General features: G+C 43.2%; 1 protein-coding gene across 1 annotated transcript; it reads left to right on the top strand.

Annotated features, from left to right (window-relative positions):
* Positions 1–13,459: 13,459 nt before the first annotated feature.
* On the top strand, positions 13,460–49,631 carry LOC139920227 (forkhead box protein J3-like). Its single transcript, XM_071910183.2, has 11 exons — positions 13,460–13,819; positions 28,778–28,852; positions 31,521–31,604; positions 35,724–35,825; positions 38,047–38,196; positions 42,961–43,171; positions 44,926–45,195; positions 46,079–46,180; positions 47,629–47,901; positions 48,386–48,487; positions 49,510–49,631. Exons 1-11 carry the CDS (start codon positions 13,460–13,462, stop codon positions 49,629–49,631), a joined length of 1,851 nt encoding a protein of 616 aa, XP_071766284.2.
* The last annotated feature ends 2,152 nt before the right edge of the window (positions 49,632–51,783 follow it).

Below are 51,783 nucleotides of genomic sequence, written 5' to 3'. Positions count from 1 at the left end.
GATAGTGGCTAATGTTTAACATTGCCATCTATAGCTAGATGAATGTTACGTAAATGAATGCGCAAAAACACACTTCCATGTGGTAATCGGACGACATTATGCCACTGACCCACTTCTCACTCTCTCCCTCTCTCTGTGCAAAAAAGAGAAAGAGATAAAAATGTAGACACAGAGAGAATAAAAGCGCTTTCCATTGGGCTATTTGTGATTGCTTGAACGTGTTTCACTCCAGTGTGGCTTAAGGCAAAACTCGGTTTGGTTTGATATCTCGTATATCAGGATAGGTCGCCCCCACAAGCCTCACACAGCCAGTCCTTTTCTTTGCCCGGGTTTAGCCCCGCTCCCTTTTTCCAGCTGAACCCCAGCTACGGAAAGCCAAGTGGGCCAAGGTGGGTAAAACACCCGCGCCGGCTCTGCTGTCCAATCACAGAGCTGGGGGGGAAGACGCCAGACCAGAAGCATCCTCCTTGATAAATGCTGCAAGATCCACAGCCACAAAGTGGCTGCTGCATGACCAACCCTCCCCTCTTATTTTTCATGTTCACAACAACCACCACATGTTCTGCAGTGTAATTGCTGTAAGCCTACGCGTTTACAGTTCTCACGAAAAACAACTATAGTCATCTTATCCTACAATACATTTGAGGAAGATAGCATACAAATATAACAACAAAACACAAGTCTCAATATGAATATTATAGTGATATCATAGCAGATAAAAATGGCAAGGACCACAGACACGCCTGATTCCCTAGGCATACTGTAGCAATATTATATATATTTATATATTATAGTTATTCGTCAGGGATGCCATATAGTCTAATGAAGTTGCATGTATACGAAATATACCATAATGATTAGGAATTATTTTACTAAACATATGTTGTACAATGTTTGGATGGAGGATTGGCATTGAATATTTAGTGTCCACATTTTCTCATCATGAGCTCAACATACTGATTGTATTGTTGTGAATATGAAGGGGGTGGGGTGGGGGCGGGGGGGACAGTTTTTATTGTTGAGTTAAAATAAATCAACAAGAAAAGCCTTCCCATATGGGTCTCTGCATGGGGCAAAATCTTTTCAAAATATGGGTCTGGTGGCCTAGGGTGGATCCATCTGGGGGTGCTTGACTTGAAAAGACCCACAGACGTTTAAACATGGCTGTTCATAGGTTTCCTTGTTTTTGTTTAACCTTTGTGTTTGTATTTGATTAAGTTAATCCAAAACACTCATACAGATAAGTGTAGGCGTACTTTCCACAGACTTTAAATAGTTAAATAACCTGCAAAATCCTTGACACGCTGCCACACAGAAGTTTTAGATGAGTCTAGAGAGTCCCCTGGTGGAGGCTTCACAGACTACAACACTTTTTAGAGATTTTACTACGAGATTACGTTTTCTTTGCATGTGAACTATTGTGGTTCTTCTACCAAACGTTGGAAGGAAATTAATGGAAATTCGGCTGCAAAAAAACTATTTAGCATTTTGTTCTTTATCATTCTCCTCGGGTAATTATTGACAGAAATGTTGTGTCACACTAGCCTACACTATTATTTCCTTAGTATCAGTTAAAGTGAAAAGAATTGAGTTTACCCAAACCCCTCTCAAATTTTCCCTGAACCCCAACATAAGCTTTCAGCCCAAGCATGTCATTTATATACATCCCCACACCCGATGTTGTGCTGCTATAGTGAAGCTTGAAAAAAATCCTCCATGAATCCCCCTAACAAATATTTAATTATCCAGTGCAAGAACCCCCACCGTCCAGATGAGTGCAGCATTGAGTTGCATCTATCCAAGCTAACGCTGAGAAAGTGGAAATGGATCCATATGTTGACAAAGCTCACAGACAAAAACACTTCATTTGTTCCAAGTCTGACATAATGTGGAACTATTCAAGGATTGGGCAAGAAATGATATTGCACTGAACAGAGGTTTATGCAGGCTTTTCAAAATCAACATAAATGTGTTTTGTAGACGAGGAAAATAAACACCAGTGAATTGATGTTTGCAAGAGACTTAAGGTAAACACAGTTACAATTGTGGCACTGAAAACACCTTGAAGTTTTCAGAAACAAACAGCAGGCTTGTGGCCAAAATGTGAGTGCTGCTATTTGCAGTCAAGTGGAAATCCATTTTCATTTAGGTCCACTTACCAACATCAAAACAGTCTTCTGTAGTCCTCCAAACAATTATGTCTCTAATTTTTGATTTATTAACATTTCATTGTGAGAATAATATCAGATGCCTGATATTTGCATATTTGCAAATCACATGGCTTCATACTGTAATTATTCTTATTTATTATTATTATGAGTTGGCTGTGTGCCTCGGTGTTAGGTGGACAAGCAGACTTGCCAAGCAAAATGTCCAATCGAAGCCTACTGTGGGTGAATAGGTTTAAACTTGGCTTGTGCTGCTGGCATGTCTCTCTCCTCTCTTCCACCTTTCTTCCATGTATATATCTACTGTGCTATTTGATAAGTGGGAATATTCAGCTTCAAACAAACTGGCAAAGTCAACAGTTTATAGCCCAGGATGGATGGTAAAGACCATAAGTAAGAGAGCTGACAAGAAGTACTGTAGCAGCTGAAACTATTGTTCACAGAGACACTGTGGAGGCTCCGCTGCACAAAAGATGTTTTGTTGGCTGTTAAGGCCGACTTATAAAGCTCAGAAATCAACTTCATATGATGCCTTGTGGTTGAGATTCCAGTCGAGAGTTTTGAAGGGTTGGAACTGCTGAGAGGAAAAATCTCTGTGCAACTTTCAGATGTAAATCTTATTCAAAATACAGGTGTATTTTGATCCAGTATTTACAAAAAAAAAACTCCACATAAACAATTCACAGCTGCAAAATCCAACCACTCTCATGTTATGGTGTCTTATGCTCTCACTCCTTGTAGCCATACTTTGGCAATCAATTTGAAAGTGAATAAAAACAGTCTTCAATCCTTTTAATTAAACACCAACAAAGTCAGTAGTGCAGCAACAGGGGCTCAACAGGTAGCAGCGCAGTCTAAATCCAGGTTGCACCTTTAAAGACTCTGCCTTGAGATTGTGAGGTTGGCAGTTCAAAATCCCAAACATGTCTTGGAGTCAAGGTGTTGTGACTGATGTCTTGTCCAGGTGGGTGCGCTCTACTTTTACATCAGGCTTCTCCTCACACAACCAAGGTTTGATCAACAAATTACAGGCAAGCAGCCTAAAGCAAAAATGCCTCAGCTGTTACAGATAAGAGATGACCCCAAAACCCTCAATTGTGTGGTGTAACATAACGGCATAATGGGTTTCAAGACGTCACATGCCACAATGCACCAAAATAATGCCTTGAAATACAATGGTACAATTGGTACAATTTGTGCTGTCTGTAAACATTGGCAGTGAAAGCATTTTGACTCCCTTAATTCTGTGTGAGCATAGTCAGACTACATTTTGGGTGTCTGGATAACACAGACAGTATTTGCCCCTTTAGTGGAACTGCTGAAACCTCTAATTCACTGCTGTATTATAATAATAATAATAATTTGGCTCCATCAGACACCCAGGTATTTGGTAAGTAAGAAATGGGTCACTGGCTAGTAAGAGTTTAGTATGAGTCTTGTCATTGTGTAATAACAATCTAAAATAAAAAATGATAATGATGATCCTGATAACTTATCTATTATTATTATTATTATTATTATTATTATTATTATTATTATTATTATTATTATTATCCTATGTTGGACATTTATGCCTTTCATAATGAAGGTGTATGATGTCCCAGTAGCAGCTCATTAAATATTGAAATTGGGAACTAGTTAAAGTGGATGTGATTTCATTTCTCCCTTTGTGGTGCATGAATTTATCTTCAACGTGCTCCGGCTGGCGTTGGAAGTAGTTCCGGTGGTTTAGCCGGAGAGCGGAGCAGGGAGACCCGGGATCTCCGCGTTGTTGAGCGCAAATGCGAATAGCGGGTCGAGTCCGATCGTCATGACACTCAAATGACCAGAGCAGCGGTCAGTTTGACGCCTGCAGAGCGCCGTGCATGCAGCCGGAGTGACAGCGCCGAGGCGTCAGAGGAGCTTTTGTCTTCGAGGGGAATTTTTCAAGTGCAGTATAACAGGCGACTGGAGCCTCTGAATCTGTGAGAGAGAAAAAAATTGAGCCGGTTCATAAACACCTACGAGGGTGAGTAGTCTGTGCAGAAGAATTTCTTTTGCATGTCAGTAAGCAGGGTTTTTGGGGAGATAAAATGTGTTCCACTGGGGAAGAAACGTAGCAGAAGCTCGGGGGTTGACTTAATGGCAGGCTATGACAAGTTCCCTGCCTGTCACAAATATGCATGCAGACAGCCGCTGTAGCATTTAGTCCCAAATCTCCACGAGAGACAAGTCAACTTCCATAAGTTTGCATTAATAGTCGCATGGGACCGTGCAGACAGTGGGGCTGTCGGGCAACAGGCTAAGCAGAAAAGGGCTATTTAATAAAACAATTATGCAAGTAGGAGATTGAATTGGACGCACAAATATGCACGCGCTATCACAGCGGCTGGCACAGCTGAAAGCACTTTTGAAGTGATAACAGCGGAAGCTTATATTATAGCCCGGCTAGGCAATAAGCCGTCCTCAAAGAAGAATGAGTCAATCCACAGTGATGTGTCCCCGTTGGTAGCAATGTAATTAGTGTCTATGTGCAGAGGCAATATATTCTTTACAATGGTGATTCAGTTACAAAGTTTACAAAATTGTGACAATGGCAAGTGTAGTCTCCGTGCTCTCATTGGCGTTTAGGAGATAGCAGTAATACTGTAGTAAGGAATAGTAATAACATTAGGGAAAAGAAATCAGGTCACTTGAATTAGTGTCTTACTGGGGATTTACAGGATTTAAGCAACTTTGCTTCACAACATCAAGTACTGTATGTAGGTGTTATCAAAACCTATGTATATGCATGTATAGGGCTTTACCTGTATGCGTTAAGCTCCCCATCAGGTCAAGTTTCATCAAGAGTCCTGTGGTGATTTGTGCAATCATTAGTCATCACACTCTTAAAAAAGGATGTGTCATTTTCAACACAACCCTATGTCTAGTTTGGGACAACACATACTGACACAATACATTGTTATTAATTGTTATTAAAATATGTTTTGTTGAAAAATAACATACATGTGTCCCAAATTAGACACATGGATAGTCTATAGAAATGACACATCCTTTTGAAGACGTGCACCAAGTCCAACGTTTCAAACTGGAAATGTGTATTTTATCTGCTTTCGGAAGAGTTCACCTGATGCAAACTATTGGGCGTACTGTGGCTTGACATATTTGCCCTTGAGTGCACCTTTTTCAAACAGCGCCTGCCAGTCAGTTTTGTTTGGTGGTACAGGCTACAGTAAGCCGAGTTTGTTAATGGTGCAGTTATGCTCAGTCACTATGGATTTCACTGCCATAGGCTGTGGGGCTCAAATAGCCCAGATGTAGTCTCTTTCCATTAAGGGACCGCAACCATACGCCATGAACACTGAAGAACAGTGACCATCTTATACTGCGAAGGAGTCATTATGTTTCATCATGCCACAGTGTTGAGAGCCAATACTGTATAATTGTATCTCTACAGAAAGGCACAGACAAGGAGAAGAGGGAGGTAGAGTTGTGTGTGTGTGTGTGTGTGTGTGTGTATGTGTGTGTGTGTATGTGGGTGTTTGTGTGTGAAAGACAGAGAAAACGTTTGAGAGAGTACCCTGCTCCTGATTTGGATGCGTCTCTAATTCCTATCAAGATGAGAGCTGTCTGAACAGATTTCTCTCATCATTATTTGCTCTGAGATTTACGTGCGCTCTTAAATGGTGTTGATTGAGGGTAATTTGGCTTTTTAATTGCAGAACAGCTGCCACACTCACTGCTGATTGCCATTGTAGACATTCTCAATAGATCACTCATATAGACCCCTAAATGCCTCATTAAAACGTTATGCGGAATCGCATGAAACGTGGAACCCTCATAATGTTTTCCTGATTTGTGTTTTATCATCGGAAAGGTCGTTGTAATTATCGTCAATGTCAGCAAATGCAATGCTAAGAAACGAGTGTGGCATTGACTTTTTGAAAGTTGAATTAAGAGCTATTTGTGGATACAGTGCATGAGTTTCAATGGCTTTGTCTGATAAAGATGAACTCCATATGTCACCAGATGAATCAATCATGGTTATCATAATTTGATGTTGTCTCCCCCCATATTCATTAGAATTTGTAATATATTCTTTTTTTTTTTTTTTTTTTTTTTTCACAGTGTGGAGGGGCAGCCAATCTTGCTTCTCAGTGTTTGCCAAGAATGATCTGCCAACCAATTAAAACATAATGGGGTTCAGACTGTGCAGTTGTAACACATAATGGTAAAAATAAGTTGATTTTTTTTTTTTTTTTTCAAAACAGACAGTAAGTTCCATCATAAACAAAAAAAAATAAGATTTAAAAATGTATTTTAAAATGTGCATTGAAATACATTTGGAATGGTGACGCCATCCCTGCATCCTGGTGTCCATGCTGAGTTCATTTTATTGAAGACTCAGCATGATTAACCAGTCATATCATTAAGTCTTTATTAGAGCTCACCATTCCTGACATACCAAGCAATGGGATCACAGCTTCAGCCGGCATCTCCGCTGTGCAGAAAATGTTTGGCTGCGTAAACCACAGCGTTGATTCCCGTGAACAGACATAGGCTCACCTTTACATACCACTGCCATTATATAGAATCTGTTTTTAACCTTTGCTTACCCAGGGAAGATTTGCTCAGCATGAAATAGCAACACGGCTGCTTCACTCTCATTCAGTTGCAGACATTCGTGCTTGGGAGCTGCCCAGTATTACCGCAGTCTCCTGCCATTGGCCACTGAACTCTTCCACTAGAGCAGTGATTCTCAACCTTTTTCATATCAAGGACCCTAATTTAGTACACATTAGCGCCACAGACCCCCATTTTATGAGATTTGCTATCTCGGACCCAAATCTGAGAATATTTTTATTGCTCGATATGATTTTAACTAGAATTCCATGACTATCTGTAGAGTAGGTAGAGAGATAACAGTGAGACTATGCTCAAAATTGTCAAAAATTGTTGCATTAACTTCTCGTAAATTAAATAATGGTGGTGTTTAACAATTCATCAATTTGCTGGGGACCCCCTGGAACCCCATCAAGGACCCCCCGTGGTCCCCGGACCCCACGTCCCCGGACAAACCACTGCGCTAGAGCTATTGCGGGTGAAGTGCCCTGCTCAAGGACAACTTGACAGTAGTTATTGAGGGATGGGAGAGCATTTCATTCCCCTCTCAGCTGGGGTTCAACTGGCAACCCTCTGGTCTCAAGCTCGCTTTAGGCCACAAGTATTATTGCGATTATTGAAAAGACCTGATATTAGAAGTAGGCTAACCAGACCCCTGCAGGTGAATGGAGGTGAATTCCCTGGTCCCCGTTTTGTTGGGCCTATACACAATGTGAAATCAGGTGTTGTCCTAAGATTTCACCATGTAGGCCTACTGCTGTACACCTTAGGATCCTCCTCTGTCAACCAGGCTGCGAAGGAGATAAGTTTGAAAATGCAGTCAGCTGATATTAGAGCAAACTGCCTCTCTTTTTAAGTACCTCTAAGTTCTGAGTGCTCCCAGTCACTGTGATTGTCGTGTAGGCCCTGGGAAAGTACACATAATGTGAATTCAAAGATAGTAAATCCTTTTATCTTGTCAAAAATCCTCTTTGATTCTGTTAGAAAAGCATTTCTCTGATTTGAAAGAGAAAGATGTAAAAGATAAGATAGGGGATGATCACTTTTAAAGGGCTGTCATTTGGATTGTGCTCTGCGGCGGAGCTGCCAGCTACTTTACGAGTTGAGCGCAAAGCTTCCATTGTGAACCTTATGTGAAGCCCGTGTCTTACACAAGCTGGGTGTTGTTGCACTCTGCTGGTTATGTTTTAATGAGTAACAATTGTTAGCCGATTTGCATGTAAAACAATGTAATTATAAACAACCATCAAAAAGCTGTAATACTTCTAAAAAATGTAAATGACTCCCCATTATAAAGCGCAACAAAACCTAAGCCGTGCCTCCGAGCCAGGGCCTCTAGGTTTTGGAGGCTCGCTTCCATTATTAATGCTATTCACAAGCCAAACTTTTTAGGTTGGCGCAGTTGGGCGCTTTAATCTATTTTTGCTGTAAATTAATGAATTTTTAAAGAGGAGTAGTCCTCGCTGAATAGGGCTGGATGTGGGAATGTAGTTTGAGTCGTGGTGACGCAGTGCTATAGCCCCCTTTACTGTGCTAAGCATGAGTTCACAAACAGCATCCCATCTCTCTCTTGGGACCTTTCGTTGGGGGAGTTTGCCGAAATGCTGCACTCCTATGTTTTATTTATGACAAAATATGCCTTTTTAACTTTGCCGTTGTCAGAATCTCGAATTGTGATAGCTTTTTCCTAGTCGGCAGTGGTAAGTCTACTGGGTCGCTAACTCCCTCTTCCTTGGCAGATGTTTTCAGGTGTTATGTTCTGTGTGGGCTTGGCGAGTTAAATATTTTATTCTAGACCTTCGGGGACTCAGTGGAACCTACTGATTTTCTAGCCTTCGTTCAATCAGCTTTGCTTTTAGACCTGAGAAAAATGGTGGGAATCAATAGATTCTATTTCAATTGAGATGCCAGGGAACATTGTACAGTAAAAGCCTATGTACAGGTGTCTTTAACAAAGAATAAATTCAGGAATGGACATATACTCTTCATATTATTTGACTTGGTTGACATGAAACAACCAGCAGTTCTCAGAAACTGCTGATGAAAGTTCTGGTCAATGGATAAGTCATCATCTCTTTTTAAAACTTTTAATACTCCTTTTCCCTTATTTTTCTCTTCCAAACATTAGTATACCTGACCAATTGCATCTTTAAGGACTAAGGTCACAAAATCTTTCTCAAAATCTGTCTTAGATGAAGCCGTACATGGCTAACATCGATGCAGCTTCAGGTCTCCTCTGAGAGTAGGCAGACAGTATCAAACGATAATTGCTTAACCCAACTCCATTGAGAGATGAGCAAGCACCCACCATAAGGGCAGCTGATTTGCCTCGATATCTTATAATTGAACCTTTTCAGGGGTATGTTTTCTGGCACTGAAGCAGAAAGTAATTAAGATGTTGGATTTGGCTTTTTGGACCTTTTTCTCCTTCCTTTGAATGGCCCACACTTCTAGACATGACAGCGCTCAGTACGCCTACAGACTTTCTTTTGACACATTAGCCTTACCCTCGCCAAGACAGTCCTTCCCAGAAACCCCCTCTGCTCGGCACGCTCCGGGTGGGTATTTTGTCATTACTTCATTTTCCTCTGAAAATATTTTGATGCCTCCTTCCTTTGGCTCCCTCTCTCCTTCTCTCCCCCAACCCCCTTCCCTCCATTCAAAGTTCTCTATTAAAATGCAGAACTGTAAAGCCTCTCTCAGTCTAAAAGCCTGCTAGCAGCGGGGGGCTGTTAGCTGTTAGTGATGCATTCAGCTGAGTGAGTGCATCACAGCTACAAAGTCTAATGGGTGAATACATTCAATCACACACAAACCCTCAACTCCTTTAAAGGGACAATGTGCCCAGTTATGAAAGCTCCATCCTCAGTGCAGAGAGTGATGTATTTAAATTCTTTGGAGGAGAATGATTTCCAGTTCATAAATGTCCAAATCCTAGCTCTTCTTTTTTGACTAATGCTTGTAATCTTTTCTGGAAGTGCCAGCTAATAGTTGCTAATAACGTAAAACTTTTGAGCCACAAAAGTTTTAACCTTTTTCATATGCCTTTTTCATATGCAAAAACAGATTCAGAATCTGGTAAAAGGAGAAAATGCTACATTTTCTTCTTTTACTAGATTTGAATCTTATTTGATATCCAATAATATTAGCCAAATGCCCGTCATTGCGACATGTATGCACCCTGCACATCTACACTTAAAGCTCTCAAGCTATTTAATCAAACACTGCCAAGAGCTCCCTCTTCTCTACCTTTATTTGCTATTTAACTGCAGCCTTTTGAAATGTTTGCCTGGTTGATGGTAGTTTTTTATGCTTCCTACTCAGTGATATAGAGTTAAATCTTGGGTTTTACACTAGTGTGTGTTCTGGGATTGTGTTGGTTGGGTTACTGCATGAGCCCCCAAGCAATGCAATCAGTTCTCTACTGCAACAAGGAGATCAATTGTCAACAACAATTTTTGAGAAATTCATCTGTTGAGGTTACATGTGCAGTGCTGTGCAATTATTTATTTATACATGCAAAAAGCTACATTTTGTTGTCATTGTTAGATGGAACATGGATGATTAATTTTCTTATCATTTAGCCTAGATCAAACTTGTTTTAATTGCTGTGGTGTGGTGATTTAACATACCTAATACATTCAGTGCAGCACTGGTGCAAACCCCTTCTTATCAAATTGAAAGTAGTCATGTTTCCTTTATTTCAATTGTAATTAAAGCTACATGAGATAATAACGCATACTATTTTTAAAAAAAGAGTGTCACCTACATTTAATAAATTATGAATGCTACACAAACAAAAAAATGGCGGTACTTTTGGGAATTTAAGCCATTGGTGGACAAAAATGCTAGCACGTTTACAGACTTTATCCTCTGTGTTTTAGTGGCATTGAATGAACTTCAGGTAATTTTTTTTCCAAAATGGATATACTGTATAATGTTGTGAAAATGGACTCTTCAATGCTGTGTTAAGAATCACTTCACAAACAGCTTTTTGGGCGGGGTATGAAACGCTGTTTTTGGTTTGTTAGAGTGAGTGAAAGTTGAGGTTTTGGATCTTGCCTTGTCTTGGTGGCTACCAAACAGCGTGCCATGCTTGCATCTACACATTACCATAGATTACAGATAAGCAGTTCTATATAAGGTAAGTTGATAAACTAAGATAAGCAGAGATATAAGCTAAATCCACATATCTCCTCTACAGGCGTCATTGTTTTCCCCTGATAGCATGAGGCTGATGTGAAACAAAGAGCTGTAGATGACAGTAACAGTAGGCGCAGTGCCGAGGTTAGCCCAGTCACTATGGGACCAGTTGACTGAGTTGACTAGGTAATTGGTTGCGTCTACCCGCCCAGCAGGGCCCCTCTCCCCAGAAGCCAAGTCATGCCCCTCCTCCTCTTTCTCCACTCTCCTCTATTACTCATCATCCCAACGCCTCGCCAGGCTAGCGGTGCGATGCTACACCGCACCGCCATGCAGCCAGCCCACGCTTCCAAACTCCCCGACAACAACAGCCGCGGCAGCACAGCAGGTCGGGGCTTGTGGCAGGCTGATTTGCAGCTTGAACCTCCTTTTAATGAGGGGAAAATAAGTACTTGTTGTTGTGCGTCCCCGCCACCCCCCCACCCCCCTGCTCCAACCACCACCACCACCACCACTACCACTACCGCTACCTTCCCCTCAGCGAAAAAAAGGTGCACTAATTAAGATGGCTTCCTGGGATTTGGGAGGGGGGCTGGCTCTGGCTTCTCCCACAGTGGCAGGGCCTTGAGGAGGAGACGGGGGTGGCGTTGTGCAAGATGCCTCATCGGGCATCTCCCTTTTCTCCGTTCCTCTTTCCTTCCCTTACTCCCAATGCCTGGCTTGTTTGGCTTGATGAGTGCGTGCTAAACATTTGTTTTTTTTCTACTTGTAATTAAGCAAGGTTTTTGCAGGAGCTGAGTATTTCCCTTCTTCTTCCTCCTGGTGTATTGGGCTCTCCAGGGGGATTGGTGGAAAGAGAGACAGAGGGGTTTGTGTTCCTCCTGGTAGGCAGGCTCATTGAAGTTTCTCCGAGCTAGATTATATACAGGGAGCATGAATGGAAAATGCGTGGGCCAGTAGGTTTCTTTGTTGTCGAAGGACACATGAAGGTTATTGTATGAGATGCAAGATGCAGGTTTAGATGTAGATTGCGGTATCCTTAGGAAGCTGAATCCATGCAGCCGTGGTTAACTCTTCGTTGGCAGGGTTTAAGAGCGATGTTGGCCCACTCTTTCGCCTTCTCTTTGATAGGCAAGACTTGTGGGTTTATTTCCCAGAATGCAGGATTTTTCGCTTCCAAAAGCATCAAGCATCGAACAAGGCAACGATGAGTAACAGTTTCATGACATTCTGACTCCGGGGTAATAAATCTGCCGTTGTGCTGCTGCACTGATGGAAGTGCAACTGGCGAGCAAATATTCTTACATATATCAAAGGATTGTCTTCGTTTTTTCCTGATTCATACTAAAAGTATTTAAAAATGTCTCCCTGAAAGTTCCTAACCTACTTCCACAGGACACATTATAAGTTCAGCCCCACTCTAAAAATAGCTAACAAATTAAAATGTTGAGGCTTCTTGAGTGCTTTCATTGTTTGTGTCTGTCTGGGTCTGAGCAGGATTTGAGACATGAGGGGGTGGGGATGGTGGAGGGGGGTAGGCATGGACTTGACAGGAGAGTGAGGCACGTCGAGAGTCAGAGAATGGGAAAACGAGGTGGGGGGTGGGGGGGTTACAGGGAGAGGGAAGGGGGACGAGCCTTTCAGCTCCTCTGGAGGGTTGGAATTCCTCCCGAGCTGTTCCCCCCATTTGGCAGGCACTTGTGAAAACAATTCCCCAGCTTTTAGTCACTCTGCAGATCCAATTGCCATTTCCACTTTGGAGGGAAAGAGAGTGAGAGGGAGAGGCAATCCAGATAGACAGAACACAGGGAGAGAAAGAGAGAAGAGTTTTAACCGGGTTGGACGGATGCCGAGGCCAGTTGAGCGGTTGTGCGATATTAATATCTTATGAAGGCTGTCTGGCAGTGCAAGCTTACCGTCTTGTGTGGTTTTGTGTTTGTGCGTTGCAGCAGTGGCCATTGCAGCGGCTAAATGAAGAACTTGTGAACATGCACGAGGGAAGGACTCTACCTTTCACTTCTGTGAATTCCCCAGATGCTTGGGCCCAAAGAAAGATGGAAAGGAATGGGAAGAGTAAGACACTTCATTTATACCTTGTCCTTCATATTGTTTTGCTTCTCATCTGTGTAATTAATGGAATACGACTGTGTAATTAGTAGGTCTGTCTTTTGCGCAAACTATATTGCAGGTCATTCTCATATTTCTTTGCAAAGTTAAAAAACAAATGACTTGCATGCCAAAATGTTCAATTTTCCATTATGTAAAGCTACATACTGTACACAGCCATACACTGTATGTGGAATATAATATGCAAGTTAACTTCTGTGTGTTTCTGCCAAGTGTTCTCTCCTCTCCTGTTTTGACACTGCATGTGTTTGCACTAGCTAAATGAGATGAATGGGCGTAGTAAACAAACCTCCTGCTCTTCCAGACTTGAGCCAGGGCCGCTGCGCAGCACCCATTCAGTGAGCCACCGGAGATCCCCCATACGCCACGTCACTGAGCCTCCACCCTTCCCCTTCGACCCCTCGACCCCTCCCGCCACCATGACCTCCGAACTGGAGAGCAGCCTGACCTCCATGGACTGGCTCCCCCAGCTCAGCATGAGGGCGGCCATCCAGAAGGCGGACGCGGGACACCACCACCACGCGCACCACCACGCGCACCACCACGTGCACCAGCACGGGCACGGGCCCGGCAAGAAGGCCGCCCATCTGGACCCGGGTACAACGCTGGACCAGGAGGAGGCGGCTCAGCACAGGGACGGCAAGCCGCCCTACAGCTACGCCAGCCTCATCACCTTCGCCATCAACGGCTCGCCGCGCAAAAGGATGACCCTCAGTGAGATCTACCAGTGGATCTGTGACAACTTCCCCTACTACCGAGAGGCGGGCAGCGGCTGGAAGGTAGGAGGAGGCGAGAGAGAGACAGAGAGGGAGAGAGAGCATGTAACAGAGACATAGAGAGAGAGAGAGAGATGGATATGGGATAAGGAATCTTGCTAATGCTCTGTCATGTAGACTTGATAATTATGAAGTCTGATCCTGTTGTTACCTAGAGGAGCACAGAAACCTTTCAATGAACTGGCGTTGATTGACAGGTGCCTCTCTTCTCATTCAGACAACATTATTAAATCCTTATGTAAATGTTGCCATGCAAATCCTGGGTAATATGAGCGGAAAAGGTGGCTATGTTACTGGAGACAGATGAATAGATCCCTCCGGTTGTGTCTTGGGGATTCTCTAGCTTATTAGTGAAGAAGGGGATAGATATAGTCCTTCCACTGACACATTGAAAAGGCTGTCTGCAAACTATCAACCAATTCATCTCTCTGAGATTTTCTCAGAGTGGGAACATTTTTCTTTTTCTCTCATTATTTCTCTCTCTATCCCCGTTTCCCTTTCCATCTTTGTCTCCCAAGCTCTTGCTCTCTCTCTCTCTCTCTCTCTCCATCTCTCTCCCTCCCTCTATCTCTCCCTATATCTCTCTCTGTCGCTCTCTCCTCTCCTCTCTTCTCATTTTCCTTTCATGAACCTGTGTTTGTTCCCTGTCTATAATCTTCAACACACCCGTTCCCTGAGCGGAGTTGCATGCCAGCAGCGGAGACAAAAAGGTTGTGATACAAGCCAGTTTGTGTTGGCAGAGCCTCTTACCTGCATGTAGGATTCAATCAATTAGTTTTGTGTTCGGAGAGAGGATCGGGGTTATTGAGACCCTTCAGTCTTTCTCTCACTGCAGTTTATGACTGGCTTCTCCTGCCGGTATGGTTGCATTTCGGTGCCAGGCTGTTTTAGTATCCCATAATTACACCTCCAGATTCATTGCTTTGTGTGTGCGGCTGCATTCTAGTAGCATCATTAAAGCACTATACTGATGTTGTGGTTTTATTTGCACATATTGTAACATTTCTTTATGGTGTCTGTCGATGCAGAGAGTGTGTTGTGAGATATATAATCTAAAGTTACGCTGCTATCCACTTAGGCCAGAGCCATATGGACAAAATGTACGGTATTACAATATTTTTCGTATTTTTCACAAAAGTAGTCGATGGCACTTGTTTTTCACAATTCAAATGACACTTCACAAAAAGTACATGACTCTAGGATACTCAACACACAGTTTTCGCTTCTGTTGAGAACGGTTACCAATACTGCGAGTAATAGTCGTACAGAAAAACCAGAGATCTGCTGAGAAAGAAACATTTTCACAACCGTTGACCTCCGCGCGAAATGACATTTTGCAAGCATGCAATTTAGCAAATTAAGGACTCTGCCGCACTTAAAAGAACTTGAAGCAGAGCAGAGGTCTCGTTTCTATGTTAGGCTTTCAGGATATAGTTTGCGCTGTAAACCTGGCTCAGCGCAGAGGGGCTTGCTTAGTACCAGCCATGGCCATCGCAGGGAAAGTTACATAAGTCCGGTTCATTCCAGTTCAGGTGATTGCTGTCAGCTGTACACAGTGGGATGCAGACACACAGATCGTCTGGCTGCCACGTTCAGCAGACACCGTCGGCTCACACACACATTGCATGTACACACTCTCAAATGCACGTTTTCTGTACGTACACACACAAAGCCGAACACTCCGGCTTTCGAAAACACCTCATACATGGTCCGTCGTACACACAATCTCCTTCACCCTCTGCTACACACACAAACACACACACACACACAAACACACACACACACACACACACACACACACATATATACAGACCAAGAGACTCCCTCTCAGGTAGGCTGAGTACGTGTGCAGTCTACAGATTACACACGGGGAGCTCAGCGGGAGAGGAGATGGGGAGAGAGGGGGAAAGAACGAGAGAGGGAGAGGGCGAGAGAGAGTGGGCAAGAGAGGGAGGGAGAGAGAGAGAGAGGGAGGGAGATAGAGGGAGAGCAGAGGAGACTGTCAGAGAGCAGAGGAGAGTTTTACTACCCAGCACACGCACTCCGTCTGCTCTGTATGATAATGTGAGAGTGCAGGAACGGCAGGGTTGAAACCAGGACAACACACACACTCACACACACTCGCCACACATACACACACACACACACACACACACGCGCACACACGCACATACACAAACCAGCATCCATCCACAAAAACCACACAAAAATGTATACTGATTGGAGAGCATAGGCATACCGTCACACATGCACCCACACACAAACACAGACACACACGCAGGCACATTAACTGGCCAATCTACCCAGCCATTCTAATCAGATAGCTTGCCAAGGTCATGAGATTTGTGTGTCTTAGCCGGAAATGAATATGTAGAGCTCTTGTCATCTGAGAAGTCATGATGAGTAGCATCCTCTGGAGCCGCGGAGGAGGAGGCTATGAATCTGTAACAGAGCCATGAAATGAAGGAGCACATGCGTGCGCATGCCATTTTGTTTATGGAGCTCTCCTACACTCCTAGATCCATCTTTTGTAACAAACTTTTCAGTTTTTAAAACAAGCGATACACACTGGAGTGGAATGGAAACAGTATTGCATCAGGCTGCATTATTCTAGCATTCTTTGCGCTGCTTTCATGTATCTCGGGAATGACTCTCCTATATTTTCTTTACCAGCCTCTGTCTGTCCTCCGCTGTGCACGGCTCTACTTTCCCATGCCCTCTGCAGCCCCCTCGCAGCCCTTTCACACCCACATGTCCCTCCACCCTAGCGGCCCTAGGTTCCACCTTTACCACAGCCCATAATCAGCGTGTAGTGGGAGAAGAAAACCGCATAGGGGTTTTCTCTCTCTGTTTCTCTCTCTTTCTCTCTCGTTTTATTGGTCAATAGGTAACAGCGAGTCCTCTATTATGAGATCAGTTGTTGGTGTGCCTGAGCTAGATCAGATCTCAAAAGCTGAGATTTCACCAGGCTGAATTGAAAGGATAGGAAGTGTTGGCCTTTTTTTTTTCTTTTACATTTTAAAAGAAAAAAATAGCTTATTGTACTGATCATCAAGCCTCCACTCCACTGTGCAATGACAAATCAAATAAGCTTCTAATCCTGAAGTTTCCTTTTAAAGAACTGGTTATTCAAGTCTTACTTCACCATGCTGTTATTATTGAAATGTGAAAGCTTCCCCACTATCTCCCACCTCAGAAATGCAGTCCAGACCTTTACCTTCACTGAATGGCCTGTGCAGTCTGTGCTGACTAACCCTGCTCTCCTGTGACCCCCGTCGCCTCAGGCTAGCTCCCATGCAGCCGGGCTAATTGCCTGCGAATTAGCAAGGCCTAATGTGACGTTGCAAAGGGCAGCGCTACTGCGGTGGCCTTTGGCCTTTGGCTGAACACTACATGTCACAGACAATCACCTGATATGAAGCAGCGCTGGGCCATTATTCTGACTTCCATCCGCTCCGGTCCGCTCTGTGGGAGATCTGTGACTGAGGTCGGCGCACAATGTCAAGTGTACTCATGTAGCGGGAAGCTGTTGTCATTGGCTGCTGGAAGTCATTATGTGGCTATAACAGCGTGGAGGCTGCTGAGCTTGAGTCTCATGAGCACAACTGAGATTTTACCACTGGTAATGTGTTTATTGAGATTCAGCTTTGGGACAGATCTGTAGAAAACTGTGTGTGCTTGCAAGTGTGTCTGACTGTAGGTGTGTGTATCTGTACATCTTTGTGTGAGTTTTTGTGTGTGTATTTGTGTGTGTGTGTGTGCCACATATGTGTAGCTCTGTGTACAAGAGCATGCATTTGTGTGTGTACAGATATGTATGTCTGCTTGTGCATGTGTGTGTTTGCCTGTGTGAGTATGCATTTATCTGTGTTAGTGTGTGTTTTCCAGAGCGTCAGTGTAAGAGCGGCTGATTCCTGGTGACTGAGAAAATGCCACAGCCAGCCGGATGTTTTATTGAGCCGGTCTCACCTCTGACTGTGTGTTTATCCCCCCGTCACTTAGTAACACACACAGAGCTGTAACATGCACCCCAGCATTCCCAGTTCACATGTCACGCCTGTCCAGTCTGCCAGCCAGATGTATGTATGTGTGTTTGTGTATGTATGCGTGTTTGTGTGTGTGTGTGTGTGTGTGTGTGTGTGTGCTTGCCCCATAGGTCTTAAGGTCAAAACCTCCCTCTTGGCACAGTGTTACTTTGTGAAAAACCTTTTTTTTTATGTAATAGAGAAGTTTTTTGATTTTTGTAACAATGGCCAGAATGTATTATAAGAATCCAGCTTTTCTAAGCTTTTCAGTACATTTCAATACCTTTTTAATGCCTTAAAATTATTGAGAAAACAAAAAAAACAGTATTTTTAACAAAATTCTGCTGAGATTAGTTACTGATCAAAAAAGCTGAAAAATATACAGAAATGTCATAAAATTAAAACAAAAACAAAACATATACTTCCACGTTGTCACGTTGGAAATCTAAATGATAAAGCATGAAGGAAGCACATAACTACTGAAGATAGAAACCATACTGTTGTCTACAATTTACCATGTCATGATTAAGCACACTCTTGATCATAATAAATTGCTAATTTTGTCAGTTCAAAGTACAGCGAGGTTAATGCAAAGCAAGTCGCCATAATGCACTCTTTGTGCCGTGCCAAAGAGTCAACAAGTGGTGAAATATAATCATCTCGCTCACCACAGAAACATCTCCCTAGAATATCCCCAACTTTTCCAGAAAATCAAGAGGCAATCGGCACAGCTCATTGGAAAAAAGACCCAAGAATGAGCCATCTTGTCCACCTTCATCATCTTTGGGCTGAGAGACTTAAGTATATCTTTGCACGTAACAAGACTTGAGTTAATGCCAATACTTTCCCATCTTTGATTAGCAGTCTCTACATCTGGAATACAATAAAATCTTGGAATACATGACCCAAAACATATAAATGTTCTTAAATGTATGCCTACAAATCAATCATGCCGTCTAATCATAGAAAATAAGCCAAACCAGTGTTTTGTTGCCAAAACAGTAAAACTACTGTTTTGTTGCCATAATTTATCACCATGGGCATCCATATGTAATGAAAATTGTGTATTTTCAAAGTCTGGTAGAGTATTATGGGTGAGTCTCCAAAATCATAGGCACCGTTTTTTCTGAAACTAATTGCATGGCACAACATTTTTATGATGATGCAGTATATACCAGAGGCACCCTTCCTCCACTAAAATTGTATTTTTGGCATCAACTGTTGCTATCATTTGAAGATCAGCAAGTTTCGGCAGGGTATCATTTTTGGATACCCCCCTCCCCTGCCGCCTCCTCACACACACACACACACACACACACACACACACACGCACACACTCACAGAATGCACACACACACTCACACGCGCGCACACACACATACATGCAGCTATTAATTATACTTGTATGTGTAACACTGCTAGAGCTTTTAATTACATACTAATCACTAATAGCAGTCTCAGTATTAAATTCTTAATTAAAAGCGAGGCATTTCCCTTGCTATCTCCTTGAGGATTTGGCACCCATCCAGCACCGCATTTCCCTCTCTAACCAGCCAGGCCTGTAGCACTCTCCATATGGCTAATAATAGGCTTAGAGCTGGTTTTCCTAGCACACTGGAATGCAACAATTATACCAGAGAAGCAGCATACACTCTAGTCCCTCTGGTTTCCTAAACCGTGGACCCGGGATCCAAAATAAGTCATGGGCTTGTCTCTGCTCGGTCCCCAAATGACAACAGAGGAATTGTAAGAGACTTCCATAAAACAGGAGAGGAAACTATTGATTTCCTATATGACTTCTGGGGCTGAAAAAGTTGAAGAACCCCTGCTTGTGTGTACATGGTGATTTGTGCCAGTGGATGCTGTCTGCTGCTTTTCAAAGTAGGGCCAGTCAGATAAAAGGGACACTGATAATGTCAGCTGATGTTGACTTAGATTTTTTGTATTAGCCTAAACACCAGCATGGGCCAAACTAGCCACAAATGCTATCAGTGACTGACAGTTATAACAAATTCATGAAGAGTATTACTTGTTAAAGGTGCATTAAGTGAGATTTTATTGTCCCATAGCACAAAATGACCATAATATATTGTATCTGTGGGGGTCGTTGATCAATACCAATGACTCAACGATTACTTCGCCAGATGCTGAGATTTCTGCCTTTTTTTCTGCCTTTTTCTGGCTCTCTGCAGATAAATCAGTTTTTGGTAATATTTGCTTCTCTGTCTTTTATTTTCCATGCCCTAACACATCAGTACCAGCACTCATCTATTAATGTCTATGCCATTTTATTCAGAACTGCCAACACATTCCAGGCTTTTCTCTGTTCCTATTGGTCCAATTTCAGCAGTCACAGCTCAGCACAGCTCTCCTCGGTGCAGCTCATCAGTCGGAAACTCACTCCGCTCTTGCGAAATTTGGCCTTCATTTCATCAAGAATATCAAAGGAGGCTGTTGAAAATTATTGGAATGCAGACATTAAACAGAGCCCTCCTTCCTGCCTTTCATCCCTCCCTTCGCTCCTTCCTCCCTTCCTCCCTTCCTCCCTTCCTCCCTCCCCTCCTCTCTCAGCGTGCCTCTGACAGAAGCTGTCACTTCGCTACCGCGCTGCGCCCGACACGACCAGCAACAGGAAGTATGCCACCGCGACCTCTTGCCGCCCTCCGACCTAGTTCGGTCTCGCTTCTCCGTGGGCTGCCGTCTCTGAAACTCCGTCTTAAAATCAGAGCTCAAAGGATTTGTCAGTCTAAATCACTCGCTGATGTGAGATCCCGTTGATATGACACAGCTAGCCAATGAACTGTATTTATAACTTTTAGGCAGTTTAGGACGATTTGGGACACATTTTGCCGTAGCAGGGCTCGCCTGTTTGGAAGATATACCGCACTTTAGTGTTACTTCTAGTGTTACTTACTGTATTGGAGCTCCTTGCTAAATCCCCAGAGACAGCAACAACCCTAGTTCCACCTCCTCCTGAGATGACTTTGTGCCTATCCGTCACGCGCGCTCACACACACACACACACACACACGTACACACACTCTCTCTCTCTCTCTCTCTCTCTCTCTCTCTATCCCTCTCTCTCTGTCTCACACACATTTGTAAGCAGGCACACTCATGCTCTAACACGTGCACACACACACACACACACATTTGTAAGCAGGCACAGACACACTCGTGCTCTAACACATGCACACACACACACATACACACGTACACATGGATGAACAGGTGCACACACACCTGCGTAAATGCACACTCAAAACACAAACGCGCATACAGGTGCACGCACAGACAAAACGCACACAGCGTGAGTGAACGCTGAAATACACACAGCTGCACGCACACACACACGCACACACCTGTGTATGTGCACAGCGCACAGCCTAGCCTCACGCATATACACACACAGGCACACACACACACACACACACACACACACCTCTCATCTTATAGATGACTTGTGTGAAGCACTTCAGTGAGGGAGTGAAGAGGGCGGGGGAAGGGTCCATCAAATGAAATGAATATGTATTAGACCGGGTTTGAAGTAGTGACTTGTATTCAACCCCGCATTCTCACGGAGCGTCTGTCACTCCTTCACCGTCAGGATATAATAAGGTGTCTCAATGATGCTTAGAACCCAGGAGACTTTCACATCTGAGACACCTGTCCGTATATACACGTACCCCCACATTCCCTCTTCCAGCCGGCTCCAGCTCTTTACTCCTTTGTATCTAGTGTGCCTCTTGCACCCTCCCTCTCTTCCTCCATCTAGCTCCTGCTCCTCCTGTCTTCCCTTTTAAACTTTCCCACATTTTACCCTCTCTTTATGCACTGTATGGGTTCAGCCGAAAGTTAATAAAAATCCCCTCGTTCTCTTTTTCCTCCGAATATCCCCACTCTCCTACTATATCTTCCTCTTTTTCTCTAGGACTGCTCCTCTGACACCCCAGTGCATTTATCCTGAAGGGCATGGGAGAGACTCTCCTGAATACTGCTGTGTGTGTGCATTCGTGTGTGTGTGTGTGTGTGTGTGTGGTTGTGTGTCAGACTCCACAGGCCCTCCACAGGTTAATCCCCTGGCCAGCAAACCTTTTGCCCTTTGACCTCACTCTATGGATACACAGTTGAGCGGGGTTTTCGGTGGGATTTACGCAGCCATGCCCTCCTGAACGGTTCATTTCTTACCCTGCAAGTAAACTTCCAGCCAGTCGCCTCTCTATTACTGCTTGCCAAGCCGCATTAGGGAATCTGAAAGTGTCTCTATATTCAAGCAAACACAGAAGACCTACAGTTTATCTTGACCCCCAAACATCCCCACCACTTTAAAAGGTCCAGTACATTGTTTTTTACAAAATGGTACGCTTGTAACTGGTATGTTTTTGTCTGTCCTGTGCTACATCCCTTATCCTTTCCTCATATGTTCCAGGCAGTTTAAACTTTATCCTGTAACCTTTATCTTGAACTTTAAACCGTTTATTTTTACATTGTCAGTAGACCTGAACTAAACATCTCTGTTGTGTTAGTGTTAAGCGCATTTTATACTTAAAATAAATGTAGGGTCTCTGTAAACTGACGCTATATGACGCGTATTTGGGGTTGAAAAGGGTCTCTCTGCGTAGGAGTTGCGTACCTATCCGAGAATCTCAACTTTCTGTCGAGTCAGTGCGGGGTCGCGCACTCTGATTGGTTGATCATAGGCGATCATGACGGCATCCAACTCTTCCAAGCTCCACCTGCTCCAGCACACCCCATTCCTCAAGCTGCATTGCTATAGTCGCGTCCACGTTTGTTTTTTACCGGTGATTGTCGTCACGTCTGCTTCCTGTTCTTCTCTTCTTCTATGTTTCATTTTGGTGCGACATGCTACACGCACACATCAACGTAGAAGTATAAAAACTTAAATGTAAGCGCATGTGTCATGGTGTTGACTGTAACATATCTGACTGTCACCAGTGTCAGCAGACTGTAAAATGGTAAGAATTGATAACTTTGTGACGCTAACAGTCATAAAGAAAGACTAGTAGAAACCCTAGCCAGCTGGCTATACTAGTTGGGCAGTGTGTATCTACTATCTAATGCACCCAACTTTGCCCACTCCAATTCACTCTAATCAGCGTTGTTAGAATGGGAGTAGTGTTGCTGAAACAGTTGTGAAATCTCACTGTTTCATTCAGTTTGGAAGAAAAGCCGTTTCAGGTTGCCCCTTCGTATTTAACTCAGCTGCCATGACCCAAATCTTCCCAACCTACCCACTTATGTAACTTGAATCTTCTCCATGTGACCTGTTTCCTTAGTGTACACACACACACACACACACACACACACACACACTGAGCAAGCTTCCCGCCTATGGCCTCAACTCTGTCAAGAATATCTCCTTCTGGCTCCTTTGACCTGCACCCTCCTTCATCTGCACACACACACACACACACACACACACACACACACATAGACACATCCATACATACACAGCAAGCCTACCTTTAACCTCTCTAAATGTCTCTGTTGTTCTCTTTCCTTCCATTTCTCTCACACTTAAACCTCATCACTCTTTCTTTGATTACTGACCTACACAGTCTCTCTCTCTCTCTCTCTCTCTTATTCCCACACTCCTTTCTTTCCTATCATCCACCACACTCCTTAACACCCCACTTCCCTTTCCTTTCTTCTCTCTTTCTTTCCTCTCCACCCCACAGCATGTTTCCAAAATCTGACTTTTTGTCACACATCACATTACATCACATTGCATTTTGTCAAAAAGTCATCCATGCTTATCAAGCCCGTGTTATGTAACTAACTGCTTCAAGTCCAGGATGCCGCACCCTAGGTTAAGCTGAAGCAACCTCCTCCCACCCCATAACACACACACACACTCACACACACACACATATACACACACACACCACACACACCACACTCATATACCTAATAATAACCATGATGCTGTGCAAAAATGGTTGTTTAACCTTATTTTTCTGTGACACATCTCTTAATCTGCAGTCTCTAAAAATTGCCCCAAAAATCAGGAGGAACCATGCTATCTGCACATAATACATTGTGAAGGTGAATGCAGGTGCACTCCAGTCTGCGCTCAAAGTGATATATAGAGAGTGTATACATGCAGGGATGCACACTCATACCCATGCACACATACACCAAGACGCTCCATTTATGACTAAACACCCTGAACCCAGGCATGTTTTTTCTCCAGTTAATAATTTCAACAAAATAATTATATAGACGAATATACACAAATGTATTAATCTCATAACAAATTATTTCAATATCAATATATAACAATGTCTGCTAACATATGCTAAATCACATCAAATTGATATTCATCACATTGAACTGCATAAGAAAACTAAAACTGTAATTTTGTAATATTTCCTAATTTATTTCTGGTCTCATTTGGTGAGAGATTCTAATTAGCATTTGCTTTTTATCATTCATTTAGACAACAGAATTGCGCGTCACGATAACTCAATAATAATTATTTAATCACAATATGATTCTATTGAAAGACAAAGATCGCCCAACCCTATCTTCTATGTGATACACCATTTTAAAACTTGGAATGCACAGATCAATAATCTAGGAGAAACATAAAAACTCCCACAATGTGCCTGTTTTCCATCAGTGTGTTTGAGCAGACACTGGGAGAGGAGGTAAAGTGGTTCCAGAGACGCCGGACTGAAAAGGCTCTCTATTTGTATATAGACTGTTGCGTACAGGGAAGGGAAACATTGATTTATTTGGAGACCGTTGGACGTTTCCCCTAAAGGGAAGCAGTGAGCATTTATGTTGTGTATATAATTTTGTTTCTGCCGAAGTGAAAGAGACTGAACCAGAACTTCTTCTCCAGCATCCTTCCTATACAGAGTCTCATCTGTTGTTTCGGTCGTACACACACTCGCCCAGGATGCCTTTGACTGTGTGATCCATTAGTTACTGGGCAGGCATGGCACGGCCCCAGCCCGGCCCAATAAGCTCATTAATCAGGCCGGGTGAGGAGCGGGGAGGAGGAGGACACAGCAGCGAATCTCATTATCTTACTTCACAGCACCGCTAATCAGTACATTTATTGATGATGACTATTCACATTCAGTGAGAGGAGCTTACTGTCTGGGTAGCATACAGGAACGAAGGCACACATATATACATGTATACATATACATATATACATATACATATACATATACATATACATATAAATATACATATACATACGTAGGCACACATATAATCAAGTGTTCTGTCCAAATCAACTCTGTTCTTTACTGAGCAGTGTAAAATTCATAAAATAAAGTACAAGTTTAATTATTGTCAAACTTTAACTTCATATAATTAAAGTAAAAATGTTAACAATTTTAATAATTTCAAATTTTATATACATTAATTTACATATAATAATTATTTATAATTGTATAATTAGTTAATAATTCATTTTGATGATGTCACATGACTCAACTTCTGGGTTCTTTGTCTATTAGTGTACATGGACTGCTGCGAGTTTGCGATGTATATAAATATTTTTATGATTGTAAGACAACACATAGTCTAGTGTTTTATAATACAGCATGTTGTATGAGCTGTACTTCTATACATGTATGTAATATGATATTAATATGCTAGTAATATGCTAATGTTAGCTAGCAAGTCTAGCAGCCTAATGTTAACTGTATTATCCATAGAAGAGATGAAGGCAGCTAATCAATCAGTGAGCCAGAGAGCTGAGATCACATTCAGCTGATCATTAATCAGGTTTGTATGTCCTCGCCACAAACGAATGACTGTCCAGAATTTGTACTTGCTTTATGATACTTATTGATCCCCGAAGGAGGAATTCGGCTTTCCGCTTGACGGGGGGATTCAGTGCCTTGCTCAGTGACTCTTCAGCAGGGCGGGGGCTTGGTGACACGGGGGCTTGAACTCCGGCTTTCCGGTTGAACGACTGTCTCCCTATTTGCTATGTACACACACACACACACATACACACACAAATACACACACATACACACACACACACACACACTTTCATGCTTGAACATGTATGTCCATGCAGGCAGTTGTGTGGTGAAGACATGGTTTTGTCTGTCTTTATATACAGCTTCCTCAAGGATCATGATGTCATTGACAAGAGAAAGAAGCTGTCTCTATGTGAAAGGCCTTGTGGGGTGTGTGTGGGTGGGTGTGTCAGAGTGTGTGTTCAAGTGTGTGTGTTGTGTTGTTGCTGAAAAGGCTAGCTACATAGGTAAACTGGAAACCATATCCATATATTTGACCTAAATGTTTGATTTGAAAAAAAAAATGCAGAAAAAAACTGTGAGAGTAAGTCAGAATCAGATGGGTACAACTTTAATTGCCAATATAGGATTTTCTCTTAGATGTTTTCCTAACCCACATACTGTGCGTACTGTATATATATATACTTGCTATATGGATTCAGCATGCAGTATGGTTGCAGACAAATAACAGACAGTAGTCAGTCGAGTGCTTATCACTCTATTCGGGTAGCATGGCATTCAGTATGGTTGCAGCTGTAGAGGAGGAATAGTGAGTGACCAGTTATCGTGTCTGGTCCAGTGTCCATGAAGAAGTTCTATTAAAAAGAATGAGATGAAATAAACAAGTTAATTAAAGAGTAATTAAACCCCAAACCCAAATCTGTGTAAAACCTGACATCTAATGGTAAAAAGCATGCTACTGAAATTGCCATCTGCTATTGGCTGATCTTTGGTGCCAGGTGATGTCACCAAAGATTTCAGTCGCAATTTCAGTAGCATGCTTTTTACCATTAGATGACATTAGATGATGGCTTTACACAGATTTGTCTTTGGGGTTTAGTTACTCTTAAACATGTCGTCCCTCATGAATGACCTTTAATTGAGATGTCACATTTGAGTTAAAAATACTGACCTTTAATCATAGCGCCCCCATTAGGCAAATCAGTGCAGTATTTAAGGATAGCTGGATTGGTGTAGCAAGTTTCATGTCAGTCAGACTTATGGTGCATGGATCCTTTGAAAGTTAGAAATGTTGACCGTTAATTATAGTGTCCCCATTAGTGTAATGCTTTTAAATGCCAGAACACAGCGCCAAAATGTGTCGTCCCTCCACATTTTGTCAAATTGGACCAGTGGTGTCTGAGATAATAGATATCATGTTTGAATTAAAGATTTTGACCTTTAATTATAACACCCTCTTTAGGCCAACCAGTCTGATTTTTTTAAACCCTGAAACACCCTCCAAGCTTAGTCCAAATCAGACCAGTGAAGTCTGAGACCCCTGGGATATCATGTTGGACAGACAGATGGACCCCCCCCACACACACACACACACACACACACACACACACACACACACACCTACCGATTTCATTTTATGGGGGACAATTAGGAGCTGTGGAGAACATACCCTCCTGAAGCTGAAAAGTGCCAGTGTATGCAAAGTCTGAAATACACAGCGCTGTGCAGACATTATAAGTAGAGCACAATTGTGCAAAAAAAACGCTTGGGTAATAATAAACAGTATGGAAGTAAACAATGACAGTAGTGAGGAGGTTAGGTAGAGGTGAGTAAAGTTAGGAGGGCAGGTTGACAGGTGACTGGTGGTCTCAGTTGTAATCAGTGTTGGGGCCATTACTGGGAAAAAGTACTCGTTACTTTTCTTAAATTAATTTGTTTCTCTACTTGTTACATTATTTGTGCGTTACACCTTAAAGCGATTGTGCTAGACTTACTTACTTGTGCTCATTGGGCCAATAAATATTAGTAGACCTAAGCCACATTACCAGCAGAAGTATCTAAATAATGACAGACACAAAATCTGTCTTTTGAGGTTTTAAATAAAGTTAGAGCTTACAGCATTAAATTCAGACTTTCCGAGTCGTATTTACCATTTGTTGGCTTGTTCATGTGCGCTGTACTCGTAATTCTGATATTTCCGACATGACTTTCGATAGATATTACGTCAATAAAGAGGTTAACAAGGTAAAGTAATGATCAGTAACTGTTGTTATGTGATTACTAAAATTGGAACAGTAATGCCTTACTTTACTCAGTTACAGGAGAAAGTAATGTGATTACAGTAACACATCAATTTGTAATGTGTTGCTCCCACCAGTGGTCGTATTTGACCAGCACTGTCTCCCATAGGAAAGTTTTTGGAACAGGTGGTTGCCTTCGAGCGCGGGGTTGGCGACCGATCCTCCCCGCCTTTTTCCATCGCCTTAGCGTCACGCAGTTCCTTGACGGACGGCCGCTGACAGCCAGCGACCCGCTAAGTAGAGCAGACGACGCGCCGCAGCTTTTTTTCCCGTAGGAACGGGTCGTACCAGACTGTTCCGCTATTCTGGAGAGAGAAGGGAGGTATCGCTGGAGAAACAAAGCTCGTCTTCAGCAGCGAGAGAGAGAGAGAGCTGGGGAGAAGGAGTAGAGCGATTCCTCCCATCCCTCTGTCTTCTCCCCTCCTCCTCCCCAGTGGTATTAATTAGCAGCAGCAGATGAGTGGAGAGTGGGAGCCTGGAGGGAGAACAGGTTCATGCCAGGTTAGCCTACACTGTTCTGGGCCCTTTCTGTCTCTCTGTCTCTCTCTCTCTCTCTCTCTCTCTCTCTCTCTCTCTCGCTTTGCTTCTCTCATGCACACACACGCTCACACACACACACACAAGTGGAGGTGTTAAGATTGTGGAGGTGTATTCAGAAGCAGTCAGTTTTCCTCATTATGACCAAAACTATGGATTTGTTGCATGCTTCAATAAAATGGTGGGGTTTTTTCTTAACTCTCTTTTTTCTATTTCTTCTCTCCTCCTGCTTGCTTTCTTGCTTTCTTTCTTTCTTTCTTGCTTTCTTTCTTTCTTTCTTTCTTTCTTTCTTTCTCCCCCTCCTCTCTCTCTCTCTCTCTCTCTCTCTCTCTCTCTCTCTCCCCGCAGAATTCCATACGACACAACCTGTCCTTGAACAAGTGTTTTCTCAAAGTGCCTCGCTCCAAAGACGACCCTGGAAAAGTAAGTATTTCCCGAACCATGTAATGCGACTGAAAAGCTCACCTTGAATTACGGTGCGACGCACAATGAAAATGCAAGCCTATTCCAGCGAGCGTACAAATAAGGCTGAGGCGACGGCGATTACTTTTCACGTGTTCAGACGCCCTCATACTGCATGTGCGTACGCTTGTGCATAAACACACATTCTCTTATTCTCTTTCTCTGTCACACACAGACACACACACACACACACACACACACACACAAACAGTGTCTGCACTTAAAAGCAATTTCTAACTCCATAGGCGGCTGTGCTGAATGCCTAATGCAGCTTTCTCTGTTTTCTGCTGCTCTTCCGATATTGATTCTGCCAAGTAATAATGTGGTACAGGGAGTAATGAATAATAAGTATATGTAGGTACACTGCCTCAGATGCGAGGCCGTTCACGCATCTGTTATGCTTTATTAGGCCCTGTTTCTCTCCCTCTCTCTCTCTCCCTCTCGCTCTCTCTCTCTCTCTCCTCCAACAAACACACACACACACACACTAGAGGAAGCTTTAGATATGTTGCATCTCTGCTGCTGCGTGGTTTGGAAGCAGAGATGCCACGGCCACTTCAGCGGCGTCAATTTGATAACAGCGATTTGTCAAGTCCTCGTTTGTGCTGAATCAAAGGAATTGCTCAAACGGGGGGGAAGTGTATAATTACAGTTGATCACTGAAGCTTGTCCTTACAAGATTTTTAATAAAAGCTAAAATGTCTGCATTTTAACTCGTAGCGTAAAAAAGCTATGCACCATTTTGAGAAACCGACAAACCCCAAACTTTTCATTGAGTGCTCAAAACTCTGCCCATTTTTTTTTTTGGGGGGGGGGGGGGGGGGGGGGGGGGGGGTTTCTCCTGGCTGCGGGGATTTTGGAACCATTGAAAAATTAATTAAGAGGGAAGCAAGTCTAAATAATTCAAACGAAATCCTTGGGCTTGAGTGGAGGCCTATACCCCGCAAAGACACAAAGAGAACGGCTCCCCCTCCTGATTAGCCTGACTTGGACCTGACCAGCACCTTAATTTGCACCGCAGATCGAAGTAATCGATACCTCGGCATGGGGGGAGGTCATCTGTGTAGAGAGAAGCTGAATACATGTTCTGTTTCAAGCCATAGAGAGAGGGGAGAAGCTAAATCATGCATGTGCTAACGTTAATTGGCTGTGTACTGTTCAGTGATGTGGGACTGAAATACAGGGGGAGGAGAAGAGGGAAGGATGGAGGAGAGAGAGAGGAGGGGGGGGGTAGATGGAGAGAGATGAGCCGTGTGTGTGTGTGTGTGTGTGTGTGTGTGTGGCCTAGATGAACCTCCTGAATTCTGTCTGCTGCTTTGGACCTCCTTGGGAGGGAAGAGGAAGAGTGAAAGAGGAAAAAAAAAAAGAGCAGGAGGGAATCAAGGACCTAAAAGCAATTGATTTCCTCTGCTCTCGTTGTGTGTGTTTGTTTTGGAGGCTGCTGTGTTTTAACATTGTGTATCAAAAGGATTTCAGTGGATTTCATGGCTGAGGAAAGGAAGGGGGTGCTGGCACCACCGGGAAACTAAGCCAAGAGAAAATTGATTGGTTACAGAATTGGTTTAAGGAATAAAAAACGGATACCTTGGTTTTACCTGATGTGAGGGAGAGCCTTCTGTTGCACTGGAGATTTCTGTTTAGTGACACCTACTTCCCCCATTAGAGGGAGTGAAGCAGCCACATAGGGAGCTAGCACAAGTAATATATGTTTTTTTTTAATCTAAATTCTACCACAAGTAGTGCAATAGCATGTAAAATAGTGCAATGATGTGACTATGCAAATGAATGAGGTAGTAAGCATAGGTAACAGTACATCTAGAACAGTAATGTGCAAGCAGCACACAGACTGTAATCATCCGAGCACTGAACAATAAGATAACATGCAAGTATACCTAAAACTGTAGGGCAGTTAATAGCAATGGGGAATGCACAGAAACAGAGCAGTGTCCATAAAACAGAGAATTGATGTAGTTAAAGGTTAAATGTGTAATATTTCTGCTTTACTGAAGCATAATATGACTATAGAAAATATCAGCACTGCCTGAATGGTAGTGAGTGAAACAAAGTAGTGCAGAGATTTCTGCATTCAAGGAGGCCGCTCATTCACAGGAGTGGGCCGAGGCTGTGTGTTTTTCTTGTTGTTTGAAGGCCCTCCTACCACACCAAGGTCCGTTCAAAAATCCGGCAATTTGTTTTTGCCTAACACACATCGGAAAATATAATTTGAGACTTTATTACCAATCGATAGGGTGTTCTGGTAAATTTGGCATGTATATAATCCTCCAAACAGATCTAATTTTAATGGACCGGCCCATTTATGCGCTGGGGAAGTGGTGTTACTTCACAGACAAAATCGCGACTCCTTACCTTCCATATGTTCCAAAAATTCACAGACAACAGGAATCGTGGTAATGTCAGGATCCTAATCACAGCAAGCGTCCATCAAACCAAAAAACAATGCGCTAACTGTATAAAACATGATAGAACGCTCATTGCTTTTGATTCTGAAACAGTCCAACCGGCGCCACCATGTTGATGATGGTCTCGCTCTGCGGAGGGCAGAGTGTTGGCCAGCATTGGACCAGAAATTACACATAGACGCTTTAAACTGTTTGTTGTCACTCTCCAGGGTTCCTACTGGGCGATAGACACCAACCCTAAAGAGGACACGGTACCCAGCAGGCCAAAGAAGAGGCCGCGCTCTGGAGAAAGGGTGAGTAGCCACTGCACTGTACATACAGAGGGTGGACAAAATATACCTAACAATATATGATTACATAGCTAATAAGGAGCAGGACCATGCTTTGTTTCCAGGAAAGCTTCAGTCCTCATTGGATTGCTGTCATACAAGTCTTGAACTGTGTGTGGTAGGATATTGGACTAGTTTTCAAGAAGGAAAGATAGAAAAGAGAGAGACCACCAGAACCTTGCATAAATGTTCAATGTTTAGATCTGGTGACTGGAGAGGCCATGGCACGCGTTTGAGTTCATCCTGCTGTTTTGTGAAACCACTATTGTATTTGTTAAGCAGCGTGGTTGGAGGCATTATCATCTTGGAAGATGGACACATCATTAGGGAGCACTGGTTGCACCATAGGGGGCACCTAGTCCTGTTAAATGGCCTATACCTTGGCTGCTATATGACCATGCAGAGCAATCATCAGGCCTAATGACTCCCATGAGATGGTTGCCTATATTATTACAGATCTACCGCCATGTTTAACAGTTGGCAACAGACATTGTGGGTTGAAGGGTTTCTCCAGCTCGACCAGCTGAAGGAAAAAGATTGAAAAACAAGCCATCAGACCATATTAGCCTACTTTTATCCATTCCCCAGAGGTCCATGTTTTGTGCTGCTTAGACCAGGTTGTGTTTTCTTGTATATTGGCCTTGGATATAAGAGTGAATAGAGTGAATATAGTGAGAATATAAGTAAAAGCCATAATTTTACTGATAATATCAACCTAGTTTGATGAAAATATGCATATGCAGCAGTGTGAGATGGCAGCATTTGAGCAGAAAAACAGGAGATTGAGAAAAGCCGGTCACTCTAAACCTGAGATGCTGCACAAATGTTAGCCTGTGAATAGGCTTCCAGTCTGTTGCCCTTTGCTATGTTGTGATGATGCCAGGATAGACCAGGGGGCCAGGAAGGGCGCCTTTGAAGCCAAGAGTCAAAAAAAACCAAAACTGCTCTTGACTGAGCAGGGGAATGTTGCAGTAGACCAGACCCAACACACAATAATGCAAATCTAAAGCCGGTTAACAAATACACATTTGATTCTATTTGGTATTGTATGTGTCCCAGTCTCAATTAAACAATCTTATGCTTTTAAGTTCGGATAGTAGACCAAGCCAGGTGAAGTGGGACTGAGTCTCGTGTTAATACATTACTTGGCAGAGCTAACCGGTTCTTTGGCATTCGCATACCCAAAATGCCACCAAGATGGCAGGTACAGCTGTGAGAACACAGAAGTAGGAATGAAAATTGGTTTTAGAAAATTGATTGACAGAGGCTGTATCTATCCATCTATCTAGCTCTATAAATATATATATATATATATATATATATATCAGCTCCAGCAGAATGCGGCTGTTGTTCAGGGATGAACCGGAGCATCTGACTGAATACAGAGGCAGTGCAGCTGGCTGAGCGAACATCGTGATGCATCCTAGGCCTGCCGCCGCCTCTGTCTACCTCTGTCCCCGTCGCTCCGTCCCTATCTCTACCTGTTGTCATCGTAATATAATGAGTGTTGTACATGTCTTTTTGTCTTTGTCTATGTCTCCTCAATGGAAATAAGTCTGTTGTTTTCAACCATGGGGCCATCGTGACTCAAGAGTCTGCAGGTTTTCATTCCAACTAGTCACCTTCGCCCAGAGAGGAGGAGCTGATTAGTGAAATCAGCTGGTGCGGTTGGGTGGAATGAAAACCTGCAGCCTCTTGCATCACGATGGCACATTTTTGGTTCTCTACCTTTGCCTCTGTCAGTCTGTCTGTCTCTCTCTCTCTCTCTCTCATCCTGCATTTCTGTCAGCGCTACTGTATCTCAGTCATTGTCTTTCTGTCTATCTCCTCATCTGTCTGTCTCTCTCTCCACTTTCTGTTTTTCTCCCGCTGCCAATATCGCCGCCTTAGCCTTCCCCCATCTCCAGGGAAACCGAGCAGGCGTGGAGCGGCAAAGTGCACAATCACAGGTGCTCATTGGAGGGAAAACAGAGGGAAAAAGAGAGATAGCGGGAAAAGAAACAAAGGAAAAAAAACAGAACGGGAAAGGGAAGCGTGGAAGAAAGGATGCAGAAAGGAAGAGAGAGACAAAGACATCAAGGTGGAGAGAGCAGAGAGGGAAAAGTCACGAGCTGCAAGGGGGAGGAAGGGGAAAAAGAAGTAAGAGAAGTAAGAGGGAGAGAGAGAGAGAGAAGAAGAAGAAGGGAGGAGGGAGAGTATTCTAGGCTTGCGTTCCAGTTAATTACCACATAAGGCCCCGGGGCTGCCGTTAGACATATTTTCTTCACCAACGATTTTTTTTTTTTATTACAAACATTAATTAATTCAGAGCCTTGTCATCTCGTCTTACATGGATGGGCCCTTCGACCCCTTTTCTTACGCCTCACTTACACCGCTGGCAGACACACTGTGGGCTGTCACATGGGCTAAGGAGAAACAGCGAGGTTTTAAGCGCTCAGAATTACAGCGGTGTTGCCATCAGAAAAAGGTGGGCTAAATATGTCAGACTGTTTCATTGGGGTTTTGTTGCACTTAGGCTACACAGTCAAAGTCTTTTAAGTCTTCTGACGATAGCGGCTGCGCGCATGAAAAGATTTGAAGTCGGCAGCGAGGCTAAACGTCAGCCGCATAAATGCATTGTATAAATGTGTAGACAGACACCGTACACATAGTTTGGTACCTGCGTCTCTGGTGCCCTTAGCATAATCACTCTCTTTCATTTTTCTGTCTGCCTGTCTATCTGTCCGTCACCGCTCAATTATCTCTCTACCTATTCTTCCCCCCCCCCCCCCCCCCCCCCCCCCCTACTTCCACAATCCTCCCTCACTCCTCTCTTCACCTCTCCGTTGTCTTCTTTTTAAGTGCCTCCACCAGGAAACCGACAACCCCTTTCCCTGGGAGTTTATCATAAATTAAAGATTGCATTGTTACCGACCAATCCTCTTACTGTAAGCAGTTTGGGAAGGCAGGCGAGCTGTCTTGAACCCTGAAAGGAGTCAGAGGGGGAAAAAAACGCCGTCCTCATTTTTTCCCCCCTTTTTTAGCGTGCGCGCACGTCAATTTAGCCCTCCATCGATCTTTGAATAGTTTCTCATATCCTCACACTCAGTTAACCCTACTTTAGCTCTTTGTGGGGACAACAAAAATGAACTGCGGCTGAATACATTTTATATACTTGAATAATGCATGAGGATGGCTTAATTTATCTTATCAAGTGCAAGTGTCCACTTTCCCAGTGCAAGTTAAATCAAGTGCACCTCAACTAGTTCGCATAGTCGGAGCCTGGGGCATCCCGTCGATTCAGGAGGAGAATATTATGAACTTGCGGTGAACAAAAATGTCTCATGAACTTTGTCACATCATTTCCTTTCTCATTTTTATTGTCACTCTCCTCTGCATATTTCTAATATTCATGCATATTTCTAATGAACAGACATGACTTGAAAATATTCTTGAAAAAAGTTTTTGGGAGGTTGGCCCGTTGGTTAGCTTACCTGTAAAATGGAGACAGCAGAGACACCTAAAGAAAACTGACTTTTTAGTAATAAAAAGTTAGTTGTTTTTACTATATTGCCTGTAGATTCATAAATTTAAAAAATGTAGCTGATGTTGCCAGGTTTATTTCAGGTGAGCAGCCATGTATTCATCTGCTGCACAGTGATTTTTAGCTGTACACAATGAAATGATGTACTCATGAAAACAGGGAAAGTAGTCCCTTGTAGTTCAAAAGTGTGTTTTTATATCATATAATTTTACCAATCTCCTACACAAAACTGCTAGACTCTAAGATTACTTACCATAGCCGCTATATGTTCTCACTTTCCTCAAATTTGAGACAAGCTATCACTCAACATAATGTACGCTAAAGAGCCAGCATGATCTACAGGGGACACATGGATGATTTTGGTGTCTCTGTTCCCAGGGGTAAGCTGACCGACGGGCCAATCTCCTAAAAACTTGGTGTACTCTTTTAACCCAGTGTATAGGGTCAGTGTCACCCTGCCTGTCTGGACAGAGCTTTGGATCCCTCTGTCCTCCCTCTCACTCCTCTGTCCTCTCCTCCTCCTCCTCCTCCTCCTCCTCCTCCTCCTCCTCCTCCTCCAGGCGTCCACTCCGTACAGCCTGGAGTCAGAGTCTCTGAGAATGGACTGCATCATGTCAGGAGGAGCCTCGCCCACCCTGGCAATCAACGCCGTTACCAACAAGGTAGGAGACTAGCTAGGGCACTAGGAAAGTTATGGGTTTAACAGCTTACTAGGGACCGTAGGATCCTAGTTCGGCCATAGAGTGTAAGACTTAAGTCCCCTTAAGTTTTTGCCAAGGCACTGTGGTCTGTACAGAATCTGTACAGCGGACCTGGTGTGAAAAGATGCTTGCCTTCTGGATCGGCGTCATCTGCTCATATCCCAGAGTGCAATGCGTGTCTGGTGTTTTCAAACTTTCAAGAGCGATGTTGATGTTCTAGTGCTTTGCACCATGGGACAAGAATGACATTAAACGAGGATTCCTCCTTTATGCACCTGGTCTAGTGTTTATTATCTCAGTCACATAGCAGAGTGCGTAACTTAGCGCAGTGGAGAAACACGGCCATTGGTTCAGCATGTTATGGACAGATTCTCATTGGAGGTTTAGTTGCCTTTAAATGGTTAAAAAAAAAAAATTTTACCATTATTTTATTGGCTAATGATTTATTTCTTCATGTTGTCTAATGATGATTTTGACAAATTAATTAGTCAACAAGATAAAAGCTTTAACTTTGGATTTGTTTTTCTTTTTACTACCAAAGAGGAGAGGGTGTTGTCCAAACCAGGAGGAACCTGGAAATACTCATGCACATCTTTTTATTACTTTGAGATTAGACAAGACAGACCAAAATGATATCAGGCCCTGCGCTCCGGGCTATAATTAATACTGCCTGGATATGAGCCATACTTACTTCGACTGAAAAACCGCTGCTAAAGCAATCTCTGTTTTTCACTTCGTTCTCATTTCTACACACACACACACACACACACACACACACAGCTCTCACTTCAGCCATCAGCGGCCGAACTTGCTTTAACAGCCGCTGGACTTCACATTCACGCACACGCTCTTATGCAATGACACACACACTCACAAAAAAAAAAATGGGTGTGACTGTCTGTATGAGGGTCAGAGATCAAGTGGCCAGCAGGACCTATGACGCCTGTCTGATCTGGCACACACACACACACACACACACACACACACACAGAATGCTGACGTATGGTCCGTGACCCCTCAGTTTGACCCCGACCAAACAGAAGATTTGTCCCACAGCAGCAGCTCACATAACCCTCAGTGTTAAGACTGGGCCTGGATCTGACAGCTTATTTCAATGCTCGGTTTTCCATGCTGCTCTCTTAATCGATCTTGGCTCACGCTTCCCAGACTTTGTCAATATGAAACACTTTGATCGCAATTATTCAACTTCTTCGGTATTCATAGCCTTTATTTAAGAGAAACCTCGCCTACTGAAAACAAGTCTTTGCTCTCTAGAAGCTGTTTTTCAGGCTACAGCACTGCCGCAGAGTGCCTTTAGTGTTGTATATCCGAAGGCTACACTTTCACATTTTGTCTACACAATTAAATGTAGCCTGGAGGTAATGCTGGCGCAGGTGCTGACAGTCAAACAGAACCACAGACAAATGATTCAACTTAATCCCGGGGCATCACCTTTCATAGCTTTCTGTTCTGTCACCACAAGATGATACGCTGCTTGGGACGAGAGGCTTGTATCTTCGTAATGCCAACCTCTCAGGAATTTAAAAAAACATCATCAAAAAAAGTCATTTTTGCAATTACACAGTGGTTTTGGACTGGGTCATAAGTCCTGGGGTCAAGACACTTCCTCAACACATACACAACCATGTAAACTTTCATCTCAAAGAAAATAAACAACATCAAAAGCGTAGATCCAAGGTTTTTATGCAACAGCAGGGCTAATTTTCATAGACTAGCGCTTTCATTTCCATATTTGCTCATGAGCTGTCTCTTAAGTTAATAGTGCATGAGCAACCTTTTGAGGTGGGCAATGTTTACGTCAACGTGGATATTAATTGGCAAATGGACAAAATCAAGGAGAGTATGTTTTTTTCTGTTTTTTCTTACATTTTGTGTTTTTTGTTTTGTTGTTTTTGCTTTGTTTTTGTTTTGTTTTATGCTGCTTTTTCATTGTGTTGTAAAGCACACTGTGATGCTTTCTGTATGAAATGTGCTATATAAATACAATTTGACTTGACTTAACAAATGGGCTGTAAGGAACACTAAAATCACAAATAAATAAGAATGGCTTACAGTACATTGCCTCAAAATGTTGGTCCTATATAATAGCCACATCACATTAACGGTTAATGGTTTGTGTGTGTGTGTGTGTGTGTGTGTGTGTGTGTGTGTGCGTGTGCAGGTAGCGCTGTACAACCCGGAGGCAGAAGGCAGTGAGAGCCCTGGGAGTCTGGGCGGCAGCCTGAGCAACAGCCTGTCAGACCAGAGCCTGGCCTCCGTCAGCCTCAACACCGCCGTCAGCAGCGGCAGCAACGTGCACAGCTACACGCCCGTAAGAGCTTTCAGTTGCTTTTTTGTTACAGTCTATTGATCCCCGAAGGAGAATTTCCCTTCGGCAAACACCGTCTGACCTGGAGCTGCTCGGGATTCGTTGTCTTGCTCAAGGACACTTCAGCAGGGCCAGCGCTTTCCATTACGGGGCTTCTCAGTTCAAGGATGGTCTCCCTACTGACTGCCACCCTGCTGCCCTCTTTAATATGAGACAAATTTAAAAGCATTGTAATGATGAATCAAAAAATTTACATTTTGTGTGCATGTTCACACGATTGCAATCTCGGAACCCATCGTCTATCGGTCTGACGACGATTAGACTCCGGGGGCGACGGTCAGTATTTCGGGGTTTCCGGTGTAGCCAGTGGACATCCGGGCCAAGACTTCCTCTTCCATGCACCGTCATTGTTTACAGTCCGATTAGCAACTTGAGACGCGAGAATGGAGTTGGAGTTGAGAGACGACGTCTCATATGCAGATATCTGTTTATAGAGATTAGCCGAAATGTCATCTGGACCTAAAACACCTACAAAAAGTATCGGTCGTAGACGTCGTCTCTCAACTCCAACTCCATTCTCGCGTCTCGAAGTTGCTAATCGGACTGTAAACAATGACGGCGCACGGAGGTGGACACGATTGTAACCTGGATGACTGTCTCACCAGTCCAGACAGCTACACCCCTGTAGCAGATTTAGGAGGTGCTAATCATTGAATCTAGATTACATGTACGCCAGATTGACACTGCTGCAATTAGTTTTCTATTAGAAATTTATTAGAAATGTTTGTTTGTTAGATCAGACTTAGGAAGCATATATATTTTCAGTGGTCTATTTCAGAGTTGTTGCTACTATAAAATGATGGGCTTTTAGGCAGAAAGTCCTAATAATCAGAATTAAGTAAACAGACAATGCAAATACACACTTTTTTAAAATTTCTGTTTAGCCTACAGAAAATGGCTGTTCCAGTTGTGCTTACTTACTAAATGATTCTTGACAAATACACCATTTCCACCTTTACTTAACAGTTTTCAAGGAGCTTAATTTCATACAATTAAAAGTGGATTCATTCTATCAGCCATAAATATTCAGTTAAGATTCAGTTAAAGAATCCATTATCCATTGCATTTCTTTGAGCTAATAAAGAGGAGCTCGCCACAGCTTCATCATAAACCAGATAGCACAAACACATCTAGAGATGCACATCTGACAAACTATCGCTTGATTAGCATGAACGGAGACTCAAGTCTTTTCGGTCCAGAAATTTATTGATCAACTGTCAGCCATCTGTGCGGATACCATATTGTGATAGAAAGCATGAATAAAATTTATATATATATATATTTCTGGGGGTTTTAGGAGAGACGGGCACTCCCACAGAACTGCACCATTTCAAAAACTACAAAAGGTCAAATGAAGCAGAGGAAGGTTGTGATTTTCTGTACAAGTGTAAAATCACATAGACACAGTAATTACAGGATTTTGAACAAGGAAAGATTGATTTCTTTCACCAAATACATTTATATTTTCAGTCTTTTTTGAGCCTGTGTGTGTGTGTGTGTGGGGGGGGGGGGTTAACTCTGCTGCAGTGGAAATCTACAGGGGTGGCTGTAGGTTCGAAGCTTTGTTGATGTTGCTCCGGTCCGCTCATGCCTCAGCCTTGGAGGATCAGATTATATTCCAGCAAACAGGCGCTGGCCCTGTGCTTTTTTTGTGGCAAAACAGTGTGTGTTCATGTGTGTGTGTGTGTGTGTGTGTGTGTGGCTGTGTTATTGTTTGTGTCTGAGGCCTGAGCCAAGGGAGGTAGCCAGTAGCCACCCTACTCACACTAACCATGACCTTTTACTAGGTCACACAGACACACACACACACAGACACACACACACACGCGGTGGGGTTTATTTAAATCAAGGCTGTCCCGTGTCGTCGACTGTTTTGGTGCCTACGGTCTTGGCCAGTGCAAAGTACACCCGAGACTTGGCAGGCCACAGTATACACTGAGACTTATTTGGCCAGATATTATACTGGCTGTTCATATGATTCCTCATCCTTAACAAAACAAGGTCCTTCGGCTATTTGAATCGATTAGTCTCAAGTGGCGTGTGTGTGTGATGATAAGTTGCTGTTTTGAAGAGTAAGGATTAGACTGGCAAACCTGTCTGGCAGGACACAAACTGCCCCATGCTGAACAATTTAGATTTGGACCAAAATATTCAATGGAAACAGTCTTTGATCTAAAAAAGGCCTTTGACACAAACAGTGATAGTGATCCGATCTCTAAATTTGCACAATGCAGTTTCTCTGATAAAGACATTAACTGGTTTGACTCATGTTGGCAACTGTATGATCTCACTGTACAGAATATCAATGGGTCAGTATTTTGCTTTCAAATCTTCCCCTTTCTGGGCTACTTTGCCCAAGATGCTCAAACTAATGAAGCATGTAAAAAGAAAAACATGAAAATGAAACAAAACTAATCATGTAATCACTAATAGCTGTAAATCATTTAGTAGTGTGACCTCCATGTTTGAGTCATACTGCTCTTAATGCTGTTTTTGCACATGCACTAACACCACTTTTATTTTTACTTTTAGTGCTTAAATAAACTTTTTTTTTATGCACATTTGCAATTTAATTCAATTTTTTTTTTTTTGTAAATTTTGATGTGTTTGTTGAAGATGCTGTGTACTGTAATGTAGGCTACTCATTGTCATATTCCTCCTACTATTATAGTGCATATTGGTATTTTTGTATTGTTTTATATTTTTTTTATAATTCTCCACCTCTGTCATAATGCTGCTACCAATACTGCTGCTGCTATTTTGCACGCTTTTTTGCACATTTTCACTCAAACATTTCTACTTAATATGTCTGAGCATTTTCAGTTGCATATGTTTATAGAAGCCCGATTTGCTGTATTCATATTTATATTCTATTTTTCTTTACTACATGCTACTGCAACGGCCCACTTTCCCCAAGGTGATCATTAAAGTTTCATTTAATCAAATGTAATGTACTAAGAACCCATTTTGGGACTGATGATTGAAATTGGTATAAGCTAACAAGATATGGCATAAGAAACAAAACTGATATGTTTGACACTGTCTTTGTGTCTCCCACTTTACTAATAAAACCAAATATAATACAATATTCAAGGCCAATCTCGGTCCGAAAACATTTTCTCCAAAATTAGAAGAGCGCTGAAAAACCCCAGCTCTTCATTATTTTTTCCTTGTAACAGCTGCTCACCTTTTTACCATCAATCACTTTTCCCCCGCTCACCTCCCACCTGCATTAGCAAAGGTCAGTGCAATCTCATCTCGTTAACCTCTCATTTCTGGAGGCCATCCTTTGTTTTCCTCCTTCCTGCATCACCTCCTCCATCCCGCCGTCTCTCTCTCCCTCCCGCTCCGTCGTTCCAGACCTCATCTGTGGTCCAGTCATGTGGGATCAGGGTTAGTTCTGCTTCATTAGCTGGCGCAGGTGATACCCTCCTGACTGAGGGTGATTACTGGTGGCATCACCGGCGGAGATCTCACAGACGCCGAGCTAGTTAGACGGAGGGGCCGCCATTATTGGGTGGGGGATGTGTCATGCTAAGTTGGCTCAAATTTGCGGAGGCGCACTGATCACAGCAAATCACTTCTGTTTACTTGGTAGATGGTGTGGAAGATGACAGCTGCGATGGGATGACGGAGAGAGGACACTGGAATGTTGCATTCACAACACCAGATATTTTAAGCACTGCACTTTGTTTTGTGTGTTTATATGGAAAGAGACTAGTGCCAGCAGAGATTGTATTTCAGCTGCATAAATTTGTCATGATTAGGATGAATTCAAAGAATAGATTTTTTTGATAAATGAATTTGTAGAAGTCTGGATATCTGCACCCCTTCAGAGTCTTCTTAGCAGGTGAAAAGGGAGAGCAGCAGGACTAAATAGAAAGGATAAATAGAACAACAAATTAACACAATTTGAAATTTAATGCAATGACTTGAAATTGAATGTGAGCATTATTGAATTTAACTTTTAGCTGTAATTTCTCTAAAGTTTTCCCAACTCAAATTCAGTTTTCCCAATTCAAATGCAGTTTTCTCAATTCAGATTCACCTTCCTGAGACACACATCCAGGCACAAGGGACTTTTATTCCCTGAGTATCGACTGGAAGGTATTCGCTGCCCAACAGTGGGCTAACACTCTTCACTTGGCCTGCTGCAAGCCATGTGGCACTGTGGCTTGTTCATGTCCTTTCATGTCATTTCCCTCTCTTTCCGTTGCCGTGTCTCATTGTCCTCCATGCTAACGCTGACTCAGCCAAGCTGCTGTTGGCGCCGCAATTATGACAATTATCTCAGGTGAATGACGTAAGATTTATTTTTTGTCATGGCAACACTGACAAGTCACGATTTGAGTGTTCAACTACAAGTTGTATGTAGGTCGCATACCTCGGGATCCGATTTTGTGCCACATATCCAAGTTTTCCAGATCCGAATTGAAAAAAAATGTGACTCCATGCAGCTTTTTGCTGTTCACACTGATTAGAAAACAGCAGATCTGTCACATGTGAGGGACAAAAACTGAAGACAAGAATTGTGACACTTTCGGTTGCAGCGTGAATGTAGTCTTTGATCTACTTTTCTGAAGGCAATCCCCTCACTGATTCTCCCTCTGTCTCTGTGTTCCCCTCTTTCTTTCTCTTTTTGTAACTCTCTCTGTCTCTGTCTGTCTGTCTTTCTTTCCCCCTCTCTCCTCTCTGTCTGTCCCGAAGGTGAGCAGCCACTCGGAGCCTTCGTCCCAGTCCCTGAGCCTCCAGCAGCCCGCCCCGCCGCCTCCCCCCCCTCCTCCCCCCCAGCCCCAGTACGGGTTGCCGGTCCCGGAGTCGCGGGACAAGCAGCTCTGTTTCTCGGACTTTGAGGACCTCAGCGCCTCCTTCCGCAGCCTTTACAAGTGCGTCTTTGAGCAGTCCTTCTCGCAGCAAGGTGGGTCTCGACCCTCATTTGTGTATGTGCATTAGTGTGTGTGTGTGTGTGCCCATGTACGCCTGTCCAACCTCTATGTTGACATATGTGTGTATGCAGAAAAAAAAATACATGTAAACCTCGCAGAGTGCCTCGTCAGGCTTCTTGCACATAATTAACTGTCAAGCTTAAAGTGTAGCTCCTATCGCAATCACTGTACGCAAAATTTAACATTGTTTTGATAGCAGCGAAAGCATTTCAGTATTAACCTCCACCCCACGCTACTCCTACCCTATTGTATTTTAATAAACAAACAATCTGTTGTTCCACATATCTGCAGTTTACGGCTTGCTCAGTCAAATGAGTAAAGGCAATTAAGAAGAAGAAGAAGAATTCAGTAGAAGGAGAAAAAACCCACAAACACATTTCCAGTCGAGCAGAGCAAAGTGTACCAGGGTTCTACAGCTTTGATAGCAGCTAATTAGATTGGTTCTAACGTTTGCGAAGCATCTCGCTAATTGCTTCCTGAAGCTTTCAGGTCACCGGGCCTCCTCCCACTTGGACCCCCACCCACCACCACCCGCCCACCACCTCCCCTCTCCCCCTCTCTCCTCCCCACACACATCTATGTTCTCTAACCCAGGAGATTGATGCGCTCTGTTGATCTCCGCAAAACCGCCGCCTGGACTCATCCTCTGACAGGGTCCCCTTCAATTTGCGGTCAGGGGTTCGGAGCTGACCGACCTCTCACATCGAGAAAGATAATACAATGAAACTACTAGTTGGAATAGAGATATAATAACAAGAGAGCCTAGAAAGAAAATGAAGAAGAAAATGGATTTCGAGAATGCTTGAAAGGGCCCCATGTCCATGGTTGAAAGGTACGACTTTAGCGGGCGGCTTACCAGGGAACAGTGTCAGCAGTCATTGTGTTTGAGAGGTTGAGTCACAGTGAGTCACCCAGACAGTGGAGCTCATCGTCTCCCTAGAAAACCACAGCGTGTCCAAGACCACACACTAGACTGCGACTGACTCAGGTGGTGTTGCAATCATTTTCAGGAGCCCGCCAGATGCTCTTGCTCATGAATCACAAGCAACAAAAGACAAAAATGAATCTTAAATGATTAAATTAAGGCTTGAAGGCTTCAGTCGAAACCATTTAATTTGAGCAAAAAGCATAAACCAGTAGGCTTGTTGGTAAAAAAGGAACAACTCCCTTTACAATCCAGATTTAAATGACCGTATTTTCCCTGGTGTCCAGCTCAACAGACCACATTTCGAATCACATTTCGCCAAATTTCTGCAATATTGACAAATATTTTAGACTGAATACTTCAATATCAAAAATGTGACGATATTTTGGGGATGAGTATTTGTGCTTTTATAAGATATTTACACACAAGAAAACTTTGAAAATTAGTAATGATCATTTGTGATCAGTAATGTGCAATCAGTAATAAGTAATGTGGATATGATGAGCAGGTGAAGCCAATCATTGTTCATTTTACTCAGCCAGGACTGGCTAATAAGTTCAGAAAATTGTATAAGTTTACTATAACGCAGCCTTAAAGACCAGGAAAAAGTAATATTTAAGTTATATTGCGATAACCAATATCCCAGACAATATCCAGTCTCATATCACAATATCGATATTATACGATGTATCGCCTAGCCCTAGACCCGACTCGAAGGGCCACGTTTGTCTTCAATTTTTGTCGTTTTTTCTTAGTATGTTGCCGTTATCGGTGATACCTGGTGGTGTTTTGTCCCGGCAGGTTTGATGGGTATGCCCGGTGACGCGAGCCAACAGGCCCGGACCGTCTGTTCCTACCAGCACTCCCCCGGTGCGGGAAGCGGCGGCGGCGGCAGCCACCACCACCAACACCACCCCCACCACCCACAGCAGCACCTCTCCCCTCACTCCACCCACAGCCAGCACCAAGCGCACGGCCAGCACCCACAGCACCCACAGCACTCCACCCACTCCCAGCAGCACCCGTCCCTCTCCCACCAGAGTCACACTGGACAACCCTGCTCCGCCACCGGTGAGGCCAGCGCATTCGGCCGCTCTACTACCTCGTCATCGACTCTTGTGAAAGGGGCGTCCAAAGTGTATAGTTTTGTGTTCCGGTTGAATGGTTCAGGTATATCGATGCAATACAGCGCTAAACAATGCAGGGATCGTACCTCTCCTGATTCCCAAGGCCACGTCTGACATCGTTGTAAATGCCATTCCCCTAATGCATCCAAAAATGCTTGTCTCTGCATAGATTCGTTGCATTTATATTATACTCTTTCCCCCATAAGGTCCCAGAGCATTTGATATTATGAGGCTGGGTATGGCTGATACAGACGGGCATCTCTGAAGCTTCACCGAGGCTTTTTCTCCTCATATTCCCAGTCTTTGGTTGTTTTTTTTTTTTGTGTTTGTTTTTTTTTTCCTCTGCATCGGCACTCAGGCCAGAGAAAAGGACTATTCAGACATTATTTATCTGGGTTAGTACTTCCCTCAACCAAGCTGAGGATGAATGAAAGCAATCCCTCTGTCTTTGATCCACAGCCTCAAAATGTATTGTTGTTTAGTTTGTGGTGGTGGAGGCAGTGAAAAGCTATCTTTTTTTCAAAAGCAGAGCTGTGACTGGAATTTTTCTGTGTGAAGTCACACCACCTTGTGGTTGACTGCAGAACCCTGTCTGGCACACCACCACCAGTTACACGCTAACTGTTTAACATTTGGTTTCCTTTTAATCTCGGTCCGTTCAACCCTTCAGACCTTTACTCTGGACTGGAAGGCCCAACTCACATCGTCACACTTCTGAGTCTTCTTGCCTTATCTTTGTTTATATGGCTTTATATTTTTACCCAACCCCTTGACAGAAAATTCAGAAAGGTGTGTCTGTGTGTGTGTGTGTGTGTGCACTCTCCCAGGCATGTCAGCAGACTGGTACCCCAACCTGGACTGGCTGAAGGAGAGCTGTCGCATTGCTACCAGCTACAACTGGGCTGACGTAGACCTCTCCCCATTCCAAGGTAACACACACACACACACACATACATGCGCGCACACACACCACTAAGAGTCCTGGTGCCATCACTGCAAATACTAGCCATCCGATATGAACACTGGCGAAGCAGTCTACTGTACTGCACCCTTTTTTAACACAGTGAGAATTGATAAAATGCTCATGATGTCGATCAGTTACTTTGATTAAATCATTATAAATTCATCTCTACGCTTTGATATACACTTGCCCTTGAGGCACAATATTATAATATCCAGTGTCATAATAGGTCTGGCCTGATAAAAGTCATTATCCCTCATCTGAGAGGTTGCCACTCTCCCTCTCTCTCTCTCTCTCTCTCTCTCTCTCTCTCTCTCTCGCACACACACACACTCTCTCTGTCTGTCTCCCTCCCTCCCGATTGTATGATGTGAATAATCCAATTAGGCTCCGGCTCAGTAACAGCCTCTTATCACGGTCGGCGCACAAAGCCGGCAACATCCACACATGATGGATGACGACGGCTGGTCCTATAACACACGGGCCCCGCTCCCTCTCTCTCCTCCTGCAGCGCTTGACCTCCCTCACACAGGAGTAATGCCATCCTCCGCCATCTCTGGCTCGCCTCCAAAGAGCAGGGAGGGCTCCTCTCTTCTCTGTCGCCGCCGTAAACAAGCGATCCGAATTCGATTGGAGACGCTTTTGATGGAGAAATATCAGAATTTAGTGTGCTGAATGGAAGCGTGAGTGTGTCAGTGTTTGAAGAATTAAATAAGAATAGGGGGTGTTGTTGGGTTCAGGGATTTGTCCCGCTGTGTGTCAAATGTCAATAGGCATGTTGTCAGGAGAGTGACGCACTATGGCTTGTGATTAAGGTGGAATGACGCTGACAGCAAAATCATAGTGCGATTCTTCTGCTGGATGTTCTGAGTGAGATATGAAATGCGATGCATGAGGACAAAGCTTTTTCTATGCAATTTCTTTTTCAGTTGTTCAGCAATAATGCTTATGATTTGTTTGAGTTTGACCAGAAAACAAGATTTTCCCTGAGGTGCAATATGATTTGATGGCCATGGGTTCTGCATTTAGGAGACTGTCTTAAAACACCTTTCCCTGTCTGGATGGAATATGTAATTTCAAGAGAAGACCATAGTGTTGGTTAGTGTAATGCAATTGTCACCAATATAAACACAAGACATCCTTGAAGGCAGAATAACAGCGGGTCTCATTTATAAAGCAGAATACACAAAACATCAGCTGCACATGAGAGATTTGTGGTGTTAAAAACATTCACACATTAGTGTGCATATTGTATGTTTTCTACATACAATAATTACATTCATCATTTTAGCCCAGTATATATCATTTTAACTTCACCCATCACTTATTCAATACTCCAAACATTGATCTATAATGATAAATGCTCTACAGTGAGTGACCATCTCCCTCCTTCCACCTCCATCCTCCATCCTCCAGGTCTAAAGGAGAGCATGCGGCAGGCTGAACTCAACAACTGGTCGCTGGACGCCGCCCAGATGGCCGACCTGTGTTCCTCCATCAACCAGTTCTTCACGGCCACGGGGGTCATCCCCCCTCAGGGTGCGGCCCAGCCGCAGCCTCAGGCCCAGCACCCGACACCACCGCCGGCACCCCAGCACCCGGCCCAGCCCCACGGAGCCATGCACCCTAAGGCCAGCCAGCACAATCAGCACGGCCAACACAACCAACATAATCAGCACATCGGCACGGGTCAGTTCATACATCATTATTATTCACTTATGATTCACTTGTCCACCCCACAGGGAGGAGGGAGGAGTGCAGGGTCAGCTTCAGATTAGTGAGTGTCGAGCTGGAGGGATTCAGTGTCTTGCTCAAGGACAATCTTGATAACTTCCTTACTGTCACAGAGGCTTGATCTCAGGCCTTGAGGTTAAAGGACGATCTACCTACTCACTATGCCTCCGTTGCCCCATTATAGATTTACAAGGGAATTATGGGTGTTGTCAGCATGATGGCAACTGGAGTAAAGATTTAAACACGAGGAGGAATGTCAGCAGTGGGAAATCCAATGAGCGACAGCGTAGCGCTGTAGGATTGCACTAGCTTAGCGAAGATGTCAGTAGCACTGTGCACACGACAACAGCTCGTGTTCTGTGAAGACACATACGCATGTGTGAAAGTCGGGATACTAATCTGACAGTTAGTCATTGCCCTTTTGTCTGTTCTCCCACAGGGAATATGTACATGGACTCAAGACAGAACATGTCCTCCCTGATGGGCCCACCAGGATACCCACACCTGCCTCCCATGAGCAGCACAGCTCCCTCTATGACAGGTGACTCTCTGCCGCTCTCTTAGCAGCTCATACATAAACCTACAGCTGGCAGAAAAGTTTGTCTCTGTGTTTGTGTGTGTTGGTGTGTGTTGGTGTGTGTTAGTGTTGTCACAATACCAGAATTTTGACTTCAGTGCCAATACCAAGTTTAATATTTGATACTTTAGTGACGCCACGGCAAACAAGAACAAAACAAAGCAATGTCACAGAACAAACACTGTGCTTTATTTGAACCAAACCAAGGAAAGCACCATGAATTCAACATGAATATCAATAACTTCAACAACTTAATAAATATTCATCTCTGCAATGAGAACAAGTTACAGATTAAATATATCAAGAACTCGAATAAAAATGCAACAGTATCTTATAAAAATCACTGAGATGCTTTGCTAAGTTATACTTGACTTGGACGGCTTTGTAGCAAATTTCACACAGGCGTTTTGATGACAGTTGGCTATCCATCTTTGTTGGCTCTATAAGTGAAATTAGTTCAGTTTTGTCAACCAGTTTAGGTGGACTGGGATTCAGCTCATGATGGTGAACTGTTTGACGCTGTTGCCATGTTTTCAGCTGTTTGACTTGGTGAATTTTGCACTGACTGCACAGTTCACTGTCAAGAGCCAGACTGCAGCTTCTTCTAGTCAAATCCTTCTTCTTCTTCTTCTTCTTCTTCTTCTTCTTCTTCTTCTTCTTCTTCTTCTTTTTCTGCTTCTTCTTCTTCTTCTTCTTCTTCTTCTTCTTCTTCTTTTTCTGCTTCTTCTTCTTCTTCTTCTTCTTCTTCTAACAAATCACATGCCATCTGCATGTATACGCATTTTGGAAAAAATCATACCAAAACGTTTATAAAAAAACAAAACAATAAATATCTCTCTTGCAGTGGTATCAAAGTAGTATTAAAATGTATTGTTATCGTTACAACACTAGTGTGTGTGTGTGTGTGTGTGTGTGTGTGTGGTTACTGATCTCTCTGTCAGTATCCATCAGTATTAACCCTCACGCCCGTCTCCCTCCCTCTGCAGGCCATCACAGCCAGTTGAGCCAGCAGCAGCAGCACATGCTGCCTCCGGGCCACTTCCAGATGAGACGCATGCAAGCTGCCGACGACATCCAGGACGACTTCGACTGGGACTCCATCGTCTAAACTGAGCCGACGCCGGAACAGAGGGAGGAGGAGAAAGACTGGAAGCAGGAGAGAGAGAGAGAGAGAGAGACATAGAGACGAGGGACGACAGGTGAGGTATGGAACTGGCCAACTTGCCGCTTTCGCCTATGTGAAAAACAGAAGACAATCCAAGAGAAAAGAAATGGAACTTAATTTTTTCGGTCTTTCAGTGTTTTTTTCTTTTTTTCTTTTTTTGACACAAGAGGATGATGAGTCAAAAGACAATCACTTTAAAAAAAAAAAAAAGAGATTTACCAGGCTAACAGGATTGGACAAGCCAAGCTGTACACACTGTCCAAAGCAAAAAGGACATTTGAAGCTCTCTGAATTGTCTCGTCTCATGTCCCCCAGTGCCAACAGGTTTACAAGTCGCCAAAGTGTTGTCGAAACGTCGGTGAAGTGTTTTGTTCTTTTTTTTTTTTTTATTTGTTGTAACTCACAGTTTGTGTTTCCAGCTAGAATGTGTGTGTGTCCCATACGTGCAACAGTCTCAGCACCCTTGACTGAGTGGAGGTGAATGGTTATGGGTCAGAAAATCTCTTGTCTTGTCAGGACTCCCCTTCAGAAACAGTATTTTATCTGTCCTACGCACGCACAGGTCCAAAGTGGAAAATTGCCAGATACAAGTATTGTACCCCGTCCTCCTTGTAACACCACTGTGGTTTTCTAATACTGGGCATCGGTGTGGCTGCGGATCCTTTCCACTTCAGTAAGAGAGAGGATTTGTGAAGAAGAAAGGAATGAAGGTGCTTCTTGCTCAGCTTGGGTTAGTGATAGGCGACTGGAGCACCACCTACTGTTTGGAAAAAAAACATACAAACGCCACATTTTTTAAAGTATTTCTTCCTTCCCAAAAAATAGCTCTATGCACCAGTATTTCCTTTCCTATTTAATCTTTTTTTTTTAAGGTCACATTGCTTTGTTGATGGACACCCATTGCAAACTTTATCAGCTGATTTTTTTGCCAGTGTTAGTGTTTTAAATGCTATGACATATTACAAGCAGCTCTATAGTCACAGGAAAATAATAACAAAGCAAAATTCAACTCATGTATCTTCTCCCCAGCTCACTTCACTGATTACATTAAGACATCCAGAGCTGATAAATTGTTGTCACTGTTTGTCTGTGTGTTTGCTCACACTTTTGCACATGTATTATGTGTGTGTGTGTGGGTTTGTGTGTGCTAGTGTGTGTTTATTTGAGGGGAACAGCCCTGCCAGTAAGTCCATGGTGCCATGTTCTCAGGGTGTTACATTCATCTGCCATGTCCGAGCGACAAAAAGCCATTTATCTCTGTATTTAGGTTACTGTGTGTTGTGTGGTGCTGTCCACTACCTGTTGGCGAATGGCGAGTGTCCCAGTAACTGTGGTTTAAAAAGGACGTGCCCCAAGCATAAGTCTCCATTTGTCAGCCTATAAGCTAACTGATATGAAATACTGTGGAATAAGCTTTTGGGTAGCTCATGCAACAGGCACTAAGCCGTGTCGAGATAAGAATTAGACGCGTGGATTACACAAGGCTAGACTTAGACTTTGTCAAGAATTATAGTTTTCTGAGGTATAATTCAGTTTTTCAAGGTTTTATAGTGATGGGAAGTACAGCGCATATCTTGCAGTGGGAATGACAATTAGTTCCACGTGAAATGGGCCAAGTAGGGAAGGTTGGCCGCGACTTCAAGATGCCTCATGTAGGATAGGAGAAGACAAGCAGTTTTTGCACAGCGCCAAGCTTGAAAGCGTCTAGTGAATGAGAGAAATGAGAGAAAATGGTGATTTTTTTTAAAAGACATTTAAAAAAATAATAGATCAGTGAGGGAGCAAAGACTAAACAAAATTTTCAAATGCTCAACATTTTTTACTGTGATCTTTTATTTTGTCTTTGTGTGTACAAGTGTGTATAGTCTTCTCGGATTTCCTTTAGCATACAGCTCCGTCATTCAAAAAAAAAAAAAAATATCCATATGAAACAAATAAAAATGTTTGTATTTAATGGGTATACAGTGAAATATGGGACCTTAAAGTGCTCTTTGGCTTGGAGGAACTCAATGGTTGTTAGAATGGTCAAGACGAGATTTCATTCAAGAAAAAAAAAAGCCCATTATTATCGCCATTAAATGCTGTATTAGGGTGA

This window comes from Centroberyx gerrardi, chromosome 14 (assembly GCF_048128805.1).
Source record: "Centroberyx gerrardi isolate f3 chromosome 14, fCenGer3.hap1.cur.20231027, whole genome shotgun sequence".
NCBI classification, from domain to species: Eukaryota; Metazoa; Chordata; class Actinopteri; order Beryciformes; family Berycidae; genus Centroberyx; species Centroberyx gerrardi.
Note: the sequence above shows the minus strand (reverse complement) of the source record. Positions and strands in the feature narration are given on the sequence as shown.

What these genes read in the sequence shown, in the direction of transcription:
- LOC139920227 (XM_071910183.2), top strand. Translation starts at nt 13,460, where the DNA reads ATGACCTCCGAACTGGAGAGCAGCCTGACCTCCATGGACTGGCTCCCC. An exon ending in GGCCGCGCTCTGGAGAAAGG is followed by an intron (nt 31,605 to 35,723) that starts GTGAGTAGCCAC and finishes CTCCTCCTCCAG; the next exon opens with GCGTCCACTCCGTACAGCCT. An exon ending in ACGTGCACAGCTACACGCCC is followed by an intron (nt 38,197 to 42,960) that starts GTAAGAGCTTTC and finishes TCTGTCCCGAAG; the next exon opens with GTGAGCAGCCACTCGGAGCC.